Here is a 60,948-nt window from a genome sequence, read left to right on the forward strand (position 1 = left end):
CCAGGCTCAGAGGGGGGGCCCATCTGCTTCTGGCCGGCACTGGGCAGATAGAGTTAGAGACAAGTTATGCAATGTACTTTAAGACATTTACGATTGACAGACAATAGTAGTTAACAGCAGAGTGATTATAAGAATGTCTCCTAGGATGTCCGGTTCTTGGAACGCAGTTGGCTTTGATGGGCAGGGCAGCGAGGTAGCAGGACTGGAAAACGGGATGAGACGCTTGGGCTACAGCTCCGGACAGGAGCCCGGAGCAGGGATAGGAAGCAAACAGAAAACAGTGGTTAGTGGATGATAAGAATAGCAGGGATGCAGAACAGAGAGGCAGGAGAGGAGGGGCAGAGAAAAAGGTGTGCACAAAGAAAAAGTCTTGACACAAGGTGATCCGGGAACCCCCTGAGCTGTGTGGTCAGGGAGGCAAAACAGAGGGCATAAGTTTGGAATAGAGTGGGGAGGGGCGTGGGTGTTGAAGGGTATCCTTCTACCCACACTTTCCTCCTGGTGTTTACTGATAGCGTTCGAGATGCACGCTGAGGGACAAACCCTGGGACCGCACGCTTCCTGTTACTGCTGTGCGGTCATGGCTCATTCCCAGAAGTGACACCAAGTCAGGTTGAATCAAAAGCCCAGAGCAAGGCAACCACCTCACTATTTCCACTCTCAGACAGCACATGCAGAGCAGTTTCAGCTTGTACTGTTTGATTGCATAGGTTATATTTGGCATCATGGATGCTGAGTAACAATTGGTTTCTGTCTACTGCAATTTCAGTGTGAATCCTGTTTATGAAGTAGAGTCAGTATCAGTGTAATCAATCTCTACATTGTGTACTGTGGTGCATTGTCCTCAATGCTGACTCATGTGTTTTAGCAAGTGTTGCAGTTTCTGGTATGAAGCAGAAGCAGAAGCAAAGAAAAGCCCATTTAAGATTGTGCTATCTTTGCTTGGATATTTTGTACTTTCTGTGAAAGGCAAGATGAAATTGGCAGTGCAATATAAAATCTATCTTAGCTGGTATTACATTTCAGCATTTAATGACCTTTCTGTTGAATCATCAGCCAGTGTGTTGTTCAGATCATGAAGATTATTTGATGTTTCACACTTGGGTGCAGCAATGGGTGAGAGTTTAAAATCAAAGTATTGTTTCATCATGAGAAAAGGTGACTTTGTACATTCTGAGAACCTCAGCATCTATTGTTCTACAATATGTCGCTTAGTGAATATGTGCATTTCCTACGAGGGAATTGTCTTTGATTTTATGAAAACCACTTCTTCACTTAGGCTTTGCCACAAATGCTGTCACAATGCACATGTACCTTCCTTTACCATTAGTTTACAGCAAACATATGCCTTTTGCAGGCCTGTGGTTCCATATCTCTGGTCTGAGAACTTTTATGGGTAATAAATGGTCTTCATAAAGTTTTAAAGGCAGCCACTACTGTTGTTCTTCACAATATTTGTTTCAAAAAGTAAGCTCTGCAGCATTTGGGAGTGACACTCTGCATTTTTCCAGGGGTAGTTGTAAAGAGTTGTAGTTGTAAAGCCAGAAATGTTTGTCTCCTTCCACCCCTATCTTGTTGGTCTTCCATGGGGACATCCACCAAGACCATGGTAGCTATCAATTATAAAGATGGACCAAGGGTCATTTTAGTTGATGCCTCCTTCATCCCAGCTGAATCTGAGAGAGAACTAGCCAGCATTCTAACATTATTGTCTCAGAGAGGTTTCCCCCAGTAACAAGTGATGTTTAAGTCATTGCTAATGACTTTGTCAAGGCATATCACATACAGAGTTTTTCAGAAGCAAAGGGAAAAATAGGGTATTACTGATTTCAGGGCTTCATGAAACATAACCCAAACTTCTACATCAAGAACAAGAAGCCTGAGCCTCTCTCAGCTACAAGGGTTGTGGGATGAAGTTGAAGGATGAAGTTGTGGGCGTTGGCAGACAGTTCCGTGGAACGGCACGGTGTTTGATCCGGAGACAGTGATGTGTATTAGAATACAAACGCTGCAGACAAGCGACGTGTATTCGAATACAAAGCGATGCCGCTACATCTGACCGGAGCCAAACGGCGCCTCTTGATGGTAACAGTCTGCGGTACACAGGGTCCCCCATGAACATATATGGGCTTAACTTCCAAAGTTTGAACCCAACGGAGCCAATTAGGCAACGGGGTTCAGGGGAGGCCCAATTAGAGATGAGTATATTTTGTTACCACCATAGGTAGGCTATGAGACGATAAACCTGCGGAAATCTGAAGCACTCCACCCAGTGGTACGAATCTTGTAAGTATACTGATTTATGCAGAGGGGATCCTGTGATCCTGTGGCTGTGTTATGTTTGTAACTTGTCAATTGTGATATTTGTTTTAAACGTTGCCTGTTTAACGTGCCTATCGTGCTGTGTTTGTCGAGGTTAGTCAAAGTATGTCATTGCATCCTTTAGATATGTTTTCAATTGTATGAGCGAAGTAACCCACTTCAAACTGGAATGCAACCCGTGCTGAGCTTTAAACTTCAATCACTAATTACTGCATGGCTGTAAAAACTGCATTGGGCAAAGGCACGCCAAAATGGCGCTTATTTACGGCAGTGGTACAGGGCAACTTGCCATTTGCAGAATATGCTGACAGAAAATATGAAGCACTCAAAACGCATAGTGGTTTCCCTAATGTTGCTGATGTTGCTGTTTTTGCTCAACAACTGTTAGCAGACGCAGGTCTGCGTATTCAAAAGGTGTTAGCGATCGGCATTAACCATGGTAGTTGTTTTAACGATATTGTAGCATGGGCGTCTCGCATAGAAGAACAGAAACGTAAAAACAAAGACAGGGAAGAAACCGTGGGAGGGGGAGGCGCGATACTGACTACCAGCAAGGGGATCAGAGTGTATGTTGGCGCTATGGGGGTCAGGGACACTGGGCAGCAAAATGTCCCAACCCTACACCAAAGGTACAGCCTTGCCATGATAGTTACTGACACCTGAACAGAGAACAGCTTATCGCCATGTTGGAAATTTTAAAACAATCACAATAGTCCCACACTCTTTCATTGTGCAATAGCTGAGGTTCTTTTCAACAGTTTCACAGTCTCAGTATGGAGGGACACAGTGCCTCCAATATGTTGATGACATTCTGCTGGCCTCTTCTGACTCTGGGCCCTGTGGTCTCTGGTCTTTCTCCTTGCTTGTGGGGGGTGCGGGTTGCTGCTGCAGCGGCAGTGGCAGTCTCTGATCTGCTGGTCTTGGTGGCACCACTCTCTGCTGGTGTGTACACGATGGGAAGCCATCTTATTGGCCCCACATATCACATTCATTCACTACCCTGCTGTGAGTCCGGCCAATCTCTTACCTGTTGAGGGTGATGGTGAATGATATTGTTCATGATTTCATGCTTAACTGGTCTTCTCAGGGTTTGCTGTTTTCGTCAGGCACCCTGATAAAAAATGGGGGGATGGTTCAAAATCTCATAAATGCCTCAAGGTTGTAAATGACTCACTACTCATCTACCTAGAGTGTTGGGCCCAACTGAATTGGACATTGTCAAATTACAGAATGATGGTACCAGAGCAGAAAAATGGACTTGGATTGAAAATGCAATCACTCATGCTGTGTCATTACAGGATCTGAAGGACAAACAACAGGAGGGTGAACAATATGTGCAGGAGTATGAATCCGGACAATGGGTTATGATAAAAGCCCATCATCCGAAGTCCTTCCAACCCTAATGGCAAGGACCATACCAAGTGCTTTTAACCTCTGAGTCTGCCCTTCGAGTTGCAGGTATTTCAGTCTGGATCCACCACTCTTGTGCCAAGCCGTGTTCATCGCCTGAAGACAACTGCGCTGAAGGACATCTGACACCTGGCTGACACCTGCTGCTGCTGACATCAAACACCTGTGCTGAACACACCTGATATCTGCCTCAGAAGATTCTCCAAAGTGACCATCTACCACACCAACAATGTCTTGTCTTTTATTTTATGCTATAAGTAGAGGTGCCTATACTGTGTATATGACTGATATCAACATATTTAGAAGGCTTCCTTTTCCTTTCTTGTTCTTCCTTGCATCACTGGTTTTTTGTTTTTTCCCGTTCATGTAATAGAACCCCCATGGGCGGAAATTTCATTTCACTATTGGGGGGGACAAAAAAAAAAATCCTGAGGGGGACACAAAATAAGTACAGTTCTAAAAGCAGAAATACTTCAATGAATAACCCAACTAAATCAACCAAAATATTCATCAAAAATATTCATTTATTGTAGTTTTTCTCAAAACAAGTTATGGACAATTATGCCACCAAATATAGGGCAACTTAAATAATTAAACTTAAATAAGCCCAATAAATGTAAATTATACATTGAAGCACGTAGCGCATGCTTGCCGCCACTGTTTACAGAACTTTATCGTTCATCGGTGTGGATGCTCACATCGTTATCGTTATAGTTATCGTTCTTGGTGTGGACGGCCCTTTACAGTAGTAGGAGAGAAGCAAAACCCATTAACTGATCTGAAGCAACTAAAGCTAAAGCTTATTTGGATTTAGTTTAACTGAAGAAGCAGATCTCTTATGTTTTGTTGTCATTGGGTAAACCGCGAGGTAACGGAGCGAAGGTGCAGTCTGGTTACAAATGTAAATGTGTGTTATTCTTCTGAGTGGTAGAAGTAAAGAAACGTTTGACACATCTGCTGTTTTAAATGAATATTAGCAAAGTACTTACTCGGTCAGCCACAGCTGAACCACAAACACTCGTACCGGGCTAAGTTGTGTGGGATCAGGGATAGCAGGTAGTGGACCAAACCACTGTGAGGCAGAGGGGGGACAAAATCGTTCGAAACTTAAAAAAACGCATTGTTTTGCATTTATAATTTGCACAACTGCTTTCAGTACATATTATATTATTTAAATTTACATATTTAGGTTTATAATGATATATTGAGGGGGACAACCCTCAGGAAGGAGGGGACATGTCCCCCTTTGTCCCCCCTGGGATTTCTGCCTATGAGAACCCCTACCTATGCACAGTCGGTCACAGTTTTACATTGGACTATTCCATTCATAGTCTGCCCAGTGCCAGCCAGAAGCAGATGGGCTTCCCCTGTGAGCCGGGTTCTGCTCAAGGTTTCTTCCTCTAGGTCAGGTCAAGTTTTTCCTTGCCACTGTCGCCTATAAGCTTGCTCTGAGGGGGTCTCAGGCCTGGGATCTATGTAAAGCTATTTTTCTACAAACCACCACTGGTCAAATTATACTGCCTCTACCTTTGTAATTCCCCTTTTCATTCTGTGAAAGGTTAATCTTAAGGTTGACCTCATCATTCATCATTGTATGTTGGGTCAAACAGGAGGGACTGTTGGGAGACAGTTCCATAGAACGGCACGGCGTTTGATCCGCAGACAGCGGTGTGTATTAGAATACAAACACTGGAGACAAGTGACTTGTATTCGGATACAAAGTGATGCCGCTACATCCGACTGGAGCCAACGATGCCTCTTGATGGTAACAGTCTGCGGAACACAGGGTCCCCTATGACCATATATGGGCTTCATTTCCGAAGTTTGAACCCAACGGAGCCAATTAGGCAATGGAGTTCAGGGGAGGCCCAATTAGAGAGGGAGCTGTTTATCAATTCACAGCTCCCCACAACCAATCAAAAACAGCACCCCCTCTGGTCATTGTAACTCACGTAAATGCACCTACTGTAAATATATAAAAAAGAACTAAACCTTATACTTGTTGAACTTCTGCTCAATGCTGATGTTCCCACGGCCAGCTGTGCAAATAAACTTTCCTGACTTTTCTGCGAACATCTGATTTGCTTCTTTATCGGATCGAAACACGTTTTGGTATTTGGGACATTTACTAACATGGGAAAATGGTTCCGATAATGCAGGTCCCTGCACGAGGACCTGAAAATCAAAGATGTTCCCTCTCACTTATGGAATTGATGATGTGGTCTGCAGGGCAGCTTCTCCTCTACTTTTGGGAGAAGTGGGGAAACGCTGGTTTGAAATAGCTGCAGGAAAGGGATGACAGCCATCCTGGGGGCCTTCAATGTAACTGGAACATTTGCTTGACTTTTTCAAGGGAAAAAGGGTGAGTAGGGAGTGGTTGTAGGGGTCCCCGGAAAATGTCATTGTGAAGGTTTCGGATAACTGGCTCAATGCTGACCTGTTCATAGAATGGGGAACTATTTATGGAGCAGCTGCTGATGAACAGCAGTAGGTCCCAAGTTCTCCTCCTGGATAGCCTCAGCAGTCATGCCTTTAACCTGGTGTCCCTCATCCTCATTAAGGAGCACACTGTCCATGTCATGTGCTATCCACCACATACCACAGCCAGCCAATTGAGCCCTCTCCAACAGCCTGAAGCACAACTAGTGTGAAGTGGACCACAGATGAAACCAGCAGTATGCTGGCATGAAGCAGCCCAAGACACTGCTTTTCTCTGTGTGCACTATGAAGCTTGGGAAAAACTGCTGCTGTTGAAAATGCACAACAGTCGGATGAAGAAATCCCATCTGCAATTGGAATAGGCTAGGATGCAGCAAGGCCCTCAGTCAGCTTCCAGGATCTGGTAACAGTAGACAAAGGGAGGGTGGGTACATGTTGCGTGTCAAGGCACCATCCTATGACTTGATGAGCCAGGAGCACTCCTTCTACATTGACAGTTCCAACCGAAAAAAGGCAAAGCAAAAAACGCAGAAAAGGTGGTCATCCAAAACAGAAAATGTGGTGCCATGACCCCTGTGAGGAAAACAACAGAATCTTGAAGATGCATCTTTCATTTGCAAGGACTGCATCATGGAAACATGAAATAGGCCTACTGCCAATAACCAGACTGATAACCAACATAATACTGTTCTTCCTGATGTAATTTAAAATTTCCTGCTGATTACATGATTAAGATATGATGATTAAAATATTGGAATGAGAAGAAATTGTGATGAAAACAATATAAATCACATATATGTTATTACTGAGTTATCATATTATTATATTGTTCAGATACAATATATACTGCCAATTATATGATTGAAAAGAAATTGTAAGACAGAGCATAAATTTATTATTTTTTATTAGTTTTATGTTCATTATAAAGTAGCTAAGAAGCTTCTTTTTAAGCAAAACATGACTGTCCCACTTTACCTGAATACACTGTCTGAATATGATAGGGTGTATAGAGTAGTATATTTCAAAGTGTTTAGCTTATAAACAATAATGTATGCCAATATCCTGTTGAATGGAATCTGAATCAGTAGATGGAAACTCAGATCTTATGTCCAACGTCATACTATTAGCTTTATTCAGGTGGAAATACAAGCTAAAGCAAGATAAAGAAAGAGAGAAGGTCATGTAACATCACACTCTTTCCCTCTATGGTGGGCCACACACATAGCCAGAATTTCCCAGATACAATAGAGTTGACAATAGAGGCGAGAAAGAATAATCAGCATGCAGACAGGGCTACAGTACTTTCAACACAGAAATGTTTAGAAGATCTGCAGTGATTTATGGAAACATCACGGGAGGGAGCAAACAGTTTTTTTTTAGTTTCCTCCAGCAACTACCAGAATTTACCTCATATTGTAATAACAAAGCGCCATAGAAATCACAGCCAAACTTGACTGTCTAGTTGATCAGGTGGCTTTCTCTTGGCCAGCAATTTAGTGTTAAGCAAACTATCCTGTTGTAATTCATATTAGCATGTATTCATAAGCAAGAGATATTCAAAACATGGAAAACAGAAAACGTTGCTCTCTGTGTCCTAACAATTACAGGTATAAAAAAATATTTTCTAGTACTTTAATGTTTGCAACCACACTAGGTCTATGTCTGATATTGATCACCAAAATAATAGCCCTAAAGTTCTGAGATTCTGCAAGTAAACTTTGTGGACAGTGAGGGAAGTTTAAAATGTTAAAACATTGCAGCTATATGTTCCATTCAGGCAACCAAAATCTGATGACTGGTAACACAAGTAAGTGTCTATGGCAAGCCATTTGGGTCAAGTGTGAAAACATTTATGCAATCATTAGTTAGGGAACACATAGGAAAATGACCTATAAAATCATTTTTCTCTTGTAGACCATCTAATTACAAACAATGCCTTAGTTACACACAATTGCCACTATAGTTCATGACTTCCTCCAACATTTTGTGTGAGTAAGGGCTGCAGAGAGAAAACAGACTTAAATGTCTTAGAAAACACACCCTCATTTTCAGCATGCATATATCAAGTGAATTTACCCCACAGTGCAGAACTTTTACTTAAGAGTTTGCAGTATGGCTCAAAAGAGATATGTGTGATACAGTGCTGCTTGAAAGTATGTGAACCCCTGGTGTAAGTATAGATTTTTTGTAGTTTTTACCATGAAATGTTTTTTTAAGAAGAACCAGTCTTTTTATCTGACATAAGGTTTATATTTACCAATTCTAAATGTTGGCTTAAAGGAAATCATGCATGTGGTAGAAAAACAAAATTAAAAAGAAATTAGTGCAAGTGCAAAAATAAGTGAACCCCAAGTTGCATTGGTTAAATCAAGTAGGTAATTAGAATCAGGCGGGTAAATAATTGCGTACCAAAATAACCAATCAAAAGAGAGATCTTTAGGAAAGAGTCTGGCGGGACTGTGATAAATAGAGATAAGATATGTGGTCAGTTTGGTGTTACCCATACAGGTGAATGCAAACACACCATGCCAAGAGGAAAGGAGATCTCACAGGACATCAGGAAGAGGGTAGTGAGAGCACATTAGTCTGGCCAAGGCTATAAAATCATCTCAAAAACATTTGAGCTCTATCATGCCACTGTGACAGCAACTCAGCCTGAATGCCCTTCCAAAATATCCCCAAGAGCCACAAGATAAATAATAAATCAGATAAAGGCCAACCAAAACATAACATCTAGAGGTTTTCAGACCTCCCTTGTATCATCTTAGGTAACTGTTCATGTTTCAACAATAAGACGAGCACTGAATCAAAATGGCACTCATAGAAGGCTTTCCAGGAAGAAGCCTCTGTTGTCAAAAAAGAACCAATCTGCTTGTCTTAAGTTTACCAGAGACCACCTGGACAAACCTGAAAGTTTATGGAAGTCCAAAATTGACCTCTTTGGTCACAATCAAAATTGCTATGTTTGGCGAAAATCCAACACTGCCTACCACAAAAAGAACCTTATCCCACAACAGTCAAGCATGGTGGTAGAAATCAAGATCTGGGGCTGCTTTTCCTCCTCTGGACCTGGACGACCCCACATCATTAAGAGAACCATGAATTCTGAGGTATACCAAGAGATTCTTGAACAGAACCTCATGCCATCAGTCAAGGAGCTAAAGCTGGGCTGAAAAATGATTCTTCCAACAAGACCCAAAGCATTCAAGGAAATCTAACAAATAACGCCTCAGGAGAAAAAAGATTTGTGTTTTGGATTGGCCAAGTGAAAGTCCTGACCTAAATCCAATTGAGATGCTGTGGCAGGACCTGAAGTGGGCAGTTCATGCCAGACACCCCTCAATCCCCACTCAGTTGGTTGAGTTCTGTAAGGAGGGATGGGCAAAAATCCCTTAAAGCAGATGTCAGAGACCGATTTGGGGCTTTAGGAGATGTTTACTCAAAGTTATCACTACTAATGGTGGTGCCACAAGCTACTGACTACATATTTTTGCACATTTTGCATTTTTGCATATTTTTTAAATCTGAGTTTTTGTTACATTTACCACTTTTGTTAAATAAACAATGAAAGTGTATATATACATTTTGTTTGTGTTCTTTGTTTGGAATTTCTTTATTATGAATTGGAGTTTAGATAAAGATTTTATTATTGAAGATAAAGTTTAATATTTTATACAAAAATGATGACCATCCCTGTAGGGTTCACAAACCTTCAAGCAGCACTGTATGTGATATGTGAGGTACAGCTGAGGGGGAACTGACAGCTATTTCCAGTCAAATATTATAGTAATAATGTGATTCCAGATGATGTTGCTTAATTAGATTGAACAGGCCATAATTGTCTGAATTGTTCTCAGACAATTCAATGTGTCAATAGACTGTCACCCAATTTTTGCTTTCCAAAAAAGTAAAGATGAACCTGCAACAAATTCCACATGAAGAACATTGTGTTCAATCATTATTCAGTATATTGTTCAGTATATTGAAAATGTTATTAATCATTTGGTGTAACCAACCTTTGACTTTGACTTTCTGAGTGAATGATAGACTTGGAATGATTGTATTAATGTACAGGAGAGGCACAATCTTGTTTTAATCAGTACTATCACATAATTATAGGAAATGACTGATGAAATATAAGTAGCCATGAATGCAAAGATTCCTTTTTTACATTAACACATCTCTGTCATTATTATTCGATTATTTATTATTAAATATCTTTTTCAACTTGTTTTATCAATTCTTCATGTGCTATGCTTCTGAGAAGGTTTCTATTTCATTGGCCTTTCTGCATGCAAATCTCTGTTTAGCTCTGTGTTTTATTAATGGAAAGGAGTGGAGGTAAGTAGGTTAGTTCTGTGAATTTGGCTATAGAAATGACCCCTTCAGTTTGACTCAGGACAAATGAAGATGTTAAACTCAAATAGACTTGATTGGATTTGACGAGATATGTATGATCCAAATGGTCTTAATCATGAGCTTTTGTTTTTTTTTTTGAGAATATGTTTATTCATTTTTCCTTTACAAAAACACAACTTACATACATTTTTAAAGAAAAAAAAGGAAACTCAGCTCATGTATGGATTCAGGAGATACATACTGTAGTGAAAATTAGAACAGAAGCTAAACAAGTAAGAAAATAAATTAATGTTCAAATTTTCACTTATGCCTGGGGCCTACCAGGACATTTCCAATGTAAATGCTCGAGTCATTATAGCCGATATGTTTGTGTCAATTTAATCCAGAAATGGTTTCCATGTTCTATTAAAGACCTTTGTTTTATAATGCAAAAGGCAGGTCAGGAAATCTAAGGGGATATGTTCCATTATTCATTTATGCCAACCCAGAATTGAAGGAGTCTTTTCCGAAATCCACTGAAAAAGTATATTCTTCCTAGCACAGAATGTTAAAACACTGTAAAGTTTTTTCTCATGTGTATCAGTTAAACAGGCACTGGGAAGGCCCAAAACAAAAGAAACTGGATCAAAATCAAGTTCCACATCCAATATTTTCTGAAATTCAGAACAGACATCACTCCAGTATTCTTGTACTTTGGCACAAGACCAGAGACAATGTGTAAAGTCACCAGTCTCTGTTTTACATTTAAGACATACCAGGGACATGCCTTTTTTATATTTAGAGAGGCGATTTGGAGCTGTGTGTGCTCTGTGTAATATTATAATTTGTAATGCTTTTGTCTGATTGCAGACAGCTATTTTCCTTGCATTATCCTCCCACATCTCTTCTGTTATCTCTACACCCATTTCCCTATCCCAGGCCGCTTCCAGCACCCGAGTGCCATCATTGGAGCAGTCCCTCAAACTATCATGAAACGCACTAATGGATGCACCCCCCTCAGCTAGAAGCACCTGTTTCTCCACCCGTGTAACATTCACATCAATGAGCAGTGACATTTCATTATATAGTCTCTACTCTGGAAATAACAACAAAGATCTTTTCTTGATATGTCATATTTCTCCACTACCTGGTTAAAGCTCATGAGAACAGCACCGTCAAAGAGATCACCTAGGATGGAAATTCCCTTAGCTGCCCAGTGTTTGAAACCTGTGTCCAAGACCCCTGGAAGAAAATCAGGGTTATCAATGATCGAGGTAAAAACGGATGGTAGCCCTGATCTATCTTCCATATGTTGCATAATCCTCCATGCTTTGACAATATTTATTGTAATAGGGTTGCTGCACCACTCCTTAACAGATTTCAATTTTTTAATAAAAAGTAAATTTCTAAGATGACAATTGGATAGGGACATTTCAACATCAATCCAAGTTGAAGCAACGTCATTTTGAATCCAATCAGCAACATCTTCAACAGCATCATCTTAGGTGGGCACTTAACTGGTACTTTTTAATATCAGGGAGATCCAGACCGCCCTTATCACTTGGTAATCGCAATACCGACATCCTAATCCGGGGATTTGTTTGCACCAGATAAAAGAACTGAACCAGCTATTCAATTTTTTTTACTACTTTGTGAGTGAATATAATGGGGATCATCTGTATTGGGTATGGCAGACGTGGAAGGACATTTATTTTTAAAAGTGAAATTCGGCCCAGCCAGGATATGGGAGGAGTATTCCATCTCTCCAGATCCTGTCTGGTTCTATCAAATAATGGGTTGAAGTTGGTTTGAAACATCTGATTAAATCTGGGTGTAATGAATATATCTAAATATACAAATCCTGTGGGGGACCACCTGAAAGGGTAGGGGTTGGGATCATCAGGCTGCTGCTGCAAATTACCCAAAGGCATCGCCTCAGACCTGGAAAAGTTAATTTTGTATCCAGAAAATGCACCAAACAGTGTAATAGTCTGGGTTAAGTGAGGAACTGACACAGAAGGATTTAACATGAAAGGTAGAAAATCATTCGCGCATAGCGTGATTTTATGTGACTTTTGGTCCATATCTAATCCAGATATTAAGGGGTCTCGTCTCATAGCTTCTGCGAGTGGTTCAATCGCCATTGCAAACAGAAGTGGAGACAAAGGACAACCTTGTCTGTTGCCCCTCTGGATCACAAAATTTTTGGACCTGAGTCCATTAGTTAAGACTGCAGCCATTGGTTGATTGTAGAGGACCTTCACCCATCTAACAAAATTATCACCTAAGCCAAAATACCAGCGTGTAAAACAAGTAAGGCCATTCGACATGGTCGAAGGCTTTCTCTGCATCTAGGGAAACTACAAGACCATTTATTGCCTAATACTGACATATCTGAATAATGTTTAGTAGTGTTCTGATATTATTATATGAATTATTGCCTCTGATGAAGCCAGTTTGATCCTCCTTCACTATGAGTGATAAAAGGCCCTCTAAACGTGTTGCTAATACTTTAGATAGAATTTTTGAATCGACATTCAATAATGAGATTGGCCTATAGGAGGCACAATCCTCCAGGCATTTCCCTTTTTTAAGAATTAAAGAAATATTGGCCTCTCTTAGTAACGGAGGGAGAATACCACACTCGAAGAAATGATTAAACATATTATGGGTTCCACTAAGAGATCTTGGAATTCTTTATTTAACTCGCTATTGAGGCCATCGCAGCCTGGTGCTTTCCCTGTCTGGAGGTGTCGAACGGCTTCGCGCACTTCATGTGCAGAGTTCAGAGCATTGAGAAGGGATTTCTGATCTTGTTATATATTTGGGAGGTCCAGTTTAGAGAAAAAAAGCCTCCATTGATATTTGTGCATCATTAATTTGCTCTGATTGGTATAGACTTGTGTAAAAGTTCCTGAAAGCATCATTAATAATTTTAGAATCAGAAGAACGCCCTGTCCCTGTCCCTGTCCCATCTATAACTGAAGCAATAGTTTGAGAGTCTACTCTTTTTTTGTTAGGTAGGCTAAATATTTACTTGGTTTATCACCATGTTCAAATAGTCTTTGTTTTGCAAATCTTAGTTTTACCTCTGCTCTCTTTGTTAACAGGGAGTCTAATGTAGAACGAATGGCAATAATTTCCTTTAATTTATCTGCTGTGGGCTATTTAATGTATTCCTTCTCTGATATACTAAGTCTTTTTCCAGCAGGTTCTGTTGTTCTATGTTTTTGCGCCTTTGTAAGTTAAGCTGTGTAAGAAATGATTAGTCCCCTGGCGTTGGCCTGAAAGGTCTCCCAGAGCAGAGAAGGGTCACTAGCTGAAGGAGAATTAATAGAAAGAAATGATTTAAATTCCGTGTAAAATTCCTGAGTGAAATAGATTATAAATTTTTGATCTTTTAAAATGAGAGCATCCAGTCTCCAGTGTTTGGATATTTTTGGAGAATTTTTCAACCCAACATCTAAATATACACGTGTAATCAGATATAATAATATTTTCGATTGAACAGGAAACAACAGATTCTAGAAACTTTTTAGGGGTAAAAAATAATCTAATCTTGTATAACTTTGATGAGGATTAGAAAAAAAGGTGTACTCTTTATCCACAGGATGAAGTGTCCTCCACACATCTACATGTCCCAAGTCTTCACAAAGACCAGCGATTTGTTGTGACTGTTTTGACAAGGACAAAGCACCTATAGGAAATCTGTCAATCAGTGGATTTACAATACAATTAAATACTACTCTCTACTGATAGGTCAGATAATTTTATGAATGTCTCAATCAGGAATTGAAAGGGATGACCTCGGGGGCAATAAACATTTAAAATACCAAAGTCCTCTCCATATAAAGAAGCTTTGATACGCACAAACCATCCATATTTATCTTTGACACAATTCAACACCTTAAGTGGCAAATTCTTTCTCTGCTTTTGGTAGTGAAGGACAAGAAATACACCTGATCAAAGCCACACTGTTGCAATTTTAGGTGTTCCTTGTCATTTAAATGTGTTTCTTGCAACAGAGCTGTGTCAACTTTTTCCTTTTTCAAGGATGACAATAAATTCTTCCTCTGGATTGGCGAGTGACTTCCCTTAATATTCCATGTACATAGTCTCAATGTATTACTGGCCATTACATTTTTGGTAAAAGATATGTAAACTCCAAAATATGTTGTAATGTTGTAATAAGCCAACATCACTACCAAAGAGGGCTTCCCCACACAGTAACAAGGGGATTACCATAACCTTTTTCATAACCAAAAGACAATTTGGTTAACTTTCCCTACTGTTCAGAACTTAAACAGCACCACTTAAATATCATTTTTACACTTACATTTATTAATTTGGCAGACGCTTTTATCCAAAGCGACTTACATAGGTTACAGTTCTTTACAATGTTATCCATTTATACAGCTGGATATTTACTAAGGCGATTGCGGGTTAAGTACCTTGCCCAAGGGTACAGCAGCAGTGTCCCAGCGGGAATTGAACCGGCAACCTTTCGGTTACGAGTCCTGCTACTTAACCACTATGCTACACTGCCGCCCCATAATGTAGCACGTGTGGTCAAAAGGAGCAAGTCACAATAATACAGAGACCCTAAGTTATTCACAGACAGTGTTCTGTCTTCAACCAGTGGGCGGCGCCATACATGAAGAAAAAAATTCTTGTAGGGCAATAGTAAATAATAAATGAAACAGTTCAAAGTTCAGCATCTCTACATGTATGGCAGCCATTCCATTCCAGAGTCTGTTGAATTCCACAAGCATACCTCATTCTACTAAATGAGGTACGGATTAGGTGATCATCTGAACCAAATCTTATTTAACGAGGAAAAGTATAAAAACCACTGCTGTGGCCATCACTATCCTCTTGCAATGGGACCAGCTGGATGGCAAAAACAGTGCTAGTACTACCTCAAAAGTAATTGGAATCAAAAAATAACTATTGACCATGCCAAAAGAGTTGAAAAGTTTTGAGTGAGGAAAAGAAGGGCTCAATTCTGTCTTTACTGGCAGAGGGATACAGTGAGCGTCAGGTTGCTTCCATCCTTAAAATTTTAAAGACAGCGGTTCATAAGAACAAGGTCAAGCAGCAGACATTGGGGACAACAATGCCTGCTAATGCTGCTACAACTGTTTTTAACACATGTCTGTCTCAATCCCTAGATGCTCTCTGTCCCCTTATCTCCAGGACATCACGGCCGTCACCCTCCTCCCCATGGTTGACCGACTCCCTCCGCTCCGATAGAGCTGCGCTGCAGGTTGCCGAGAGGAAGTGGAGAAAATCCAGGTCCTCTGATGATCTAGCATCCTACCACTCCCTGCTGACAGCATTTACAACTGCTACAACAACAGCTAAGTCCTTATTTTTCCAAAACAAAATCAATGCTAACATCACTAACCCCCGCAATCTCTTCTCTACCTTTTCCACTCTCCTCTCCCCTCTTCCTCCCCCATCCCCTTCTCTTCTTTCCACAGAAGACTTCAAGGTTCACTTTGAGAAGAAGGTGTCCAGCATCCAGGACTCCTTCACTCCTCTAGCTACGACCTCATCCACCGGAAAGGCATCCAGTCACCACCTGTCCTCCTTCTCTACACTCAGCGACGCAGAAGTTCTTCAAGTCATCACAGCTCACCATGCTACAACCTGCCCTCTCAACCCCATTCCTTCCACCCTTCTCCAGTCTGTGTCTGGTGAGATCGCCCCATATCTCTCCTCCATCATTAACTCATCTCTAACTACTGGTCTTGTTCCCACAGATCTTAAAAATGCTCTCATTGCCCCCCTACTAAAAAAACCTACCGCTGAACCATCTAACATGAAAAATTACCGTCCAGTATTTTTCCTGCCATTTGTATCCAAATCCCTGGAACATGCTGTTCTTAACTAACTGTCTCTGTCAGGAACGGGGATCGGGACACAAGCGCGGACCATCGGGTAAGCGAAATCAAGCGTTTATTGGTAATCGTCAGGCAGTTCGTAATCCAGGGGCAGGCAGGGTTCAGAGACACGGGAAGGCAGTCCGGGGGCAGATCCAGGATCAGGAGTCGGGGCAGGCAGAGTCGGTAACCAGGAGGTCAAGAATCAGGCAGACGAAACCAAAACGGCAGGCGAAGGGCGAAGTCGAGAATCAGGCAGGAATCCGAGAACAGTAGTCAAAAACGTCAGGTTAGCTAGAGCGGGGACGAGACAGGAAAAAACTCACTGCAACGAACAAGCAAACAGACAGGGACACGCAGAGGAGATATAGGGCAGGGATGACGAGGTGATGGATTACAGGTGAGCAGACAGGCAGCGGGGCGGGGCTAAAACACAGGGGAAACAAACGAGAACACCGCGGCTAAGGGGGCGGAGCCCTGACAGTACCCCCCCCCCTACGGACGCCACCGGGCGTCACAGCGGGTTCGCCAGGGTGTCGGCGGTGGAAATCCCGGATCAGGGCCGGGTCCAGGATGTCCCTTGCAGGCACCCAGCTCCTCTCCTCGGGACCATACCCCTCCCAGTCCACCAGGTATTGCAGACCGCGCCCCCGACGTCGAACCCTAAGCAGGCGGCGCACGGTGTGAGCCACCGCACCGTCGATCAGGCGGGGCGGCGGAGGAGCCCGGGGGGCAGGGCAGAGAGGACTGCGGACAACGGGCTTAATCTTAGAGACGTGGAAGGTGGGGTGCACACGGCGAAGGGAGAGCGGGAGCTTCAGCCGGACAGCCGTGGGGCTGATTACTCTGGCGATGGGAAAGGGGCCGATGAAGCGGGGAGCCAGCTTGCGGGAGTCCACCTTGAGGGGAAGGTCCCGGGTGGAGAGCCACACCCGCTGGCCCTGGCGATAACGGGGTGCCTTGGAGCGGCGGCGGTCAGCAAACCGCTTAGTCCGAGCCGAGGAGCGGAGCAGGGTGGTGCACGCGCGTCTCCAGGTGCGATGGCAGCGCTGCACAAACGCCGTTGCCGAGGGGACCCCCACCTCCTCCTCCTGGGCCGGGAATAGGGGAGGTTGATAGCCTACACAGCACTGGAAGGGCGACAGCCCCGTGGAAGCAGAGGGAAGGGAGTTGACAGCGTACTCGACCCAGGGGAGGTGCTGGCTCCACGCAGACGGCTCCCGAGATGTCAGGCACCGTAGCACCGTCTCTAGCTGCTGATTGGCCCGCTCGGTCTGGCCGTTGGATTGGGGGTGAAAACCAGAGGACAGACTGACGGTGGCCCCCAGTAATTTGCAAAATGCCCTCCAAAAGTTCGACGTAAACTGGGGCCCTCGGTCGGACACCACATCGGAGGGCAGGCCGTGCAGTCGGAATACATGGTTAATGAGCAGCCGAGCGGTCTCCCTGGCGGATGGCAGTTTGGGTAAGGGGACGAAGTGCACGGCTTTGGAGAACCGATCTACGACGGTGAGGATGGCGGTGTTACCGTCAGATGGTGGCAGGCCAGTAACGAAGTCCAGGGCGATATGGGACCAGGGTCGTCTGGGGACAGACAGGGGTTGTAGCAGACCGGCGGGGGGTCGGGTGGAGGTCTTGCTCTGGGCGCAGACGGAGCAGGCGGCGGTGAAGCTCCGGATATCCTCCGCCAAAGTGGGCCACCAAAACCGCTGGCTAATGAACGCCGCTGTGCGCCGGGCTCCAGGGTGGCCAGCGAGCCTGGATGAATGCCCCCACTGCAGGACCTGAGAACGGACAGGCTGGGGAACAAAGAGGCGGTTAGGGGGACAGGAGCTGGGACCCGGTTCGTTCTGGAGGGCGGTGCGGACGGCGGCTTCGACGTCCCACAGTGCCGCTGCGACAACGCATCGGGCTGGCAGGATTGTGCTGGGTTCCTGGGAGTCCCCGGCAGGGGCGTGCTGGCGCGAGAGGGCGTCAGGTTTACCGTTCTTAGAGCCGGGTCGATAGGACAGGGTGAAATCAAAACGGGAAAAAAAAAGGGACCAGCGGGCTTGTCGGGGGTTGAGGCGTTTAGCTGATCGGACGTACTCGAGATTCTTGTGATCAGTCCAAACCAAAAACGGAGTACTCGCCCCCTCCAGCCAGTGCCTCCACTCCTCGAGCGCCAGCTTGATGCCTAGCAGTTCCCGGTCGCCGATGTCACAGTTACGCTCGGTGGGCGTAAGGCGGTGAGAGAAGTAGGCGCAGGGGTGGAGCTTGTTGTCGGCGGACGAGCGCTGAGACAGGACCGCCCCCACTCCCACATCCGAAGCATCCACCTCCACCACGTACTGACGAGCGGGATCGGGCTGGGTAAGGACGGGCGCCGAGGTGAACCGAGCCTTCAGGTTGCGGAAAGCCTCCTCGGCAGCCGAAGGCCAGGTGAACGCCTTGTTGACCGACGTCAGGGCGGTGAGGGGAGCCGCTACCGTGCCGTAGTTGCGTATAAAGCGACGGTAGAAATTCGCGAACCCTAGGAATCGCTGCAGCTCCCTGCGGGAGGTGGGGCGCGGCCACTCCTCCACTGCGCGGACCTTCTGCCGGTCCATACGGATGCTACCTGCCGTGATCACGAAGCCCAGGAAGGAAGTAGTGTGCTGATGGAAGGCACACTTCTCCGCTTTCACATACAGGTGGTTTTCGAGCAGGCGCTGCAGGACGCGGCGGACGTGCTGTACATGCTCGGGCAGGGAGCGAGAGAAGATCAGGATGTCGTCGAGGTACACGAATACGAACTGGTTGAGCATGTCACGGAGGACGTCATTCACCAGAGACTGGAACACGGCCGGGGAATTCGTCAGACCGAATGGCATGACCAGATATTCATAGTGCCCCGAGGGGGTGTTGAACGCCGTCTTCCACTCGTCCCCCTCGCGGATCCTGACCAGGTGGTAGGCATTACGGAGATCGAGTCGCGTGAAGACGGTAGCGCCCTGCAGCGACTCGAAGGCGGACGACAGAAGAGGCAGGGGGTAGCGGTTCTTGATGGTAATGGCGTTGAGACCCCGGTAATCAATGCAGGGACGGAGGGAGCCGTCCTTCTTCCCTACGAAGAAGAATCCGGCTCCCGCAGGAGAGGAGGAGGGGCGAATGAGACCGGCCGCGAGAGACTCCCGGATGTATTTGTTCATGGACTCGGTCTCTGGTGGCGACAAAGAAAACAGTCGCCCCCGAGGGGGGGACGAGCCGGGCAGCAGGTCGATGGCGCAATCATACGGGCGGTGAGGAGGCAGCGATGTTGCGCGGGACTTGCTAAACACCGGTTTCAGGTCCATGTACTCGGGTGGCAGTGCCGACAGGTCCGGGAAGTCCTCGGTGGTGGCAGCGATCGGCGATCCAGGGGTGACGGCTGCCCGAAGGCAGTGGGAGTGGCAAAAGGGGCTCCAGCCCAGGATCCGGTTGCCCTCCCAGTCGATGTGGGGGTTGTGGCGAGCTAACCAGGGGTGGCCCAAGACCACGGCGGCCTGCGGGGAACGGATAACGTTGAGGACGATCTCCTCGCGGTGGTTGCCCGAAACGAGGAAGTTCACCGGGGGAGTGGCGTGGGTCACGCGAACCAGGGGAGCCCCAGTGATCGCGTGGGCCTCCAACGGCGAGCGCAGGGGGACGCGGGGCAGGCGCAGACGGGATGCCAAGTCGGCGTCGATAAAGCTGCCATCTGCCCCGGAGTCAATCAGGACGGACATGGCGTGGCTCTGACCTTCGACGAGCAGGGTGGCAGAGAACAGGGGACGGGTCTGAGGAAAGTGACGCAGCGGGGTTACACTCACCTGTAATCCCCCTGCTGCGGGGGACCGCTGGCCCTTGGCCGGGCAGTTCGCCACAAAGTGGCCGGACTGCCCGCAGTATAGGCAGGACTGGGTGCTGAGCCTCCGTTGGCGCTCCGCGGGAGACAGGCGGGTGCGGTCGACCTGCATGGGCTCGGTGGTTCCCGGGGATGGTGGTGCAGGACCCCTGGCCGCCATCGGGAGGGGCTGCTCACGGACGAGACCGGGCAGGCTGCTGGATGCTCTCTCCCTGCGTCTTTGCGAGAGGCGCTGGTCCACTCGGATAGCCAGGTCCACCAGGGCCTCGAAGCTGGCAGGCAGCTCTCGAGTAGCCAGCTCGTCCTTAATGGGCTCCGCGAGACCGTGGAGGAAGGCGTCGAACTGGGCCTCCGCGTTCCATCCGCTGGTGGCGGCCAGGGTGCGGAAGTCGATCGCGAAATCTGACACCGACCGACGCCCCTGGCGAGCCTGCAGCATCTCTCTCGCTGCCTCGCGGCCCTGCCTGGAACGGTCAAACACCCTTCTCATCTCGTCGGCGAAACCGGCATACGAGTGGCAGAAGGGAGCGCCGGCGTCCCAGACCGCGGTACCCCACTTCCTCGCGCGGCCTGTCAGCAAGGTGATGACGTAGGCGATCCTTGCCCGGTCTGTGGGGAACGTGGAGGGTTGCAGCTCGAATACCAGGGAACACTGGGAAAGGAACGAGCGGCAGGTTCCTGGATCCCCTGCGTATGACTCGGGGGGCGGCAGCCGAGGCTCCCGGCCGGGAGGGGCTGGCGGAGCCGGTGGATAGGCAGCCGCCGGCGGAGCCGGTGGGTAGGCAGCTGCTGGCTGAAAGGGTTGGCTTTCTTGGTTGAGCTGCAATTGTTGCAGCCGCGCCGAGACCTCGGCGAGGCTGGTAGCGAAACCTTCCAGGGACCGGCTGATGGAATCCAGTTGGTTCTGGTGTCCCCCCAGCAGCGCTCCCTGGAGCTCCAGGGCCGTCCTCAGCTGCGGTAGGTCCGCTGGGTCCATGCTGGCTTGTTCGTTCTGTCAGGAACGGGGATCGGGACACAAGCGCGGACCACCGGGTAAGCGAAATCAAGCGTTTATTGGTAATCGTCAGGCAGTTCGTAATCCAGGGGCAGGCAGGGTTCAGAGACACGGGAAGGCAGTCCGGGGGCAGATCCAGGATCAGGAGTCGGGGCAGGCAGAGTCGGTAACCAGGAGGTCAAGAATCAGGCAGACGAAACCAAAACGGCAGGCGAAGGGCGAAGTCGAGAATCAGGCAGGAATCCGAGAACAGTAGTCAAAAACGTCAGGTTAGCTAGAGCGGGGACGAGACAGGAAAAAACTCACTGCAACGAACAAGCAAACAGACAGGGACACGCAGAGGAGATATAGGGCAGGGATGACGAGGTGATGGATTACAGGTGAGCAGACAGGCAGCGGGGCGGGGCTAAAACACAGGGGAAACAAACGAGAACACCGCGGCTAAGGGGGCGGAGCCCTGACAGTCTCCCTTTCTCCACAAGCACAACCTCCTGGATCCCCACCAGTCCGGGTTCAGACCCAGGCACTCGACTAAAACAGCACTGCTGGCTGTGACAGAGGCCCTCCACACAGCTAGGAGCGTCCGACCTCTCCTCGGTCCTAATCCTCCTCGACCTCTCCACTGCGTTTTATACAGTCAACCACCAGCTGCTCATCGGCAAGCTCTCAGAGATTGACATCTCTGGGACCGCCCTTTCTTGGTTCAGGTCCTACCTGACCGGTAGATCTTCCCAGGTCTACTGGAAAGGCTCCACCTCCACACCCACTCCCCTCACTACAGGTGTTCCCCAGGGCTCTGTTTTGGGACCCCTCCTCTTCTCCATCTACACCAACTCACTTGGTTCAGTTATTAACTTACCTGGTTTCTCCTATCACTGCTATGCTGATGACACTCAACTAATCTTCTCTTTTCCTCCCTTCACCCCCAGGTCAACAAAAAGATCTCTGCCTGCCTGGCCGACATCTCCAGATGGATGGCCTCCAAACACCTCAAGCTTAACCTGGACAAGACTGATCTGCTGTTCATTCCTGCCAAGCCCTCTCCTCTTCAAGAGCTTTCACTGCTGACGGCACCACAGTAACTTCCTCTACTTCTGTGAAGAGTCTGGGTGTCACCATCGACAACAGGTTGGACTTCACCAACTACATCTCACAAACAACACGCTCTTGTCGATTCTTCCTCTTCAACATCAGGAGGATTCGCCCTTTTTTGACCACCTACTCCACCCAGCTGCTCGTCCAGGCCACCGTGGTCTCCCGCTTGGACTACTGCAACGCCCTCCTCACAGGCCTACCAGCCTGCACCATTCAGCCGCTGCAGCTCATCCAAAACACAGCTGCTAGGCTGATCTACAATCTCCCAAAGTTCTCCCGCGCCACCCTCTTGCTGAAATCCCTCCACTGGCTCCTGATCACAGCCAGGATCCACTTCAAAACCTTGTCTTTCTTCTGCAAAAAAGACTGCCTCAACCTACCTCCAGGATCTCATCCAACCTTACGCACCCGCTTGACAACTTCGCTCTGCTACATCCAGACGCCTCACTCCTCCCACCATCAGAACGAAAGGCCCACGCTCCTCACAACGTCGCTTTTCCATCATCGCCCCCTTGAGAACAACCCCTTCAATCCAGCCCTTCAGATGTGGGCTGAAGACACACCTCTTCAGACTTTACCTGGACTGACACCCTTGCCATCTTGACCTTGTAGATCTAAGATTCTTGGCTTGTACTTATAGCTCTGTCTCTTACCCTTTGTAGCACGTTTTTGCCTAGGTAGTACAGTGGTACTTTATTGTCCCGGTGAATTCGATACTTGTACCCTTAGATCAGATTAGTTCTGTCTCGCTACACTGACCTTGCTCAGCTTCAGCACTATCTGCTTTGTATGACCTGTACACATCTTGCCCTTGTGCCTGTGCCTGTTTGCCCACTATATGCACTTGTGTATGTCACTTTGGATAAGAGCATCTGCTAAATTAATAAATGTAAATGTAAACAACAAAGCTACAGACCGGCAGAGGGCAAAAACGATTTTCCACTGCCCATGATGACCGCCAACTCATTTGAATGTCACTCACATCAAGTGACCTACAAAAAGAAAACGGCAAACGGCAGCTGGGGTGAAGTGCATGGCAAGGACGGGGCGAAACAGGCTCCCAGAGGCAGGGCTGAAGTTGTGCAAAGCTAGAAAAAAGGCCTTCATCAATGAGAAGCAAAGAAGACCCAGGCTGACGTTTGCAAAAGACCATAAGGATTGGACCGTGGAGGACTGGAGTAAGGTCATCTTCTCTGATGAGTCCAATTTTCAGCTTTGCCCAACACCTGGTCATCTAATGGTTAGATGGAGACCTGGAGAGGCCTACAAGCCACAGTGTCTCGCACCCACTGTGAAATCTGGTGGAGGATTGGTGATGATCTGGGGGTGCTTCAGCAAGGCTGGAATTGGGCAGATTTGTCTTTGTGAAGGACGCATGAATCAAGCCACATACAAGGTTATACTGGAAGAAAACTTGCTTCCTTCTGCTCTGACAATGTTCCTCAACTCTGAGGACTGGTTTTTCCAGCAGGACAATGCTCCTTGCCACACAGCCAGGTCAATCAAGGTGTGGATGGAGGACCACCAGATCAAGACCCTGTCATGACCAGCCCAATCTCCAGACCTGAACCCCACTGAAAACCTTTGGAATGTGATCAAGAGGAAGATGGATGGTCACAAGCCATCAAACAAAGCCGAGCTGCTTGAATTTTTGTGCCAGGAGTGGCATGAAGTGACCCAACAGCAATGGTGGGAAAGACTGGTGGCCAAGACGCATGAAAGCTGTAATTAAAAATCAGGGTCATTCCACCAAATATTGATTTCTGAACTCTTCCTAAGTTAAAACATTGGTCCTGGCTTTGGAGCTAATGTGCTAACACAGTCAGCTTTTGTCTTCATACCGAGAAAGCTGGGTAGTCAGTCCTCTAAAAACTTGACCACCCTCTACATCCTCTGGTAAGCCAATTATCTTAATATTTTTTTCTCCTACCTCTATTTTCGAAGTCATCGATATGGTCAGCCACGCTTTGTATTTGTTTTTTGAGTGCATGTAGCCGTGATTCTGCTTGGTCGGAGGCCGGCTCCACCGTTAGGATTCTGTTCTCTGCCTCAGTGGATCTTTTTTCAAAGTACTTCAGTTCCAGCGCATGTGCCTGGACCGTTTGAGATATAGGGCTCAATTTTTCATCAATAACCTTGGTTATATTTGCTGTAATTTCCTTAATGGTTTGACGAAAAGCAGGGTGAAGCGAATCAACGGTGTTAGCTGTAGCTGGCTGCTCTTCTTCCAGAGAAGGATTAGGCAGGCTTGCAGCGGCTTCTGGCTTGTTCGATTTCTTCCCTCCTTTTAGTGGCATCTTTTTAGGGTGTTTCAAAAAAATATTCATCTACGCTCATATTTATGTGTCCCATACATGAATACTCGTAAATGTAAGGTTTGATGGGGTTATATCTGAGAATAATCAGTGTCGTGCTGCAAAGCTCAGAAAAGTAGACGTTCTTACGCCGCCATCTTGCTCCCCCTCGATGAGCTTTTGTTTAATGTGATGCTGTGATCTCTTTATAAACTGTTTTGTTGTCGTATTGTATGTCTTTACGTATAGCATTGTTGTTTGTTTATGTTTTGTCCCCCCCATTTGCCAAGTGTCTTTTTTTGTGACAAGATGTCTGTTTTACACAATGTATGAGCTGGATGTAATTCTATTTTTATTTATTTTGCATTTAGCATATTTAGCATTGTTTAAACTATATGTACTTAACCCACAATGCTGTACACCATAGTTGCCTTTCCTAATTAGCAGAAATCAGAATACGGAACACCCATTGTTGGCCACACCCACTCGGTTTCATAGGTTGATTACTGTAGCCGTGTATTATAGTTGTAATTACTTCCACCTTTTTTCTTCAATTTCCTCTTTGTGCTCAGATGAAGGCCAGTGACAGACATCAGCAAACAATAAAGTTTCTGTGTTGCAAGATGGCAGTGATGCAGTAAATTCCTCTTCTCAAAAGGAAACTGCTCAAAAATCTACACAATATGCACTTACCAATCGGATATATTGAAACTACAATATGGAGATTTGCTCTCTTGTCAGATCATGCAACTAATTCTGTATAAACTAATAATCAGTTAGTGCAATTGAGCAAAACTAGCTTAAATGCTGTAGCACTGAAAGCTGAGAAAAACATTAATGTGGTTCATTGTATTCATCTTGTGTTCCAAACTAGCTATCTTAATTAATCTAAGCATCTGTTGCAAACACAAAATGATGCTTGCAGAGACAGTTCATCTTTTAATAAAGGCTTACACTGAAGAATAAGGCTTGCTATTATTATGTCTGAACTAACTATCAAATAAATTGACTTGATAACCCTGATATAAGATAATGTGAATTACTTTTGAAACCATTTAACCTAGAATGTCAGTCTTTTTGACAACTTACAACAATACACAGTATGTGTGTCAGGGCACAGGCAAGGACTCAGGCGCGGACCACGAGAACTCCAGAATCCAGGCGTTTATTAACAGAATCGCAGAACAAGCAGGCAGTCCAAAACAGGCAGGGTCAAAATACCAGGAAGGCAGTCCAAACACAGTCAGGAATCAAAGCTGGGGACAGGCAGGGTCAAACCAGGTAGTCAGGAAGATCAGGTGAACAAGGCAGGACAGCAGGCAGGAGCAAGGTCGAAGAGCAGGCAGGGTCGATTCGGGGAACAGCGATCAGGCAGAAAACACGGCGGGAACGAGACAGGCAAAAACACACTGTGACGAACTGGCAACAAGACAGAGACAAGCAGGGTAGATATAGGGCTGGGCTGACGAGGAGATGGGAAGCAGGTGTGTAAGCAGGCAGGAGGGGATGATCGGGTGGGCGGAGACAGGATCTGACAGTACCCCCTCCCCTACGGACGCCACCAGGCGTCACAGCAGGCGAGCCCGGGTTCCGGCGGTGGAAATCCCAGATCAAGCCAGGGTCCAAAATGTCCCTGGCCGGGACCCAGCATCTCTTCGGGTCCGTAGCCCTCCCAGTCCACCAGGTACTGGAGACCGCGCCCCCGACGCCGAACCCCCAGTAGACGGCGTACAGTGTAGGCTTGTGCTCCATCAATCAGGCGGGGAGGCGGACGACGGGTTTGATCCTGGAGACGTGGAAGGTTGGGTGGATGCGGCGAAGGGAGGGCGGGAGCTTCAGCCGGACCGCCGCGGGGCTGATCACCTTAGCGATGGGAAAGGGGCCGATGAAGCGGGGAGCCAGCTTGCGGGAGTCCACCTTGAGGGGAAGGTCCTGGGTGGAGAGCCACACTCGCTGACCCTGGCGATAGCGGGGTGCCTTGGAGCGGTGGCGGTCAGCAAACCACTTGACCCGAGCCGAGGAGGTGCGACGGCAGCGCTGGACAAACGCCGTCACCGAGGGGACCCCCACCTCCTCCTCCTGGGCCAGGAATAGGGGAGGTTGGTAGCCCACACAGCACTGGAAGGGGGACAGCCCTGTGGATGCAGAGGGCAGGGAGTTGATGGCATACTCCACCCAGGGTAGCTGCTGGCTCCACGCCGTGGGCTCCTGAGATGTGAAGCAACGCAGTACCACTTCTAGCTGCTGGTTAGCCCGCTTGGTCTGGCCGTTAGACTGGGGGTGAAACCTGGATGACAGGCTGACCGTGGCACCCAGTAGCCTGCAAAAGGCTTTCCAGAAATGAGAGGTGAATTGGGGCCCCCGGTCGGACACCACGTCAGTGGGTAGTCCATGCAAACGGAAAACATGGTGAATGAGCAGCTGGGCTGTTTCCTTGGCAGAGGGTAACTTGGGCAGCGGAATGAGATGTACCGACTTGGAAAAGCGATCTATGACAGTGAGGATGGCGGTGTTACCGTCAGACGAGGGCAAGCCAGTGACAAAATCCAGGGCGATGTGGGACCAGGGTCGTCTGGGAATTGGCAGGGGTTGTAGCAGGCCGGCGGGCGGCAAGGTGGACGTCTTGTTCCGGGCGCAGACTGAGCAGGCGGAGACGAAGGTCCGGACGTCATCGTTCATGGTGGGCCACCAAAACCGTTGGCTAATGAACGCCGCAGTACGTCGGGCACCGGGATGGCAGGCGAGTCTGGAGGAGTGCCCCCACTGCAGGACCTGAGAGCAAGCAGACTGGGGAACATAAAGACGGTTAGGGGGACAGGTGCTAGGGCCCGGTTCGGCCCGAAGAGCAGTGCGGACGACGGTCTCGATGTCCCACTGAGCAGCCGCAACCACACATCGGGCGGGCAGGATGGTGCTGGGCTCCTGGGGTACCTCTGCGGGTGAAAACTGGCGTGAAAGGGCATCTGGCTTACCATTCTTGGAACCGGGGCGGTATGACAGGGTGAAGTCAAACCCGGAAAAGAACAGGGACCAGCGGGCTTGCCTGGGGTTCAGACGTTTGGCCGACTTGAGGTACTCTAAATTCTTGTGGTCGGTCCACACCAGGAATGGGATGCTCGTCCCCTCCAGCCAGTGCCTCCACTCCTCCAGCGCCAGTTTGACTGCCAGTAATTCCCGATCACTGATGTCATAGTTGCGTTCGATGGGTGTGAGGCGGTGGGAGAAAAAGGCGCAGGGGTGAAGTTTGTTGTCTGTCGGCGAGCGTTGTGACAGGATGGCCCCCACTCCTATGTCTGAAGCGTCCACTTCCACGATGAACTGCTGGGCAGGATCCGGCTGGGTCAGGACAGGCGCTAAGGTGAACCGGGTCTTCAGGTCGACGAACGCCTTCTCGGCTTCAGGGGACCAGGAGAATGCCGTCTTAACAGAAGTCAGAGAGGTGAGAGGAGCAGCCACCATGCCGTAATTGCGGATGAAGCGGCGGTAGAAGTTTGCGAACCCCAGGAAGCGTTGCAGCTCCCTACGTGAAGTGGGGCGAGGCCACTCCTCTACCGCCTGGACCTTCTGCCTGTCCATCTGGATGCTTCCCGCGGAGATGACAAAACCCAGGAAGGCGATGGTGCCCCAATGGAATTCGCACTTCTCTGCTTTGACGTATAGCTGGTTCTCCAGCAGGCGCTGAAGGACGCGACGGACGTGCTGGACATGTTCAGACCAGGAGCGAGAAAAGATCAAGATATCGTCCAAATAAACAAACACAAACCGATTGAGCATATCTCGGAGGACGTCGTTCACCAGGGACTGGAAAACAGCCGGGGAATTCATCAGACCGAATGTCATGACCAGATATTCATAATGCCCAGAGGGGGTGTTGAAAGCTGTTTTCCACTCGTCCCCCTCTCGAATTCTGACCAGGTGGTAGGCATTGCGGAGATCCAGCTTGTTGAAGATGGTGGCGCCCTGTAGTGACTCGAAGGCAGACGACAGAAGGGGTAGGGGGTAGCGGTTCTTAACAGTTATGGCGTTGAGACCCCGATAATCAATGCAGGGACGAAGAGAGCCGTCCTTCTTTCCAACAAAGAAAAAGCCAGCCCCTGCGGGCGAGGAGGACGGGCGGATTATCCCTGCTGCCAGGGACTCCTGGATGTACCGGTTCATAGCCTCGGTCTCCGGTGGGGACAGGGAGAACAGGCGCCCCCTAGGGGGTGACGAACCGGGCAGGAGCTCTATGGCACAGTCGTAAGGACGATGTGGGGGCAGCGAAGTGGCACGGGACTTGCTGAACACCGGCTTAAGGTCCAGATACTCTGGCGGTACTGCCGAGATGTCAGGAAAATCCTCAGGTGCAGGGGGTTGGTGAAGCAGGGACCAAGGCATCGCGAAGGCAGTGTGAGTGGCAGAAGGGGCTCCAGCCCAGGATCTTATTGCCCTCCCAGTCGATGTGTGGATTGCGCTGCACTAGCCAGGGGTGACCCAGGACCACGGAGGCTTGAGGGGTGTTGAGGAGATGCAGCACTATCTCTTCACGGTGGTTGCAGGAAATGAGGAAACTCACCGGGTGGGTGGTGTGGGTGATGCGGACCAGCGGGGCTCCGGTGAGGGCATGGGCCTCCAATGGTGAGTGCAGTGGGATGCGGGGCAGGTGCAGCTGGGCCGCCAGGTTGGCGTCAATGAAGCTTCCGTCAGCTCCCGAATCTATTAGGACAGAAACGGTGTGAGACTGACCCCCGACGATCAGGGTGGCGGTGAACAGAGGATGGACTTCAGGGGACTGGTGTAAGGGGATGCCGCTCACCCGTAATCCCCTCACTACTGGGTGAGCACTGGCCTTTGCCGGGCAGATTGCCACGAAGTGCCCCGACTGCCCACAGTACAGACAGGACCCAGTGCTGATCCTCCTCTGATGCTCGGCAGGTGACAGACGAGTCCGGTCGACCTGCATCGGTCCTGGAGGGGTAGGTGGAGGAGATGCAGGGCCCCGTGCAGCCCAAACAGAGGACTGCTCCCGGGAGGGACTGGGCAGACTTCGGGAACCCCTCTCCCTGCGGTGCAGCATCAGGCGCTGGTCCACACGAATGGCCAGGCCCACCAAGGCATCGAAGCTGGCAGGTAGTTCCCGGGTGGCTAGCTCGTCCTTGATGGGCTCCGAGAGGCCGTTGAGGAACGCATCATACTGAGCCTCCAAGTTCCACCCGCTGGAGGCAGCGAGGGTGTGGAAATCAATAGCGAAATCCGACACCGATCGGCCCCCCTGGCGGGTCAGCAGCATCTCCCGGGCAGCCTCACGACCGTGCTTAGAACGGTCGAACACCTTCTTCATCTCTTCGGTGAAGGCTGCGTAGGAGTGGCAGAAAGAGGCACCGGCGTCCCAGACTGCGGTGCCCCACTCCCTGGCACGGCCCGTCAGCAGGGTGATCACGTATGCGATCCTCGTCCGGTCCGTGGGGAACATAGAGTGCTGGAGCTCGAACACCAGGGAGCATTGATGCTGGCCATGCTGGTGGCGAAGCTCTCCAGGGACCTGCCGATTGCCTCCAACTGGCTCTGATGGGTTCCCAGCAGGGTACCTTGCAACTCCAACGCTGCTCTCAGCTGAGGAAGGTCTGCTGAGTCCATGGTGGCCAGTTCGTACTGTCAGGGCACAGGCAAGGACTCAGGCGCGGACCACGAGAACTCCAGAATCCAGGCGTTTATTAACAGAATCGCAGAACAAGACAGTCCAAAACAGGCAGGGTCAAAATACCAGGAAGGCAGTCCAAACACAGTCAGGAATCAAAGCCAGGGACAGGCAGGGTCAAACCAGGTAGTCAGGAAGATCAGGTGAACAAGGCAGGACAGCAGGCAGGAGCAAGGTCGAAGAGCAGGCAGGGTCGATTCAGGGAACAGCGATCAGGCAGAAAACACGGCGGGAACGAGACAGGCAAAAACACACTGCGACGAACTGGCAACAAGACAGAGACAAGCAGGGTAGATATAGGGCTGGGCTGACGAGGAGATGGGAAACAGGTGTGTAAGCAGGCAGGAGGGGATGATCGGGTGGGTGGAGACAGGGCGGTGAGTAGGGCAGGGCTAGAACACAAGGAAAACAAAAGCACATGGACAGGGAAAAACAAAACACAATAGCTAGGGGGCGGGAGCACTGACAATGTGACAGAGTGCTGTCACTACGGTTGAGTATGCACTCTGCCATATCAGCCAGCCTGGCTCTTTGGCATCGCAGTCAAAGTCGCATGGTTGGTACCCCGTAGACCTGGGTTAGAGGCCGCGTGGGGTGAATGCTCTTGCCCTTTGCTACAACATACATTTTTAATCTCTGTCCCAAAATGTACAAAATGAACATCTGTTTTAACATAGATTTTAGCAGATTTTTATGGCATAACACAGCATAAGTTAGGGAGAGCATTTAAAGAATTAAAGGATGCCCTCAGGCTAATTTTTCTATCTAATAAGGCTGCAAGTTGAATAAGGTCCATGTAGCCTTTGGGGCTGGACTAGAATAGAATAGAATAGAATAGAATAGACTTTATTGTCATTGCACGGTGGGGTACAACAAAATTGCGGGTGGTCTGCAACAACAGTGCACTGTGGGACATTTATATTAACACAATACAAATAAGGCACACAACATTAAGTATAAAATACAATAAAATACAGATTTAAAAAGAAAACACACGTTTGTAAATATAAAGAAGAACTTGTGCGATAAATATAGCCTTTTAAAAACTACATAAAGTGCACAATGGAATTGCACAGTTGTATTGAGGTAGAGGGTGGGGGGGTCTCAGTGTTTGTTAGCAGTCCGTATGGCCCAGGGGAAGAAGCTGTTGGTTAGTCTGGTGGTGTGAGACTTGATTGACCTGAAGCGCTGTCCAGAGGGCAACAGGTCAAACAGGTGATAGGCGGGATGTGAGGGGTGTCTTGTGATGGCCTTAATTTTACTGAGGCAACGGGATCTGGATATGTCATTCAGGGAGGGCAGAGGGCAGCCGATAATTTTTTGGGCGGTGTTAATAACCCTCTGCACAGTCTTCCTGTCCTCAGCTGTGGAGCCTGCGTACCACACCCCCAGAGAGTATGTTAATATGCTCTCCACAGAGGAGTGATAAAAGGCCAGCAGCAGCTTCTTGTCCAGGTTGTTCTTCCTGAGGACACGCAGGAAGTGCAGCCGCTGCTGAGCCTTGACTAAGGCCTTGGTGTTGGATGTCCAGGAGAGATCTGCAGAGATGTGGGTGCCCAGAAACCTGAAGGTGGTGACAGTTTCCACACGTTCTCCATTGATGAGGAGAGGGGCGTAGTCTTGTCTGTGTTTCCTGAAGTCCATGATAAGTTCCTTTGTTTTAAGGACGTTCAGTGACAGGTTATTTTCTGAGCACCACACAGACAGTTTCTCTATCTCAGTCCTGTATGCCATCTCATCCCCATCGGAGATGAGCCCAACCACGTTGGCATCATCTGCGAACTTGATGATGGCGTTGGTTGGGTGGGACAGAGTGCAGTCATAAGTGTACATGCCGTACAGTAGGGGGCTCAGCACGCAGCCCTGAGGAGAACCAGTGCTGAGTGTGAGCATGGAGGAGAGGTGGGGGCCAAGTCTGACAGATTGTGGGCGGTTTGTGAGAAAATGTTTAATCCAGGTGCAGGTGGGGAGGGGGATCTGTAGTTTGAACAGTTTGGTAACTAATATGTCCGGGATGAGCATCCTCACATAGCTCTTCCGGTTCTCCAGATGACTCAGCGCTCTGTGAAGTGTTATGGATTTGTATGCATTAGTTCACAATGACATTTTCTACATAGCTCTTTATGTAGAAAAGCACAGTCTCTGTGTATGCCTCCAGGTACTGCTGTTCAAAGATGCTCCATTCTGTACAAGCAAAACAGTCCTGTAGCTGAGGGAGAGCATTTTCAGGCCAGGTTCTGATGGCTTGTGTGCTCGGTTTTGTTTGCTTTCTTAGAGGCTTGTAGGCCGGGATGAGGAGCAAAGAGAGATGGTCAGATTGTCCTAGGTGGGGGAGGGGCGTCGCTCTGTAAGCATGCTTAATGTTGGTATAGACATGATCAAGTGTATTTTCCCCCCTAGTAGGACACTTGTCTTTAAGCCTGCTTGGATAAAATCCCCAGCGATTATGTGTACGCCATCGGGATGAGTCCTCTGTTGTTTGTTTACGATGTGTTGAAGATGTCCGAGCGCCGTGCTAAAGTTAGCATCCAGCAGGATATAGACAGCAGTAACGATGACTACAGTTAGCTCCCATGGCAGTTAGAACGGTCTGCACTGGACAGACATGGCCTCTAGGTCCAGCGAGCAGTGACTATGGCTCACTCTACCATTCTGTCGCAGCTAATCACCCCCAATCAGCATGGAATGTATGACAGAGTGTACTATGCTGATGTAAGTGTCTGCAGTGGACTTGCTTACAACTGCCCTGACTCCACCTCCTTCTGTGCCATCAGCCATCTGTGTTTTCATTGTTGAAATTGGGCCCTAAGTCTGAAGCAAATTTTCAAAGTGTAAGCATATTAATTGACAGTAATACACAGTACCAGTCAAAAGTCTGGACACATCTGATTAAAATAATGGCAAACATGTGTTCATATCACATTTTGATCTAAAGACTTATGCTTAAATGTCTGAAATTTGTTTCTCAGACTAACATAAATAGTGAAGTTGTTACCTGTGTTATCTTTAATTTTAAAATATATTTTTGGCTATTTTGAAGAATCTAAAATATAAGATAGTTTTAAGCACCTCATCTTCCACAGTACTGTTAAAGCCAAATCTTTACACCCATTTTTACACTCAGGCCCTGGTAGTCTCACACCGTGGCCTTTTGTCAAACACAACCTGGGAAAAAAATAAATAAAAACAGTCTGGATCACTTTACAAGGGAAAGGGGAATGAATTGATGCTGTTGCTATTGTAATCCTAAAACAATTTCAACCTGATATGCAAATATTGATGTAGGTGTGTGACCAGCATTTTGAATATTTTTCCATTCACTGTGCATGGTGAAGAGTTCTTTCCACTTCACTCAGTAGTGAGCAGGTGTCACCCTTGTGGTTTATTTCAAAGAGAGTGGCTGCCTTTTTTTCCTCTGTTTTTTCTGTTTTATTACTTTATGTTTGAAGGAGTGGAAGTATTGATTTGCTTGGTCACTGCATAATTCCATTTGTGTTATTTCATAGTTTTGATGACTGTACTATTATTCCAAAACATGGAAAATAGTAAAAATAAAGAAAAAGATAAAAAAATAAAGTGTGCCCAAAGTTTTGACTGGTACTCTTATAATAGTCATTAAATAGTGAAATGATCACATAATAGTAGTATTGATTAAATAGATTACAGATATGTGTATTTAGCATTGAATAAATGCGCACTGTATGTCTGGAAAGATTGCACTGATTAAAGAGGCAAGTAACAGATGTGCCATCGTATTAAAAATCATACAGAATTCCTCCTTGGAAATACAGTATAGTAAAGGATGATCAAGAAATTTGAAGCTGCAAGGGCATTCAGGTAGAGAAAACTAAAGCCCCTGGTGGGTAGCAACCTATGAAGTACTAACACTGAGAAAAACCAACAAAAAGTTACCTGGAATGGGATGAATCATTTTCAAAATTTCTGGAGTCATTTTAGTGGTACATGTTTTTCTTATAAAGCACAAGTTGGTTACTGAAAAGGGGTTAGGCTGAAATTCAACCAGTCAATCATTCAATCAAATTGCTTAATATGTGACTCTTAAAAAAGTTACAGTGTTTAATAACTTATATATCTCTAATGTAGATATTGTTATATCAGTACCTAAAATTATAAATAGGGGACTGAGGGTCCCAGGTGGAAAGACAGAAGTTACTCAACCAACAAAAAACTGCATCTTTTCTTCATGTCCTGTACCTTTCTCCATCGCCTTTTGTTTTTGAGGAGAAAGAGGTACATTTTGAAGAAAGAGAAAGCAGATGTGTTAGACGAAGAGACAACATCTAAAACTGGATGGAAATGGGTCTTTGATTTTGATTTCAATTGCTCTTACAGCCCCCTCCCCCCCAAACACTGGTGAACAAATGGGAGTAATCATCAATATTAAGCTGACCTGGATTTTTGTTTTTGTACTGCAGGTAGTCTAAGATTACATGTATTTTTTATAGCCTTCTGTCTTTTGTTTTGGTTCTTGGGGTTATGTACCTTTTGTTCTTCAAAGTTTGAGTATGTGGTTAGTTATTGGTATGTTTTGTGACTCTCTGCCCCTTTTTCCAACACATTTTGTTTCATTTGAAGCAATTATTGTGATAATTCAGAATGGAAGTGAGCATGCGTTGGTGTATGGGTTTTCCTGGTCTGTACTGCACACATGGCACATCTTTAAAAATCTGTAAAGTTACTCTGTACTTCATGAAACACAATGCTTGCAGATATTCACCTGTAGTTATGATAAAAGTCAATGTCTGACACTTAATGTACAATTCAGTGTTCAGAGTGTGTACTACAAGTACACATAGAGACCGTCATAAATAAAATGAAAGAATTTGTAGCTTTGTGATCAGGCAAAGCGCAAATGCAAGTTGACATTAATGTGAAGCATTGATATTTTCTTTTTTAAATAGCTAAAATTGTAAAATTATTACTTAATTCTGTTTAAAACAAAATACACTTACTTTTTTGCCCCAAAGCATTTCAGGTTATATTCCAAATTCAAGGCCTGGCTCATAAACCACAGCATCATAGTTCCTAGGAGCATAACTGTATTCGGCACCTCATCTTCCACGGTACTGTTAAAGCCAAACCTTTACACCCATTTTTACACTCAGGCCCTGGTAGTCTCACACCGTGGCCTTTTGTCAAACACAACCTGGGAAAAAAATAAATAAAAACAGTCTGGATCACTTTACAAGGGAAAGGGGAATGAATTGATGCTGTTTGTTAATGCTATTGTAATCCTAAAACAATTTCAACCTGATATGCAAATATTGATGTAGGTGTGTGACCAGCATTTTGAATATTTTTCCATTCAGTAGTGAGCAGGTGTCACCCTTGTGGTTTATTTCAAAGAGAGTGGCTGCCTTTTTTTCCTCTGTTTTTTCTGTTTTATTACTTTATGTTTGAAGGAGTGGAAGTATGGTCCAATCATTCTACTACCTCTGGTGACGAAGATCAAGAAGTGTGACAAATTTGATTTTTGAATTTGGTATGACAGAGTAACACAAAAAAGTGTTACTCTGTCATACTTTCCTTTCACAATTTCTGTTCCTCAGTCACAGCACACAACCAAGGTAGTTACATAACATTACACATTTACACTTTGTTTGACCAACACATGGATTCCCACAGATCTACAACAACAAATAGATAGGCATACTCTGATACAGTGTATATAAATCTAGATAAATAGATCGATTTGAGATAATGCTGCCCTCTAGTGAATATCAGCAGCTACATACCAGTGTTGCTGTTGCCTCTTCCTGTTCGAACGTCTGTTAGAATCTCCATAGCAACTTTTCTTGCTCGTGGATTGAAGTTAGCAACAAAGGTGGTACAATTGCAGATGCAGTAATCTGTGAGAAAAGGTTACTTTAAGTTAGAGTAGTCAGTCGGTGAGAGGGCTCTGTAACTCCTGGGCAATTTCACGCTTAAAAATAGTAATCATTAATTCATGCTGGATTGATTATGGATCTATACTGAATATTACTTATTGGCTAGCTGTGTAGCCCAACCAGTTCAACATGAGTGTGGGAGTCACTCGTACTTTACAGCAGCGAAATGAGGGAACCGTTAGACAGCAAAGACCATACGACTATCTATATGGTGAGTTCGTTTGAAGCGCTTCTTGTATATAATAAGTGTTGCGAGCAAGCTAGCTAACAATGTCCCATTCCATTGTTGACTAAATTTTAACTAGCTTTTATGCTTATCATAAAAGGACTTATCACACATACAAAAAATACAACTGCCACTGCCTTTTGTGATTGTTTTGAATACAGATACAGTATGCACCCTGTCCAGTGAAACGGATCACGCGCGGCAACGCTTCAGGGCCCTTGCGTCAGTGGAGCGAGTGGTTAGTGCCTAGAGAGCTGGCTAACTCTCTGTTAGCTAATTACCTAGCTGCCTGACGTTACCTTTCATTCGTCTGTCCTCGGATCCGTCTGTCTTTTATCAAACGTTAAATTCGACTTGCATTCAGAGTTAAGCACACCTGTCTGTCAGATCAGTTTTATACGACATTGTAAATTTGCATTTAGTATAATTTTACATGCAGTCACACACACACACACACACACACACACTTGGATGGATACCCGATAGGTCGGACAAAAATTAAGAAATGATGTTAGGGTTCGGTCACGTCGCCCGAACAATAACTAGGCAGCGAACATTTGACTTTTGAACTACTAATGAGGATGGGCTAGCCTAGTTGTGCTTCAAGTTCTTTTTAGTGGAAATATAGTGTAAAAATAAATAAAAATGATGGACCTACTGCCTGTGTTTGGGCTACCTTCTGTTCAGTGCTGGGGTTTGTTACGTGACAACGCAACACATAGGGTATTTCAGGCGATAAATATTCATAGACTAAAGATGGAGAATGTCAAACAAAATTTGTCATCGGGGAGGTTTAAAACTACCGAAAACCATGTAGGGAAATCGTTGGTATGGAGGCATTTCGATTTAGTCGGATAATAAGATAATAACGAAGCAGTTGGTTATGTAAAATGTAATGTGTTCACACGTAGCGTCTTTTTTAATGAAAAACGCTGGCCAGAGCATTTTTTCAAGTAAAAAAAAAACGCTGGTAGCATTTGTTCCAAAAAAGCAGTTGAGAGCGTCTTTTGCTGCCATAACAACAGTAGCATGTACATTGTTAGCGATCTAGCTGGCTATACATTGTTGCAGAGCTAACGTTAGCTAACAGGCTAGTTTTGCTAACAACTTCAAGCAGTCAACACAAACACTTTCCAGAAACTCCTAGGATCCAATTTGACTCCAAACGGCCTCTTTATGATGAATGTTATGATACAGTTTAACTGTCATGTTGTACAGTTCACTGTGCTCAGAAACTAGCACAATTAACTTCTCCACCGCTACCTTCTTCTTGGTGGTTGTTATGGGAAACGACAGGTGTCACTACTCCGCTTGTGATTGGACAGCTGTCAAAAAAGCGCTTGACGTAGGGCGTTTTTTCTGAGAAGTTGAACTTTTTCAACTGAAAAAAACACCCTGAGCTGCAGAAAAAAACGCTGGTGTAAAAAATTACTATTACTGGCTTCGCTATCTGCGTCGGGCTTGTTTCGGGTTCGGACATAAAAAACAGAATGCCTGTCGAGCTCGGTTACTACTCTCTCGGACTCGGGTCGGGTTCGGACAGATTTATGCGACCCGAGCCGCACTCTAAGGCTGTGTTCACACGTAGTGTCTTTTTTTGAGGAAAAACCCTGGCCAGAGCATTTTTCAAGTAAAACGCCGCAGCGTTTTTTCCAAAAAGCAGTTGAGAGCGTCTTTTGTTGCCATAACAACAGTAGCATGTTGTTAGCGATCTAGCTGGCTATACATTGTTGCGCAGCTAGCTAACAGGCTAGTTTTGCTAACGACAAGCAGTAAACACGAACACTTTCCAGAAACTCATATGAACCGTCCAATTTGACTCCAAACGGCATCTTTATGATGGATGTTATGATACCGTTTAACTGTCATGTTGTGCAGTTCACTGTGCTCAGAAACTAGCACAATTAACTTCTCCACCGCTACCTTCTCCATCTCCGCCTGTGATTGGTCAGCTGTCAAAAAAGCGCTTGACGTAGGGCGTTTTTTCTGAGAAGTTGAACTTTTTTCAACTGAAAAAAAAACGCCCTGAGCTGGAGAAAAAGACGCCGGCGACGGCGTTAAAAAAAAAAACACTCAGGATGTTTTTGAAAACACGGTCTACTCCATAGGATTGTTATGTAAAACAGACGCTGACAGCTTCAAAAAAGATGCTACGTGTGAACACAGCCTAACACACACGTGCGCGCGCGCACACACACACACACACACACACACAGGCAACTGCTGCCTGTCTGCTATTTATTTGAATGTGTATTACCTAGTTATTTATTTAAAATTTGTCACGTATGCTCATACTTAAGTAATTTATTTATTATTTTTATTCTCTATACTGATGACAAACCATTGATATCATATTTTCAGTAATATGAAATACATTATTATAACTACTATACAAGTTTTTTATGGATATGTTGCTCATTTACCATGGATTTTATTCACAGCAGATGTCACTGGTTGTATGATATTGTAACTTTGCATACCAATAATCCAAAAGGAAGCTGTTACTGTAACATGTTATCATCCCCTTTGTCAGAAGAAGGTTCCAGAGTATACGAGCATGTTTAGTGACCTGCCCCATCACCCGTGCTTAGCGCTTTGTTTGGATGCAACTGACCCGGGGCCTGCCGTCATCAAAGGCCGCTGGCGAGGCCACGGGGAGCAGCGACTAGCAGGGTAAACACACTTACACTCACTCTTACCCAGAGCTCACGCCACCCCCTTAGAGCTATAGTCCGAGTGCAGTTAGCACCCTTTGGTGGGGTGTTTTATCTTTGCGAGGTAGTCGTTTGTCTGAGCTATGTGGATAGCAAGGGCAGCCAGTTAATCCACAAAGTACACTATTTGCCATTACACATGTGTATTCTAAACATAGCACTGTGTTATGGGCTGCTCCATACCCATGCCCTTGTTCCTTTTGCTCCAGTAATATAACCTTATGTATTGCTGTAGAGGTCTTTAAACATTCCAGGTATGAATATTGCCATATGATGAATAAATTTCTTCTTTTTATATAACATCAGGAAAACGGAGCTGAGACACATGAACAGTATGAAAGAGTTAACAAGCATGTTGGTAGAGGAAAGTCAGTTGGGGTCCATACAAAAACTTTGAAGTAAACCTTTCCGAAAAAGAATTGGACATGTAGTTTAGAATCAGTGTGTTTAAGTTCACACCAATACTGCTGTTAATAAATGCAGATATAATTCATTGTGACAGATGCGTAACTAATGTAACTAATGTGCAGAAACAGAAGAGCTGTGGAACTCTCCACAGATAAAAAAGAGCCTACTGACATTTAAATGTTTTCACAAATATTCTCTGCACAAAAGTTTAACAAATATCATTTGTTTGTTTCTGTTGCAGGTCATCAGTTAAGCTTCATGGCAGTGCTGGTGACCGCGATATTTTGGGTGTGGATCGATGGAAGTATTTCAGTCGGTGAGCTGGAGGAGGCGCACTGCTTTTGTGGAGGGGCTTTCTCTTTGTATCAGTATCTCTCTGTATCAGTATTCATGTATGTACTGATATATACATATAAATTTAAAAATTGTAATACACATTTTATTCTCTCCCTTTCCTTCTCTCCCCTTCAGTCCCCTGATTCCCTTTACCCAGCAGGTTCCTCCTGATGTAATGTTTGCGAGACCAAGGTAAGTGTGGGAATACCTCCTACTGAGTACCGTGCGCCATTTCAGGTATCCTACCTCTATGGTTACATGACTATTTCTGCAGAAGCAGTCCACACTCAAACACTGATGAGGCTGGGAAACAGCCGCCAGGTATTTCTCAGCGCACGGTAGAGACCCAGACAGACTATCGTGACAGTGAAGCGCAGACTGACCCCTACTCCCCCCAGTATGTGGTCTGTCCCAGGATGGCCTCTGAGCTCCTCACCGTAGCTGCGCTGACCTGGGGTATGTGCCTCTGTCCACTCTCTCACACTAAGGATCATGGCTACTGTCAGATTCTTCCAAGAGGATTGAGTCTATTGTGCTCTCATCTTTGACTGCAGTTTCACTTTTTCAGCTGAAGAAGTGGTGTAAACACAGGTGGGTGAAAACCACAAGAGTTGTGTCTTTGTTGCTGTGTCTTTAGTAGGCACAGGGAAAAACTGGTTGGCTGGACTTGTCTGATGTGATATTGGCAACACTGAGGAGTTTCAGTTACAGTAGAGAATGCTTAAAAACCTCATGCTTGCGTCCCTGTCATGTAGGTGACGGTCTCCCCGCGGGTCTTGCAGAGGTGGAGGTGATCAAAAGGGTTCGGATGAAAAGGGCGTGGGAGGCCCAGCTCCCAGCCCTCAATGACCTCACCCAGCTGGACAAGAGGAAGAGGATGATGGATGAGATGGAGAGGAAAGAGTGGGCCTGTAGAGAGAGTGAGATCCAGAAGTGAGTAAGCAGCCTGCCACCTGGGTTCCTTGTTTTAGAATTGGGAGCTCTAATCACAGGCAGCACTCAGCAGCAGGCCATGGTGGAAGCGTGTTGCTGCATGTACCACATCATATTCCTGATGATTTACACTGTCAGTTTTTTTGACACTGTGAACATATACAATTAGACAAAGCCCACACTGTGGTCTCCAGGTTGCAGGAGCAGCGTCTGGACCTGCTGAGGAAGCTGCTATGGCAGAGAGAGGAAAAGAAGGCGGACACCACTGTCAAGCGCCTGAACGAGCAATTCTCCCAGCGCCAGCAGGATAAGGACACCAAGCTCCAGAAGATTCACAAAGATTATATTGTCTGTTGGTATTACTCTTCTTTATCCTGTCTTTCTGCTTCTTCATCAAATAATTTGTTGCCCCATCTGCAAAATGCCTGCATGGTTTTTATTGAAATGCACAGTGTCTGATTTGAGGTTGACAGTTTGTTGATGTTTTAAATGTAGTTTATGGCCTGGTCAGTTTCTCCCTTTTACTGTCATTCACTGTCTATGTTCAGTTGTTTTCGGTTGTTTTCATAGTGGATGATATGGGAGACTGAGGGTAGAACTGAAACTGATTTAGCTGAAATGCATGTAGTGTAGTATTTAGCCATCAGTTACTAGATGAGCCTTCCTCTGGCCTCAGCCATCAGGAAATTGACAGAGAAGAGGAGAAAGGTGGAAGGGAAGCTGGAGAGACGTGACATCATCAAAGATCACGTATCACAGATTTGTGCGCCGCTCTCCCAAATGGACCAGTTTTCTGACTGGGAGTTCAAGCAGAGTGTGGCCAAGAACTGGTTTCTCAACACCTACGAAGGTCTGATTTATGCTGAATTACAGATACTTTAGGATCTTGAAATAAAGTGTTTTTTTGGAAGAGATTCTTTTCTCCTTTCCTTTCCTCCTCTAATGTGTAAATAGTACACTAATCCAAACACCAATAACATACTATGTCTTCTCATTACTGTAAAACACACACTGTACAGACCACAGTGGTCATTGTAGGTAGCCTCAAATCATTTATTGGCAGATATGTAGTGAGCTGGCTAACCTTATCTGTAACCATTGCTAATTTATGATTCACTGATCCCTTTAGTAATACATGATGTAACCCTTTTTAAGTTACACCCCTTACTAGTTCTGAATATACCTCCTACTAATCTTGGTCATATCCCCCACTTCTCAGGTTTGCTGACACTGGAGGCTAGCCTGCCTGCCTCTGTCATAGAGCTTTCTATCCAAGCCCCCAAACCAAAAACCTCTAAAGGGTTTGTAAAGCATGCCACTCGCCAGGAGGTGGAGCTGATGAAGACACACCAGGTAGTGTAACAGCAGGGGCTCAGAGACACACTGAGACACTGGGGGTGCAAGTTTCATAGCTCTTGACAGCAGGTGCTCCTCCCTCAGGTACTAAAGGAAAAGAAGACACAGGTCAAACAGAAGAAGCCACTCCAATTCCTCTATAAGACTGACAAGCCCATCCCTCATCCTCCAACTCCAGAAATTAAGGCCCCACCTGAGGTAGACTGCCCCGTGGAACCCTTTGGAACTCCTGTTAATTTTATTTTGACATGGCTGGACATCTAATCACAGCACTTTTAATGTACATCAGCAGTGTTAATTCACATTGTTGGTAAATACATTTTCTCCATTAGGGGGATGAGGCAAAGGAGTTGGCTATTATTTATCTACAGAAACTGTTGCAGGGAAGGTCCATTCAGAACATGGTGAGTATCTTTTAAGTGTGCTGCCAAAATAAGAGCATTGTGCTTATGAACAGAATTCAGAGGCTGTCTTTGTGTGTGTGGGTTTCTGCTGTGCATTTCAGATGTTCGAGGGGAAGGAGAAGCGTTTGGAGCTGATCCAGGAGCTGCGCACAACTCACACACTGCAGAGGGAGGAGCAGGAGAAGCAGAAGGTGCAGAGACGGGTTACACTGGACCTGCAGAAACAGAGAGAGCTGCACAACCACATGGTGAGAGAGACATGTCCCATACAGATACACAGAGAGACACAAGGAGAAATTTCCCACGTAGCTATCGAGAGAGAGTACCATATGGGTACAAGGAAAGACATTTCTTATAAAGTCATATAATTCTTTGGAGTGGTTTAGCATTTTTTCTCTTAATTTTCTCACTTTGGGTCAAAATGGCCAGCTCAAATGCTGTTGCTGTTTGGGCCTGAGCCGGGATAGATCATTCTCTGTGCATATTTCAGGTGTCAGCGGTGGAGGGTTACCAGTCGGGTGTTTCAGGCAGCGTCATGGCTGACATGCTGGACTTCCTATCGAAGGAGCTGGTACGGCTGCAGGAGGAGCGGCGGATCCATGCCTTCACCCTGCTGGCAGAGCGGGAGCGGTGCAGGAGAGAGGCAGAGGAGAGCGGCCGCAGGCAGGTGGAGGAGCGGCGCCGGCGGGAGGAGGATGAGATCTTCAGGCAGGTCGGTTCGCCTCCTGTAGGTCAGCACCATCGGCACGTGGCCCACACCGCGCCCCTCACCTCTCCTGATTCTTTTTTTGTGCATGTATGTTCCAGGTGGTCCAGGTGCATCAGGAGACAGTGGATCAGTACCTGGAAGACGTCATCCTTAGCACCATTAAGAAGACCGCTGATGACCAGGCCAGAGAGGAGATACGCAGGGTGGCCAGAGAGATCAACAACATCGCCTATACCATAGAGGAATCGTGCGTTACTTCTCAACTTTTCTTCTTCTTTGTTCAACCCAAGTTAGACATTTTTATCAATCTGCATCAACTGCATTCCACATAACACCTTTCCTATCAAAGCCTTACACTAAAGCTTATAAGCTGTGAAGACTTTGGCCTGAAATGTAATGAAGATCATGATCCTCTTCAGATTATACAGTGTATGCCAACATTATTACCTCAGTCATACTCAAAGAAGTAATTACTGTTGTTACATAACAAGGTAAGTATTGATTCACAGGGCAGAATTTTGACCATTTCACTCCAGACCGTAAGGGCATTCAGATATTCCTGGTAACTACATTCTGTACCATTCTGTATCACACGTAGGCTATGATTTCAGAGGGCTATAGTAATCATTATGTGCCATTTTTCTCAGAAATGTAATTTGTTAAATTGCTGATTGCAGATTACACAACTTCCAATGCTTGTTGTTGTAAAGCTTGCAGGCAATAGAAGATACAGCGCTAAAATGTGATTACATTTCTCCATTTGAAATGGTTGTTTACCTAACTCTGTGTCCTGTCAGCTGGAAGAATACTGAGGTCTGTGGTTTTCTCATTTCATTTTCATTTTACCCCTGCAGTCGGACTACCCTGCAGTCAGAGGAAATTGTTGCAGATCTGGTGTACAGCTTCCTCATCCCTGAGGTACAGAAGAGAGCTGTGAGGGACAGAGGTGGGTGCCATCTGCAAAACTGCAAAGCTCATCAGACGAAAGCCTCACAATGTTTCTGCAACATCCTGCTTGGGTGACAGCAACATAGCCTGAGGTCAACAACCGAAGGCCTTTCCTCTGTCACACCAATCATTAGAAAGTGTTACACTGCTGCTGTTCTATACTGTGGAGCTTCCTGCCTGAATATATCAGAGCCTCTCCATCCGTGACTATTTTACAAGCTGAATCTTAAGACCTAGCTACCACTATAAACCTACCTGCTTATTTTTTCAGTTTTAATAAGCTATTTTTGTGTTTTTTGTTGTTATTTTAATTTTATTTTTATGTGTAGTTTCAGGTAGTGCTGGAATCAATCAAAACAATTAAAACAAAGATTGTTTAGGGTTATAGATAACTAAAGAAATACAGGTGAACTATAAGGATAAATACAGTGATATTAGAATAAAGAAGAAGAGGACAAAGACAGAGTTAAAGACAGAAAAAGAGAACAGTCTGCTGTTAAAACATTATAATGTCATGTGTATTTCAATGCGATGTCATTCAGAAGAATTATTTTGAAAAATAAGAATATTTTATGTTACAATAAACGCTTACATTTACATTTACATTTATTTATTTAGCAGACACTTTTATCCAAAGCGACTTACAAAAGTGCATACAGTAAGTATAGCGACAGTACGGGGACAGGATGTGTACAGTTCCACAATGAGACAGTTCTCAGCTGAGAGCAAGGTCTGTTTGAGGACACAGTACTGTCAGATTTGTACAATTACAGCCTATAGGGCAACTAATACGATACACCTTCAAAGAGCAAACTTCAACAACTTCAAACGGCACAATGAACGTCAGGGTAAAGGCAGCAACAAGAAACAATTTAAAAAGCACAGCGGGGGGGGGGGGGGGGGGGGGGGGGGGGAAGCAATTGTGTACTGGGTTAGTCCAGGTAGAGTCTGAAGAGGTGCGTCTTCAGGCCCCGTCTGAAGGAATGGGGTGAAGGAGCTGTCCGTAGAAGGACAGGGAGTTCGTTCCACCACTGGGGAATGATGTAGGTGAAACGCCGATGTCTGGCAGAACGAGCACCTCCTGCCTTGACCATGTAAGGAGCGAGGCGTCCAGTTGCTGCTGAGCGCAGGGGTCGGGCTGGTGTGTAGGGCTGGATGAGTTCTTGGAGGTAGGCAGGGGCTGTCCTGTTGATTGCAGAGAAGGCGAGGGTCAGGGTCTTGAATCTGATCCTGGCAGCGACAGGAAGCCAGTGGAGGGATTTAAGCAGGGGAGTAACATGGGAAAATTTTGGGAGGTTGAAGATTAGTCGGGCAGCTGCATTCTGGATGAGCTGGAGAGGCTGGGTGGTACAGGCTGGGAGGCCTGCGAGGAGAGCGTTGCAGTAGTCCAGTCGAGGGAGAACTGTGGCCTGGATAAGGAGCTGCGTCGCGTATGTTGTCAGGAACGAACTAATCCCCCTGATGTTGTGGAGGAGGAATTGGCAGGCCCGTGACGTGTGAGCAATGTACTCCTTGAAGTCCAGGTTGCTGTCGCGGATGACGCCCAAGCTCTTTGCTGACTGAGAGGATGGTATTGTGGTGCCATCGACGGTGATGGAGAGGTCATGCAGGGGGGAAGGGCCGCCTGGGATGAAGAGCAGTTCTGTTTTTCTGAGGTTCAGCTTTAGATGGTGGGATGACATCCATTTGGAGATGTCAGCCAGGCATGCAGAGATTCTTTCATTGACCTGGGAGGTACAGGGAGGGAAAGAGAAAAAGAGTTGGATGTCGTCAGCATAGCAGTGATAGGAGAAGCCATGTGATTTGATAACTGAGTCAAGAGAGTTGATATAAATTGAGAAGAGTAGGGGTCCCAGTACTGAACCCTGTGGAACTCCTGTAGTGAGGGGGGTGGGTGCAGAGGTGGAGCCTTTCCAGTAGATCTACCAGTCAGGTAGGACTTGAACCATGAGAGGGCGGTTCCAGAGATGCCCATCTCAGACAGCTTTGATATTAGTGTCTGGTGGTTGACTGTGTCGGAGGCTCTAGCAGTGTGGAGAGCCTCTGTCACGGCCAGGAGTGCGGTTTCTGTTGAGTGGCCAGCTCTGAAATCTGACTGATGGGGGTCCAAAAGGTTGTTCCTGAGAAGAAAAGTGGATAGTTGGTTTAGTACTGCATACTACATAGCATACTTAGCATACATAGCATACTTTCTTGCATGTAAACCATTCATTCTTGTTTAGTTTGTATATCATGTTGAATTTCTTTTTGAAATGATACATAGGAGCAGCTTATCATTATTATTATTATTATTATTATTATTATTATTATTTGCACAGGATTGTATGTATGTATATAGGCATTATATATGCTGCATGTATGTGGACAGCCAGAGCCAGTTTCTGATGGCAGGAGAAAAAAAATCAAGCTAAATCCCATTTAAGGTCTCTGCTGAGTGTGACACAACTTAGAAACTTAGAAGCACATTTAATGAGCAGGTTCTAGGTAGAGACTGGGTTGAATTGAGGCTGGTAAAAAAAAACAATTAGGTACTTTCGGTGATTCACTAATAGTCTTGTGAAGTGCTTAAATGGGCACAGTAATGTATATAAAATCTGCACAATGGTAATTTATAAAATGTTAAATTGTCTGCTTGAGAATTGTAAATTGTCAGTAAAGTCACATTAATATGGTGACCATCACAGATCACCTACAGATACAATTGAAAAAGTTTTGGAAACGTTTGATCTGTGAGTAAATACACTATAAAATGTTTGAGTGAAGAAATCAAGTAATTCATGAAAAATGTAGAAAAAATGATAATGAAGTATTTATTTTCTTAAAATGAATGAATGGGTGATTCCCCTCTGCTCTCTCCTGGGACAGTGAAGCAGAGCCAACAGATACATCTCCTGGCTGTGCGCCACATCATCCATGGAGTGATGGAGGTAGTTATCAGCCCTCCTCTCAGAACCCCAAGGGTGCAGACACACCCACAGAGAGCCTCGAACAGTGCCCCTCATTCTCAGGACCCCCAGGTGATTCCTGGAAGACCCGAGCAACTGCGTGAGGAGGAGGACCCTAGCTCTGGGAGAGGTGCGGGAGGAGAGCGAAGAGAATGAGGCCAGTGGAGGAACCACATAGTGAGACAGCCTCTCCTTCAGTTTGGAGAGCTACACTCTACACAGGTGTTTTTCCCTCGGTAATAACTTGAGGAAACAATGCATTTGCTGCCTTTTTCAGCAGTGGCATAGGATGCTGCTGGGGTTTCAATAAAGAAAATAATGTGAAAAAACTTTATGAATTGGTTTTTAGTTATTTCAGTTAGTTCATTCAGCTTCAATTTATTATGTGAGTTTTCAGAAGTAATGTTATACCTCTAAAATCTCTAAACTTCTAAAATTATTTAATGTAAAGCACATGTACTATTCTGTTTCAAATACATGCTGATTAAGTATGACTCAACAGTTATAAAGTGACTCCTGGTATCTATTTTACTGATTTTAGTATTTCCTATATATGTGTATATACGAGATTAATTAAGAAAAAATAAAATTAAACTGAATGACCTTTTAATGGGATCTAATCAGCCCTTTCTTTTTGTTCCTTCTTGTCTGAACTGTCTCTTAACTGATGACTTCAATCATAGTTAACATTCCCATTAGAGTCAGTGTCTTCGTTAGATAGACCCCCCCCCCCAGTCTTCTCTATGATCCATTGTATCTGTCATTAATGTGGTGCATGGTGACTTCAGATACATTTAGGGTTTATTCCTTATTGGGGTTATAGGTGGCTATCACACCTTTTTACAATGGGGACGTCAGGGGTGAAACTTTTGAAACACCTCTGATGAAGTCAGTGTACCCTCTGTGTGCAGCCTCTGTACATGGATTAAAATTCACAGACAAGGATTTCCTGGTGTAACCTGACCAAGTGGAGAGGCAAAATACCCAACTGGACTGCACAACGTACTGAGGTGGACAATACAACACGATAAATTGGATGCTCTCTTATGTAGTTCTGATGTGGTAAGTGGTTACAGGTGACATCCATGGGTTGGGTAATGTCTGTGTTTCATAATAATTGTGTTAGTAAACTTTTTAGAAGGCATAGGACTCACTATGATCAAACTGGACGAAATTCACTGAACAAGATGTACTGAAAGAAGTGAACAAGATTCACTGAACGAGGTGTGCTGAAAGACTTCACAAACTGGAAGAAGTAAACAAATCAATAGTGACTCTGAACTGCAGCAGACCCAAACAGTCATGACCTGAAAGAACTGGATCAACAAACTGTAGGCACTGAATGAGAATCAAAGTATTGTGCACTGATTTCTACAGTGATTGGAGGTGTTTATGTCCAATGATTCTACTAGTTCTGGAATGCTGCCTGGACAGCAGCCTGCTCTAATGCAAATTTTCCTCCACTCAAGGTCATTTTTTGGATTTCTATAGGCTGATGTCATTGTCACTCAAAGCATATTGGTTGCATGACTGTTGAGTCACACGAACGAATCTTTTATTTGTAACCCTCCCACTAAGCTGACTTTTACATACATGTATTATTGCGCCCCACTACCATGAACACGTGAATAATACACAACAAGGGAGGAGTTTAAGTGGAATGCACCAGGCAGGATATAGGTCTAGGGTTACTGTCTCACACAGGGTGTCTAAGAGGCCTGGGATAGCCTATGGGAATGGCTATAGTTAGATGCTGGATAACTGACCTCCCTTGCATTAACTACTAATAACAGTGTGAGCCCCCACTTTGAGTTAATCTTCAAAGATTGAATTGTAAACAATGTATCCCACGAATTACAAATAATTGGACTGCAACACCACTAAAATAGCGGACTCTCTAAATGATAGCTGAATGCTCATTAACATCAAAACTCTTATGCATCAATTACTTTAGCTGCAGAAGATGACATTTATTTATCCAAGAAGTGCAATTACGGTTTGAGAAATGAACAGACATGTACCCAGATAAGTGCACAACAAAATACAGACAGCGTCAAATAAAATAAATAATAAAAAAAAACACTCGCGTTGTAAACACACACACACACACACCGTCTGGGGTACCCTTTAGTTGGCGCGCATGGTGGAGCTCATAATGCCGGACAAAGACGTGGTTTTCTTACTCACGAAACCGTTCGTCTGCAGACCAAGGAAACTTCACGAACATCCGCGATCTGAAGAACAAAGCGGCCTACTCCGAGAGATGGTATCCGATGCGTTGTCCTCACACAATCACCTCAGGCTCTGCTGAACACAGTCCTTTTTTCCCTCGCCGTCTCCTCGCAGCAATTGCGAAAAGGAGTCGTCGCTGCCCTCCGTTGAATCACTCGCAACAGTCTGAAACAGCTAAATGTCCCGTGTAGGTAACGGCTAATCCACAAAATGGCGATCAAGCACAGGAATTCTTACTCTTCGCCACTACTGAGTACACCTCAAAATCCCCAGCAAAGTGTAACCCAGAAATAAAAATAATGACACACACAAACAGTTCGTAAGTTGTATTTCCCCCAGAATCTTCTGCTTAACGCCAATAAAACTTTTTTTTTTCTCCACACATCTCGAACTCTCTCTACCCTCGTTAACCAGGCACAATCCCAACGTACATAGCAACAGTAATTCGATAGGCTAGTACTTAACCAATCATATTTTTTTTCCCACATTTTTGCTCCCATGAACTAACTTTAACAGGATTACTGACATCGTAATGAACACATATGAAACGGAACCACTTGTAAACATGGCAACTAGCCCATTGCAAATACACCTTTACCTTGTTCTCTATTTGTAAATTATTTTATTCAAAAATAAAAGCAATGAATTTCCCAGGGGTACTACATATTATAGTCAATCAGAAAACACAGTACACTGAAAATATTTCTTCAAATACATTCATTCATTCAGGAATTGCACTGCACTGCTCTGTTGAGATGTGTCTGTATTCACTGGTTTGGTTCCATTCATGATTATGTACCCTGCTGCTACTTCATTCCAACTTTAGTAAATAAGAGGAGTCATCAGATAAGAATTTTACTTACATGTTGCTTTAGAGGGGTGGGGAGAAAACAAGCAGGGATATAACAGCACTCTTTCTGAGAAATCTGTAAACACTGCATCGTCATGTACTACACACTTTCTTTGACAACGTGATTGTATCTCTTTCATGCAAATAAAACAGTCTGATGAATTTATTAAACTGTGTGTGTGAGAGAGAGAGACAGGGAAGAAGAGATACTTAAGATGAGGTGAAAGACTTTTTTATGAGATAAATTGATTACAATTGCATTCATCAGGGAAAGTGAGGAAAAGAGGGTAAGAACTGAAAGCCATGCTTTTAAGTATATTTATTTATTTAAGTACATTTAAACATTTTTTCACAAAGAAAAGACTCGGAAACATGATGATATAAATGATAAAAACATAATACGGGAACACACCACAAAGGAAAGCAAAGAGAGAAGAAGAGCTGGCAGAAAAACAAAAGGCCACTAAAGACAAATCAAAAGAAATGCACAGCTGCACAGCTTGAAAAGCTAAGGTATGCCTTATTATACAAATTTGATTGATTAAATTAGGTAGATATAATAGATTCTCAGTGTAAATGAAGGTCAAATCAGGTCTTGCAGTTCCCTGTTTTTTTTTTTATGGAGACCAAAGGTCATATTCAAATGCTTAGCAGGAGATTTGGCATTGAAAGTATTTGCTCCTCATTCTTGTGTGAACTAGTTTGCCAAATTTATGATTCATATCTTTATACTGCAAGTTGCAATTGCAAAGTTGCATCTCATTGTACTTTTGATCATAATGCTAAAAGGGAAAACATTATTTTACTCTTTACACCTTAAAACCAATGGGTTTGTCATACTTAAAGCTATGGTGCTATTCCTTATAAACATTAAATACACACATTTGTTCATTTCCTCTATATCTGTTATAGAAAATGTTGTAAACAAAGAATGACAATAAAACAAACATCACAGTTTTTGTAAAAGTTGAGCAGGAGGGACCCAAATGCAGGGATCATGTACAACACAGAAGGGTTTTAAAAAAGACAAATAATCTTTACTACATAGGTGAACTTTGGAAGGCACAGAACACAGGCAAGCTCAAGACTGAGCAAGGAACACTATGACAGGCAGGGTTTAAATACAGCAAACATTCAAGACTAATTACAAACAGGCAGTAGGCGATGTGAGGGAGAATGCTATCCTCCTTGTTAGCAAAATGACCAAAATGCACCCCACTTGTTAACCTTCTCCATCCCCTAGTTAGTAGCAGAGAGAGTGCTGCGTGTGCATCTGCCACCCCCCGTTAAAAATGAACAAATCACCTACTGCAAACAGGTGTGAACATTCAGACAATGATTAGACATTCGCAGTGCAAACACAAACAGGAAGTAAAGTCCCTCTGGTGGATGTTAAAGGATGTAGCAGGCAACTGAGAGAGACAGGATGTCATGAGGACGCCTGCTGGTCATTGCGGGAAGCCGTTGCTGAAACCTTGACAGTTTTTTACTTTTAATTACAGTGTACATCACCAATGATCTTATACACTCACATTCTAGTACACCATACACAAATCTTCAAAAGAAAGATCTCTTTGACCCATTTTAGGTCAATAGATAGGCCTAATGTATTTTTTGATCTCACAGATTTTAGTAAACATAAGATTAACATAATTCATTGGTATACTAATAACCTTATTATCATTCATAAAAACAAATTATTAAAGAAATATCCTTTAATTCTTTGCTAATAAAGGTTTATTAATACCAAGCTATATTTAAACAGTCACGACCTCAAACAATTATAAACACCACATATGGTATGCTTATTTCAACGAATAATAATCAAGCCTCTGATTTTTTTTTTTTAACTATCAGTCATCCTCTTGTAAATTTCTTTTTATTTTTTCATTCATTTAATAAAAACTATAAAAATGCTTGGTGTGTCTATATGTGCCTATAGCTGCTATCTTCGTGTAACTTCGTGGATGGCGTACCTGCCATTCCAGTTAACCATTGTTAACGTTCTATGAAATTGAATCACCATATGAATATGTCACCACATCTTATAGTTTGACCACTTTTTTATTATGTGTTATGTTACTGGTTTATAAAAGCTAAGCGCTTCAGACGTGATAGGGAAGGCTAACCAACACCGTAATCCAGTGAAGCAGGGCCGTGTTTTCACGCCACCACAACGTGCGAGCTGTATCAATTTACCGATGTCATGTTGCTGTCTATTTTTTAACGTTAGCTTCTTGACGGTTAACAGTAAAGTCGACAGCAGAGTGGTCGTTATTACAAGCAAGAGTAATCACTCCATCTACGAACGTCAGCATATACATACCTGAAAAATGTAAGTAGTACGAGTGCCCTGCCATAACGTTACATTAGATTTACGGTTAACGTTAATGAATATTTAATTTTCCAAAATTCATCTGCTTTGCCTAGCGAGGCAGACTTGCTAACGCTACTGTTTGACCGTGATCAAATCAAATATAAACGCCAGCATACGAGTAAATCACAAAATAACAACGCGAGCTAATTAATTTTCTGATGTGAAACGTCGCTGGGTAAATCGGCAAACGTTAGCTAGATACATTGTTTGGGGACTAGCGAGCTAACGTAACCAAATGCATATTAAGTTAACCTTACAGCTCGTCCGATATTTATTTATTTATTTACTTATTTAACCAAGTACGATGAAAATGTTGTTGCCGTAAATTCATCTGTCTAGATTAGTTAAAATAATTAGACATTAACGTTGTCTAGGCTATCTGAGTAGACTTACGTGATATACAGTAGACTACACCATGATATGTAATTTAACTGACGTTAGTTATCCCTAATTTCATCATCTTTCACATAAAAATGTTAAAAACAAACGCTTTCGGGTCTGATTTTTATTCATATAAGAGAATGCAGATATCATCCAACAGTGGTAACATTAAATTAATAGTTCTGAGTGTGCTGTTGGGCCATTGGAACGCCAACCCATAACAACAGAGCCAAAATGACCGTTTACAGACTTCATCAACTACCTAGTAAACGTTAGCGTCGTAGCCAGTAACGTACGATCCTGACATAGCCAGGATCTACTATATTGAAATTATTTGTTCTTGGCATTTTTTTAAACATGTATGTATCGCCAGTTACGCCACTCCTGTCAGTGCCACTGCCATCATGTGGCCTCCCATATTGAGAAGAATAGATAGATAGTTCAGGATTGTTGGGGGGCGGGGGGGAGTTTTGGGGGATTTACACAGTTACGAGGGTAAATTTACAAGTCAATGAGTTCTAATCAACTTTGGACTTCTAGGTTCGTTGAAATTAAGTGCGAAATGAAGGGTGAAAATGGAAAATGCGATCCAAATCACTTAATGATGGAGATGGAATCTTGGATGTTTGATGTAATTGTTAGCTATGTGTTTAATAACACAAAATCAAATCAAAACTACCTTGATGCCCTACTATTAGGCGTGTTTTCATCCCTCTGTTTACAGAGTGAGTGCTTTGCTCAACCAAGCTCTGTACATTGAGTGCAGAGGCCACTCCAGCTCCAGTGCCCTCATGCCAGCTCTCTCGGTCACATTTCACAATGTCTTCCTCTGCAGTGTGTGTTGACCCTCCATTGTACAAACTGAGGAGCGCGCTCGTGGCACGGTGTAAATTCCCATGGATCCCCAGAACAACAAAGCATGGCCACCTGCTGGCTTCCACAGGAGGGGTTCCAACCCCCATGCAGAGGAGGTGCTGCTACCATCCACATCTCACTGTACGGCAAACACCCAGACGGACTACCGGGACAGCGAGGTGCAGACAGAACCCTACAACCCCAGCTTTGTGGTTTGTCCCGGGTCCCCCCCTGAGATCCTAACCTTGGCAACGCTGACATTGGGTAGGCGCTGTGGTCTCTGCCTTCTCATGGTAACAACAGTGCCCACTAACAAGTTATGTTTTACTATAGTTTCAATAAAAGGAGGCAGATCAAGCTACAAAAGTTGAGTCTTTGTTTTGTTTTCATATAGAACAAGTTGAAAACAGAATGGTAATTGAACAAAGGTTTTCCAGAACTAGAGCTGGTATTGTTAAAATAGGTTCTATTACTGTACTAAAAACTGGTCTTTTTAAAAGGGTTTCTGTTACTTTGTGGAACTGGGCTTATTAAAAGGGCTTCAGTTATTGTGTGGTGTGTTTGATCCTCAGATGGATTTCATTCTTGTATGTGCACTCTAGGTCATGGCCTCCTGATTGGACTGCGAGAAGTGGAGAGGGTGGAGTGGGTGAGGAGGCAGAGGGCCCAGGAGGCCACATTGCCACCCTATGATGACCTCACTCAAGTTGCCCGGAGAGAAAGGATGATGAAGGAGATGGAGCGGGAGAAGTGGGCCTTTAGAGAGAAGGAGATACAGAAGTTAGTGATGGCCATGCTACTCTTCCTCTGTTAAAATAACAAAGAAACTGCTTGTCAGTTACTGGGCACCAAGCTGTGGTGGCAGCACAGTATGGGTTGTAATTGATTACATGACATTGCCCCTAACCGCAGATAACATTGCTCTTACAAACTACCACTAACACGATTCACCACTACACTACACTGCTGGGGTGGCATGTGAGATTGGGCCACAACACAAACCCCACTGAAGGCCACTGTATTGCACTCTTTCCCTGTAATTAAGAGTTCACATTCTTTTATTTTCTCTCTTACAAATGATCAATTTATATAGGTTGCTGTTTATTGAAGCAATTCAGGTTAAGTACCTCACTCAAAAGCACAAGAGAAATGCCCTACCTGTGAAAGGAACCTCACAGGCTCAAGTGCTTATTCTGTACGCCACACAGTCACCCCTGTAATGCTTCCCCATGCTCCACCCTGCACTGTGCTCATGACCCCTTTGTGTCACTGTCCATCTGCAGGCTACACGATTTCCGCTTAGACCAGCTGATCAAGCACTTGTGGCAGAGAGAGGAGAGGATACAGGAGGTCACCATGAAGCGCCTCGACAAGCGCTTCTCCCAGCGCCAGCGTGACCGGGACAGAGAGATTGAGAAAATGCGCAGAGATTACCTGGCCTGTCAGTACTGTACACTTCCTCTTCTCCCTCAGATAGCTATAAGTGGAGAAGCCATTGTCTTTACGGTAGCATGGATAGAATCCCTGCCTACCATTATGCTCTATGACAGATGTTTTATGTCAAAATGATCAAAATTCACAATAACTTTCTGTATACCACTTATAAGTCAGTCTGGTGTTGTAATTGTCGACATACTCAGTGTTGGTGGTTTGTAGATGTGCTGATTTAATTCTCTTACATTCTTTTTGTGATCACTTTAAACAGTTGAATGTGATGAGGACCTTGTGAGAGACAGGGTGGGGCTCCAGTTGGATAGAAATAAATGAAAGAAATGCATCTCTGCTCAGACATTGGTGACGTTTGTGACTGCTTTGGCCTCAGCTATCAGGAGACTGACAGAGTACCAGAGAAATGCGGGAGGGAAGGTGGACACACGTGACACCGTTAAGGTGTACGCTAAACACACACTGCGGACGTGCGACCCTTGCTTGCAGGAAGGCCAGTCCTCTGATCTGGCTTCCAGGATTAATGAGGTGAAGACCAAGTACCTCAGCACTTATGAAGGTTTGTCAAACTTATACACAGACTGAGTCCCACAGTGGTCTCAATAGATATACTGTTGTAGGGCTGTTTTGTGGGAACAATGTTTTGTAATCAGAAAATGCAAGTATCATCACACCAGTTTCTTGTCTTGTATAGTAGTATCCACCCTTTTTCTAAAAGAATAACTATGAATACCAACACAACTGGATATATCCATTACTGGTTAACCTTGATAATACCCCTTATTTACCCTGGTAATACCCTTTATTAACTCTTCATATGGGCATGTACCATTTACCTTCTAGACCTCCTGCAGCTGGAGGCTAGTCTACCATCTTCAGTCACAGAGCCTCTCATTGAAGCCCCCCGACCAAAGGACTTTAAAGGGTTCATCAAGCGTGCCGATCGTCATGAGATGAAGCTGATGCAGGCTCACCAGGTAGCGCAACCTCAAGTGAGCGAGAGCAAATATTCTGCTGGCTCATTTGATGGGAAAACGGAGAAGTTGTGCACAGTGTGGCTTTGATTGCCTTCCCATGAAGCACAGTGAAAGAGTATGATTTGTTTTAAGATTATCAGTTTATAAGTGAGGCAGTTGGAAAAAATGAGTTTTCCAGAAGCAAAATCTACTATAGCATAGATGTGTTTGAACCACGCACAGTCTTCCTTAGATACCAACAAGTGGCTGACTATAGAGTCGTTCAGTAATTTGGTACAGTTGTGGTTATGAGTTCAGCACCCTGGTGGGACATGATGTACCTCTGAGCATGGCACTTAGATAAGATTGCTCCAGTAGGCCTCCAGATGTACTGGTGTGTTTACCGTTCTCTGCACCCAGAACAGCGCTGCTGCTCACCACTTCAGAAGGTAATAACACACTGCATTAGAGACCTTGAAAACAATTGAAGCAGAAATTGCATGACTCATCACAGAATACTGGCAAACACTTGACAGCAGAGTGTTTGTTCTCTGAACAGATGCAAAGGTGTCATCCCAGAGCCACAAATGGAGGGGGTGGTGGTGTTACTGTAATGCTATGATTAAAAAAGTAGTTACACATTAGTTTAGACAAAGGGGTAACACTATGGTAACAGCATGGTAACATATAGTGTAAACTCAATGCAGTTACATGACAGTTCCCTAGAGAGTATTTCTCATTTCTCAGATATAAATAGCAAGTTAAGTCATATTGAAAATAGTGGTATTCAATTCATTATAAAGTGCTACCAAGACAAGTGAATGGATGAAGGACTAGGTAAGAGGCGTTCTCATGAAGACAGTGAGATCTAGGGGGGTGGCAGTGTAGAGGTTAAGGAGCAGGACTTGTAAAAGATTGCCAGTTCAATTCCCCACTGGCACACTGCTGCTGTACCCTTGGGCAAGGTACCTAACCCACAATTGCCTCAGTAAATACCCAGCTGTATAAATGGATAACATTGTAAAAACTTGTAACTCATGTAAGTCGCTGTGGATAAGAGTGTCTGCTAAATGCCAATAATGTAGTATACTTGCAGTGCACTGAGAGGCAGATGTGTTAGAGCTGTGACTGCAGAAGTTCTCCCCTCAGGAACTAAAGGGTGCAGAGATGTTTGAGGAGAAGCCACTCCGATTTCTCATTGATCTGGAGAAACCACGTCCCCCAACTCCAGTAACTGACGCACCTCCTGAGGTACCGTGTCCTCCACACCCCAGTGGGGCTCCTATGGTTTTAATTTCAAAATGCCTGGGTACTAAATCACAGCATTTCTACTTAGTTTTCATCAGCAATGTTTGTGCCCTGTTGTTAAGTACATATTCTCCATTAGGGGGATGAGGAGAAGCAACTGGCTCTCATTTTCATGCAGAAACTGTTGAGAGGAAGATCCATTATGAATATGGTGAGTCGCTTGTGCTTTACCTGTATGGGCAAAGTAAAAATTCAGCGCTTCCAAACAAGATTCAGAGGCTCTCCTTGTGTGCGTTTCAGATGTTCGAGGGGAAGGAGAAGCGTTGGGAGCTGATCCAGGAGCTGCGCACAACTCACGCACTGCAGAGGGAGGAGCAGGAGAAGCAGAAGGTGCAGAGACAGGTTACACTGGACCTGCAGAAACAGAGAGAGCTGCACAACCACATGGTGAGAGAGACATGTCCCATACAGATACACAGAGAGACACAAGGAGTGAGATTTCCCTTAAAGACTTAAGAGAAATTTCCCATACAGCTACAAGAGAGAGTACTGTATGGACATATGTAGAGATATTTCCCGTACAGGTACAATAAGAAAGATTTGTAATATGCCAGCAAGTAAAATGCTATAGCACACTTGTTCTTAATGGGCTCAGTGTATTTGCTGTTTCATGTCCCCTGTTCACCCCACCTCACTGTCTCCTACATACTATTTGCTTTTTGATGTTCCCTGGATGCTAACCGCATTTTCAGAATCTAAATATAGGGTAACACTTTCTGTGAGTTGTCCTACACAAGAGACTTTTGATACATAACATCTTCGTAAGCACTGTATACACATCTATAAAGACTTGCACCAACTGAAACCACCATCACCATCTCATGGTCCATATCAAAAATGTCTTTACCTTGACAAACTTTAGTGAATGAGAATGTTATTATTATATAACTTATGCCAAGCATTATCACATTCTATGGCAACCTGTGTCAGTTGATGTACGTTTTTACGAACATTCACAAAGTGCTTGTGAAAGCTTTATGCTGCTTGACCCCAGAAAAAACAGACTATGCAATTTCCCTCTTTCAGGTGTCAATGCGGGAAAGTTACCTTCAGGGCCTGGCAGGCAGGGTTGTGGTGGACACATTGGACTTTGTGTAAAAGTAGCTGGTGCATCAGCAGGTAGCATGGCGGTGGGTCCATGTCCCAGCTTTGTGAGAGGCATAGACATTTTTCCTTCTATAATAAACTAGAGCAGAATGAAAGAAATTACTGGCTTTTTTGTGTCAATAGGAAAATTCACCTCTTTGAAGCCTTTGAGATTTAAAAAAAAAGAAACATAAGAACAGCAGAGAATTTCAAAAGCCACTTTTTTTAATTTGGCATTGTATTGTATATTTGGTTTAGCTTAATTTTCTAAATTACTTAAAGATTTGTACCAATTATAGATAATTACTATCACCTTAAGTATAACTTGTGTTCCATGAGTCAGTTCCATGCATACATATTTTCAATGCACAGACCTCCAGAAAGTCACCAGTTCATTGGTACACAGTTGTAGCTGTTAAACAGGTCAACCATGCTCATATTTCAGTTCAGTTCAGTTCAGATAAATTTTATTTGTATAGTGCTTTTCAGTAAGTGAAAAGCAAAGGCTGCCTTTCAGAAAGCATGTATAACCAAGGCCACCATTGCCTGTTCCCAACTGAGTGCACCCTATGGTGCAAATATTGTTTCCACAAAATGCCAACGTGCTGCTAAACAGATTCAGTAGTGGTTTCATGAATACCAGGATGAATTCAAACAGCTTCCATGGCCTTCCCAACCACCAGGTCTAAATATGATTAAATCTTTTGTAAGGTGGGAATGGGAGACGCTTGACAACATACGGACTGTGGCACACTAAAATAAGGGACTGTTGCTCAAGTAAGCATTCTTGGGCCATAAATGACAAGAAATGTGGCCCCGCTCCTCCACACCAAGGAACTGTACGACAGGATGGGTCACCAGGGGGTAGGGAGAGTCAGAGGGCACGGGATCTTGATGATCCCAAATCCCTCAGGGACCCTTCCTCCTGACCAGTGGTGAAATCCCAACCTGCAACTATCAACTATTATTTCTGTATATTCTGTTTGGTTCAAGGTACACATGTCTTGTTTGGTCTCATTTTGATCCATACAATGCAAGTAGCAAAGGGGTGATAGTTCTATAACAGTAGAGGGTCTCCTAACCCTTAGTCTGAAAATCTGCTCAGCAAGCTGAAAGAATGAACACCAATGCACATGCCCCAAATAACGGGACAAGAATAAACACCAGCACCAATCAATAGCCAGATAAGGACAAAACCTATTGGGGCTCGGTCCCCACCTCATGTGCTGACCAAGTCCTTATGGTTTGAGTATATAAAGGGAAAGATTTCTGCACTCAGGGAGCCCATCAGAACAGCCTCCTGCGCATTAAGCATATAGCCATGTGACTCCGTATAGGGAGCCCGTCAGAACGGCCTCCTGCGCATTAAGTGTATAGCCATGTGACTCTGTATAGGGAGCACTGTTAGCACGGACTCCTGCACACCAAGCGTATAGCCACATGACTCCGCATTGGTAATCTGTGTATATTTGCCATCATTTGCACTCTGCCATACTGTTTACTGTAATGCTGGAACTTCTACCTGATTGGAATACTTTTAATTGGGACAATTTGGATTAATAAAAATATTAACCTTAACCTTTGTTTGTGATTTCTCATTTGGCCATTTCTAACGACGCACGTAGCAGGATTCGAGGTTTTTCCGTATGTTCTTGCCGTACCGCTCACTGATACTTACGCTCATAGTCAGTCTTAAGTATTGCACTATTCTGACGAGTCTGCAGTCCCTAGGTGGGCCGCCTAACATATATTCTATGATTTAGAGTATAACACGGCAGCGAGTTATATTAAATGTGCTGGTACGGTATCCTACGTCGTGGACTATGTAGCATGATCACCTACAAGCCAAAGCAAACTAAGAATTCCTGGGATGCTAAGTAGAATTGGGAATTGGGGAACTAAAACGTAGGTTGGCATAAAATGGAGTCAGATTTGAGATATTTGATAGGCAGATTTTAGCATCACTACTTCCAAAGACGGAAATGCACGCATCTGCCTTCAACAGCCACCACTTCCCTCATTGGTTGTGACTGGCTGTCCTACACTTTCTAGGAAATTGGGGAACCAATTTTTTTTGGGTTTTTTTATAACTAAGAAATAATTCAGTTTGATGCTGATTTGAAGCTCCTATGAGAATGTAGCTCCATAGTATGCTAATGTCATCCTCATGTGCTTCCTTCTAAACCATGCACTATCACAGCTAGTCACTGCTCCATCAGTAGGCAGTCACTGCTTGAAAAGCAGCCAGTGGTTGCTCCAACCACAACCAGT

General features: G+C 45.1%; 2 protein-coding genes across 2 annotated transcripts; both read left to right on the forward strand.

Moving 5' to 3' along the window:
- The first annotated feature begins 36,209 nt into the window (after nt 1-36,209).
- cfap91 (cilia and flagella associated protein 91) lies at nt 36,210-48,804 on the forward strand. The gene is made up of 17 exons (XM_036545931.1): nt 36,210-36,418; nt 36,595-36,671; nt 38,967-39,106; nt 39,797-39,871; nt 40,027-40,083; nt 40,166-40,347; nt 40,647-40,824; nt 41,019-41,176; nt 41,501-41,674; nt 42,044-42,177; nt 42,265-42,378; nt 42,513-42,584; nt 42,686-42,832; nt 43,075-43,296; nt 43,392-43,540; nt 44,148-44,239; nt 47,107-48,804. The coding sequence occupies exons 1-17, from the start codon at nt 36,337-36,339 to the stop codon at nt 47,340-47,342; spliced, it is 2,289 nt and encodes a 762-aa protein (XP_036401824.1). The 5' UTR covers nt 36,210-36,336; the 3' UTR covers nt 47,343-48,804.
- A 3,726-nt stretch (nt 48,805-52,530) lies between these two features.
- On the forward strand, nt 52,531-58,689 carry LOC118789167 (cilia- and flagella-associated protein 91-like). Its single transcript, XM_036545492.1, has 10 exons — nt 52,531-52,603; nt 53,862-54,145; nt 54,484-54,661; nt 55,165-55,322; nt 55,704-55,886; nt 56,171-56,304; nt 57,433-57,534; nt 57,671-57,742; nt 57,832-57,978; nt 58,618-58,689. Exons 2-10 carry the CDS (start codon nt 53,923-53,925, stop codon nt 58,687-58,689), a joined length of 1,269 nt encoding a protein of 422 aa, XP_036401385.1. The 5' UTR covers nt 52,531-52,603; nt 53,862-53,922.
- Nucleotides 58,690-60,948: the final 2,259 nt, after the last annotated feature.

The sequence above is a fragment of the Megalops cyprinoides genome, chromosome 14, assembly GCF_013368585.1.
Source record: "Megalops cyprinoides isolate fMegCyp1 chromosome 14, fMegCyp1.pri, whole genome shotgun sequence".
NCBI classification, from domain to species: Eukaryota; Metazoa; Chordata; class Actinopteri; order Elopiformes; family Megalopidae; genus Megalops; species Megalops cyprinoides.

Excerpts from the sequence above, each read along its gene's own strand:
- cfap91 (XM_036545931.1), top strand. The coding sequence starts at position 36,337 with ATGAGTGTGGGAGTCACTCGTACTTTACAGCAGCGAAATGAGGGAACC. Across the intron at positions 36,419-36,594 it reads ACCATACGACTATCTATATG|ATACAGTATGCACCCTGTCC; the intron begins GTGAGTTCGTTT and ends TTTTGAATACAG. Across the intron at positions 40,084-40,165 it reads GTAATGTTTGCGAGACCAAG|AAGCAGTCCACACTCAAACA; the intron begins GTAAGTGTGGGA and ends CTATTTCTGCAG.
- LOC118789167 (XM_036545492.1), top strand. The coding sequence starts at position 53,923 with ATGGATCCCCAGAACAACAAAGCATGGCCACCTGCTGGCTTCCACAGG. Across the intron at positions 54,146-54,483 it reads CTTGGCAACGCTGACATTGG|GTCATGGCCTCCTGATTGGA; the intron begins GTAGGCGCTGTG and ends TGTGCACTCTAG. Across the intron at positions 56,305-57,432 it reads AGCTGATGCAGGCTCACCAG|GAACTAAAGGGTGCAGAGAT; the intron begins GTAGCGCAACCT and ends TTCTCCCCTCAG.